Source organism: Ctenopharyngodon idella, chromosome 2, assembly GCF_019924925.1.
Source record: "Ctenopharyngodon idella isolate HZGC_01 chromosome 2, HZGC01, whole genome shotgun sequence".
NCBI lineage: Eukaryota > Metazoa > Chordata > Actinopteri > Cypriniformes > Xenocyprididae > Ctenopharyngodon > Ctenopharyngodon idella.
In genome coordinates, this window is record NC_067221.1 from 29,886,431 (window position 1) to 29,947,378 (window position 60,948).

The 60,948-nt window shown below is 37.3% G+C and overlaps 1 protein-coding gene and 1 long non-coding RNA gene across 4 annotated transcripts; both read left to right on the forward strand.

The window, feature by feature from the left end:
- The first annotated feature begins 23,868 nt into the window (after positions 1-23,868).
- arf1 (ADP-ribosylation factor 1) lies at positions 23,869-47,458 on the forward strand. 2 transcript variants are annotated; one of them, XM_051865818.1, is made up of 5 exons: positions 23,869-24,003; positions 24,874-25,050; positions 26,173-26,283; positions 45,598-45,722; positions 45,805-47,458. In XM_051865818.1, exons 2-5 carry the CDS (start codon positions 24,906-24,908, stop codon positions 45,964-45,966), a joined length of 543 nt encoding a protein of 180 aa, XP_051721778.1. In that variant the 5' UTR covers positions 23,869-24,003; positions 24,874-24,905; the 3' UTR covers positions 45,967-47,458. The 2 variants fall into 2 exon arrangements, with proteins under 2 accessions (XP_051721778.1, XP_051721786.1); XM_051865826.1 differs by lacking the exon at positions 23,869-24,003 and adding an exon at positions 24,678-24,715.
- A 2,089-nt stretch (positions 47,459-49,547) lies between these two features.
- Positions 49,548-59,997, forward strand: LOC127497400 (uncharacterized). Of its 2 annotated transcripts, XR_007925538.1 has the most exons (6): positions 49,549-52,696; positions 54,892-55,042; positions 55,152-56,222; positions 56,337-56,492; positions 57,386-57,478; positions 58,547-59,997. It is a non-coding gene; the product is annotated as an uncharacterized LOC127497400 (long non-coding RNA). The 2 variants fall into 2 exon arrangements; XR_007925537.1 differs by having other exon boundaries at positions 49,548-55,042; positions 56,337-57,478.
- Positions 59,998-60,948: the final 951 nt, after the last annotated feature.

Consider the following 60,948-nt stretch of genomic DNA (forward strand, 5'->3'; position numbering starts at 1 on the left):
TTAAAAATAGTTTTAATAAAAAAATGGCAGACTAGAATAAATAGCAACATAAAATCCATAAAATTGCCTTCTTTTATCCATTGTGACTAAAATTGATTATCTCAGTAGGTGAAAGGCGAAAGGCGAAAGGCGTTGCCAGGTAACATAAAATATTATAATGTATGGTGCAAAAATGACAGCGCAAACATGAAGGCATATACGGGTAAATTTGTCCTGCTGCTGCTTATAGGTATAAATGCCCAGTTTTTCTTTTTTTTATCTGGTTTTATCTAAACAATTTTTAACAGCATGGGATTGTAAATAACACAATTTAAGTAAAAGTCAGTGACTGGGAGACTTGGATATTTTATTGAAAATCATGTACATTTGAAAAACAGCCACAGGTAAATTTCCAATCCAACATGGTTCTTACCTGGAGACTGTTGTGCAGAAAATGGCACAAGCATATTAACAGAAGTATGTGGTCGTCAAAATTGCCATATCTGTAGCACTGTTTGATATACACTGAAATTCCTGCCAAAAGCAAGTAAAGGGGTTACAGTTTTTCTGTCACTGCTAAACTGTACAACCCTACTAAAATGAGTACATGAAGATATTAATAAGCCTACAAATGGAAAGGAAGACCCTGATAATCATGGCCATCAAATGTTGAATTAATGACAAATTTAAAGAAACACAACAAACCGTCAGGTTTTTGGCTGTTGAAGTGATGATCAAGGATTCAGTTAGTGGAGTTACCACTGAACTCAAAGGCTTCAGATGGTGTGAAGCTCAGAGGAAAATTATAGTGTTTCACACATCTGAGGGGAAGACCGCAAGTAGTTTCTTTTTAACATAGATGTACCTAACCATCCGAGACAGATTCTGGCCTTCGTGGTACTAGGCACCTTCCTCTTCCTCAAAACCTTCCACATCAATGGAAAATGTGTAATTCTCTCTGGTTTTCTGGAAGAGTGCCCTGTCCACTTCAAATAAGTGCCACTTTGCAACATTTTTATTGTTTAAAGGGGTGATTATGATTTGACTTTTTTAACTTTAGTTAGTGTGTAATGTTGCTGTTTGAACATAAACAACATCTGCAAAGTTACAACGCTCAAAGTTCAATGCAAAAAGAGATATTTTCTTTTACAGAATTCTGTTTAAGGACTACAACAAACGGCTGGTAGGGACTACAACAAGCTTCTTCCTGGGTTAGTGACATCACTAAAGCTCTGGGTATATTTCGGCTGTCCGCGTTTGTGCACTGTCCGCATGACGTAATTTTCCCATCCGCATGCATCCCAACTTTCGAGACCGTGCGTACGGATGCGCGGGCGCGATTGCGCGCGAGATGTGTCCGGGCACGGAAAGTGACGTATACCCGGGGCTTAACCCTAAAATTTACATAAACCCCATGTTGGGCTGCTTTAGAGAAGAGAAAGAGTTGTTGTAGAGTGATGTTGTCATTTTACCACAACCTGTAAGTATGTTTTATTCATTGTTAATGTGTTTTCCATTGATAGTTTCTATAGTTATTTTTTATGTTGTAGAAAAGACGTAAACAAAGGGCAATGGCTCCACTATCCAGTTACCTAAATGCTAATTAAAACTTATCTGACAAACACCTACAAACTGTAGTCTGCAGTCTGTAATCAAATAATCCCTTCAAGGAATGTAGTATCATTTGTTAGAACAATTATATGAAATGCATGGATATATTTTGCATGTATGAAGCTTTGTTTCCATGGTCTTCTGATTAATATCCAGTAATTCAGTTTTTTTTTTTTTTTTTGTAAAAATAGTCCAAGATTAAACTATGTTCCGTTAATAGACAAGCACTGTTGTTACTGCTATAAATTGCAATGTTATATAATGCAATCATGTATTATGCTGTAATAAAGCTTTATTAAGGATAAAACCGTATATTAAAACTTAACATAAACAGCAGCAGTATTTACAAATAACAGTATCTAAAAAATATGATACAACTACAAACAAAAAAACATACCAATTTGAGAGATCCTGTAAGAGTCGTGCTTGCACAGGTTCTGCTCGATCCTTTTCAATATTCTCTGGGTCTGAATCGAGCTCAAATTGATAAGGCAATATTGACGCCATTGTTTACAATACACCGGAGCACATAACTGTAATGATAAGGGTTGTGAAGTTATGGGAGCTTCACAACACAATAGCCAATCAACCAATCTGAGCCCTTTGTGTATTTCTGAGGGAGGGGCTTATAGAGGCACACATATCTTCAGGTCAGGACTGTAATAAAACATGTGAAGTTTGAGGCAGATCAGACATTGTATGCCCGAGTTACAACAACTTCCTTTTTCCTGGTGAAACATCAGACTTGGTCAGGCTGCCACAGACACGTCCTTCAGTGAAAACTCAAGATCTACTCAATTTAATGTCGCAAACCTTTAAATTAGACTGACCAAATATGACATTGATCTGATTAAAGCTCTAGGAGGAGTTCGTTAAAGTACAACGCATGGAAATGGCAAAAACTGCACAAATTTTGCAGAGAAAATTAAAAATATCTCATTTCCTGTTGGGTTTTAAATTTTGCACCCAGGGGCTTTTTCGTAGGTATTGGGCTGCTACATGTGTGTACTGAATTTCATACTTGTATGTGAAAGGTAGAGCGAGTGGCGCTTTATTGAAATTTTGTAGGTGGTGCGTGTGCAAAGTTTCATGAGTTTGAGTATATTTATGCTTCAGAAATGAGAGAAGAATTGACCGAACAATAACAATAGGGTCCTCACACCATCAGTGCTTGGGCTCTAAGTTTTTACGTTAACAAACATTTCATGATTACAGGAGTCATATGAATGATACTTTTATGGTGCTTTTGTGTCCTTTTTAAAGCATATTCACAATGCTTTGTGTTCCAGAGAGAAAAAGTCATACAGGTTTGGAACAACATGAAGCTTATTGAAACATTTGTTTGTTTTCATTGCCTGCTTCATTCTCTCTCTCTCTCTCTCTCTCTCTCTCTCTCTGTGTGTGTGTGTGTGTCAGATGTGAACGAGTGTTCAGAGGAACTAAATACTAAATGCCTTGTGAAAGGGACTGCAATGGTCTGGAATGCTTGATTCTGATTGTGTGACAGAGGTGTTTATAAGTTGTTTGCACATTGCTGTGGTGCGAAATGCGGCTGGAGGGCAGGGAGTGATTTTTCTGAATCGCTATCACAAACTCAAAATTCCTATGTTTTGCGTTGTTTATGGTTGCTCAGTAGAATTCCGTTTACAATGTTGATCTGGTTACTGTGAGAACAGTGTCACGCTCTGTTGCTTCAGCCATCATGTGGTTGAAAATGTCCAAATAAAAAAGTGTTCAACAAGTTGACAGAAGTCGATCCATTTTTTATTTTTTTTTTGTTGGAAGGGTGTAAATGTAACTGTAGTTTTAATGTTGTCTTTGTAAATATTCACTTTCCCATATGGCCTCGGAGGGGCATTCAGCAGACAGTCACCGACGCACTGTATTTTTGTATTTCAATAAATGACAACCAAAATCAAACCCATAGAAGAGACTTGAAACTTTGAGGGATGGTAGTACTCATACCGCCTACAACATCACCAAGGCTTGCTCCGATCGGCCTGACAGGGGCGCTACAGCGGTCAAAAGTACGAAATAGCTCATAACTCCTGAGCCATTAGGCCCAGGCTCAAGTGTCTTATATCCTTGGAATCCTTGGCTCAAGGCGTAATTTTCGACAGTTTTCACCCGATCAAACCCAAACCAGTACAGAAATGTTCTTTGGCATCTGAATATCAATAATTATAAAAAAAAGTTGAAATTTTGATTCACGGTCGCTAAGGGGCGCCAAAACGTACGATGAGGGTAGAGCCACTTTTGCTAAAAATGTCTATAACTCGAGAACAAAATGAGATATTTGCACCAAACTCGGTACACATGTGTATGGGCTCAATCTTTGGTCACGATAAAATAATCATGTCGATTGGCCACTAGTTGGCGCTATAACTTGAAAAAACATGAAAACAGCTCTAACTATGCAACCGTTAGTCCGATCGACTTGAAATTTGGCATGCAGTGTCTTGGTCCAAGGGGGCATGATGGTCTATGAGGACATTGGTGTATCTCAAAAAACATGGCCGCCACTGGCCAATGAAATTTGAGCACCTCTTAGACAAGGTCAGTGGAGGCCAATCAGAATGAAACTGGTGGGCATGTTCGACTCATGGTCCTAGAGGTCTGTAAGAATTTTGAAAGAAATCGGCCACAAGTTGGTGCTAACGAGTTTTACACCTCAGTAATCACGTGGTGTTTCACAGGATCACAAAATATGCATATCATTTGATAGATCTCCTCATGCTGAACAACTTTGCCTCAAGAACTAATGCTGTCAATTAAACTGTTCATTAATTATTTGAGAATATTTGAAAAACATACTTTTGCGAACTAGTCCTAGGTTTTTCGCCCAATCGGAACGAAACCAGTGCAGGACAATTCTCTGGACTCTCTAGATCAATAATTATCAACAAAAGTTGAACTTTATCATTTGAGTCGTTATAACTGGGCCATTTAGAAAATGGGCATGGCTAAATATACCCAAAAGCCTATAAAACCTAAACAAAAACTCAGAACTTCACGAAAATAGGTGAGCAGATGCAAGATATAAATCTAAAGAAGCACACCAATTTTTGTGCAGATCGGACCATAGTTGGCGCTATAACTGTTAAAAAAAACTTTAAAAAACAAGTTTTTAACAGTTTTGGATGAAAATGTGTGTAATTTTGTGTGTGGTTAACTTATTTTCACGGGAGTCTTGCCAGGTTACGGCTTATGATTTGTGATACGTTGTGATTTAGTGCTTTAAAAACTTTTGCGAATGTCATCAAAACCGTTAGTCCGATCGAGACAAAACCACCGTAGGAAACACGGAACCTAAGTTGATTAATGTCAAAATTTTGATAGGAAGTGGCAAAAAAATCCAATCAAAGATGTTCTTAAAGTTACAATATGTAATAATTTTGGTGCTAGAGGTCAATACAAAGGCGTAGCTTGATGACGCCAAGATTTAGAGCGGAATCTTGGGACATGTGGTCTCCATCTCAATGGTAGGTGGATAATAACAGGGATAGGACTCGGGAAGAAATCATGCTCATGGATGCGATTATTAATGTTATTGTAGTATGAAGCAGAGCAGGACCGAGTGTTGTGGGAGCTGAACGAGGCCGCTGGAGCGATTGCGCAACACACGCCTCAAAAGCAGCGGGACCTTTATTATGACACAGTCGCCGGCGCTGCTTCCGCTTTTCCGGTCATGAGTATGAGGTAACGTAGCTCTGTTTATCATATTAGATACATTTGAGAGTGTTGAAAATGATGTTATAACGTTACTCTGTGCATTCGTTCGGCGGCTGCTGTGAGACACTGTTACACACTGCAGTAAGATCTTTAGAATATCATATTAAATGCTGGATGGCTTGAGTTGATAAATGACATGCAATTCATTTTAAAACGTATTGTATGATGGAGAAAATGCTGTATTACTGTTACTAAAAATAAAGCTGCATCTGATTATGCTATGTTAACTACTTGACAAAATAGTGTTTTTCTCTGAGGCATGGTAAAGCATAGTACTCGCAAAAAATCAAGAAAATTAGATTTAAACAATAAGACTAAACGTGTTGAGCTATATAACAACAATTAGTTTTCTGTCTATAAATATATCAAAACAGTTGTTCCCTTGTCTATTAAACATGTAAATATTAAAGTGTCTTTGGTGTTTCCATGGTTTCTACAAAACAAAACCTGAACCCAAGGGTAACGCGGGTATGACGCCATTGACAGGCGACTCCTTGCAATTTTCTCACGATTTACAAATAGTTGGAAACATTTGGGTACTCAAGTGAACAAAATATATAACACTGGCCTAGTGGGTTTTTTTTAAATATTTTACTGCAGAAATATTACATATTGCACCTTTAAGTCGTTTTTTTTAAATGTACGTCAATGAGCTAGAACTTTAAGTGACATATCAACAAACCTCATAAAACAGTTTGGAACAACATTAGGGTGATTAAATGATGACATAATTTGAATATTTTTTAATCTTTTCTCTTACTCCCATTCTGAACCAGCTGCAGTTACACAGGAAAAATGTACTTTTAGATATAATTGCACTGATTTGTCAAAGGGCCTTGGTCTCTTGATAATTGAAGCAAAAACACTGAATTATCTCTTTATGGGACAATCTAAATGTTTATGTCTGGTTGGCACACATTAAGAGAAGATTCTGGGAAGAGAAAAGGGAGTAGAACACCTGCACCCCCCCCCCCCCCCCCATCTCTCTCACCCTCCCTCACTTCAAATCTGAGCTAGTACAGTGAAACTAACCACGGTCGACCCATCTTCAATGTTTCATCTAAAAATCATTTTGCATAAAGTCTGGAGAAGTTTGACAATTAATGAGTTATCAGAGGATCAAATAAACATCTGTGGTGAAGTCAATGATGGACGATAAAGAGCTAAAAGAAAAAGAAGAAAAGGCAGCAAGTGGAACGTTTCTGTGTTTTTAGATCTTTTTTATTTAATTTGATAATTATATGATCATGAAGGATTCATGTTGTTTTCATTAATATTTTATATCAGGGATTCCCTATCCTGCTCCTGGAGATCTATCTTCCTGCAGAGCATATCAACCCTGATATTTCATATACTGCTGGTCATGAAACACTGTGCTTTTTCCATGTGAGTTGGTTAACTCCAAATTAACATACAATGTTCAAAAAATTCCTCAGTCTTCATATTCTGCCATGTCTCATCAGTTGTATCTGGTCAGCAGTTTGGATGGATGCATACGGACAGTACAGGTGAAGGAATAAAATCAGTCAATTCATAAAATAAACACAATCTAATGTGATTCTTAATTCATTGTCATGTAAAACATCTGGGATCTGAACACAAGTTTCTCCATGACTTCACGTTAAGGGTCTTTATATTCCACACTATTTATAAAGTATCAAAGTACAGAGGAAATCCATTAGATAATACAGCGTTCAGAGGTCAAATACTTCTGAATAATGACAATAACTGCATCTGTACAATAGACTGCTGCAACTTTCAGCTCTCTTGAATTATTCTGTGGTCTCACTCTCACTTTACACAAACACAAGTTAGGAAAAATATTTGGCACCATCTTGTGTTTCAGACTAGCAGTTACAGAGGTTGCAGAGCTAATGATGTGATACTTCAATAAGCAAATTATTACTGTAATCAAAAATATGCAATGCTTTATTAAACAGTTTTATATGTTACATGCAGTTACTATAGTATTAATTATACATTATGCATAATTGTATGCAAATAACCCTAAAACAAAACAAACCCTAATCCTAACCCTAGTAAATAGAATGGTATAATTAATACTATATAAAAAGGTTTGTAGACATACTTTAAGTTGGCTTGAAAAAGCCTAGCCAGAAAGTTTGAAACAGTTTTAAAAGCCTTTCAGTTTGAAGCTTTTCAGTTTGAAATAGTTTGTTTTAGTTTAGTAGTTTTGATTAGATAGATAGATAGATAGATAGATAGATAGATAGATAGATAGATAGATAGATAGATAGATAGATAGATAGATAGATAGATAGATCACAAATAGATTTAGTAGATTTAGAAATAATATTTTGGATGGTTGCTAGGTTGTGCTAATGTATTCTGGGTGGTTGCTAGGGTGTTTCTGTTTGGTTGCTAGGGTACTTGGTTTGGTTGCTAAGGTGTTGCTATGCGGTTGCAAGGGTACTCGGAGTGGTTGCTAAGGTGTTGCTATGCGGGTGTTAGGGTACTCTAGGTGGTTGCTAAGGTGTTGCTATGCGGTTGCTAGGGTACCCGGGGTGGTTGCTAGGGTGTTGCTATGCGGTTGCTAGGGTACTCGGTGTGGTTGCTAAGGTATTGCTATGTGGTTGCTAGGGTACTCGGGGTGGTTGCTAAGGTCTTGCTATGCGGTTGCTAGGGTACCAAGGCCGGTTGCTAGGATGTTGCCAGGGTGATTTGTGTGGTTGCTAGATGGTTGCCATGGTGTTTTGGGTGGTTGCTATGTGGTTGCTAGGTTGTCCTGGGTGGTTGCTATGAGAGTTGCTAGATAGATAGATAGATAGATAGATAGATAGATAGATAGATAGATAGACAGATAGACAGATAGATAAATTTAGTTAGATAGATAGATTTAGTTTGATAGATAGATAGATAGATAGATAGTTAGTTTGATAGATTGATTTAGATAGATAGATAAATGATATAGATTTAGTTTGATAGATAGATAGATAGATAGATAGATAGATAGATAAATAGATTTATATAGTTTGATAGATATATTTAGATAGATGAATGATAGATAGATTTAATTTGATAGATTTAGTTTGATAGATAGATAGATAGATAGATAGATAGATAGATAGATAGATAGATAGATAGATAGATAGATAGATAGATGAGTTTATGAGTTTGAATGAGTTTCAATGGATTAGAAATAGTACATAGAATGGCACTTGAGTCTAATTGAGTTTTTGAGTCTAATGGGCTTCCGTAGTTTAAATTTGAATTTTGACAGTTGGAGTTTAAATGTCTTGGCTCATTTGAACATTCCGTCAATGAAAGTCAATGGGATTTTTCCAAGTTTTAACAGCCATTTTTAGGAAAACCGTAAGTCGGATCAGTTAGAAAAGATATAGCAACTGACTTCAAAACAGTCTGAAGGTCTGACCCGAGTTTGGAGTATGTAGAGTTAAAGCTCTAGGAGGAGTAGCAGTCAACGGTTTGAGGTAAGAAGAATAATAATAACTAGATAAAAAAGTTCGTCGAGACAAACTTTAAGTTGGCTTGAAAAAGTCGGTCCAGAAAGTTTAAAGTAGTTTATAAAATTTAAAGTTTGAAAGTTTTCAGTTCGAAAGTTTTGTTTTAGTTTAGTAGTTTTGAGATAGATAGATAGATAGATAGATAGATAGATAGATAGATAGATAGATAGATAGAGTCAGGATAATCAAGGTGGTTGCTAGGGTGTTATGTGGTTGCTAGGGTACTCGGGGTGGTTGCTATGCGGTTGCTAGGGTACTCGGGGTGGTTGCTAAGGTGTTGCTATGCGGTTGCTAGGGTACTCGGGAGTGGTTGCTAAGGTGTTGCTATGCGGTTGCTAGGGTAATCGGGTGGTTGCTAAGGTGTTACTATGCGGTTGCTAAGGTACTCGGGGTGGTTGCTAGGTTGTTGCTATGCGGTTGCTAGGGTACTCTAGGTGGTTGCTAAGGTGTTGCTATGCGGTTGCTAGGGTACTCGGGGTGGTTGCTAAGGTGTTGCTATGCGGTTGCTAGGGTACTTGGGGTGGTTGCTATGCGGTTGCTAGGGTACTCGGGGTGGTTGCTAAGGTGTTGCTATGCGGTTGCTAAGGTACTCGGGGTGGTTGCTAGGTTGTTGCTATGCGGTTGCTAGGGTACTCGGGGTGGTTGCTAAAGTGTTGCTATGCGGTTGCTAGGGTACTCTAGGTGGTTGCTAGGTTGTTGCTATGCGGTTGCTAGGGTACTCAGTGTGGTTGCTAAGGTGTTGCTATGCGGTTGCTAGGGTACTCGGGGTGGTTACTAAGGTGTTGCTATGCGGTTGCTAGGGTACTCGGGGTGGTTGCTAACGTGTTGCTATGCGGTTGCTAGGGTACTCGGGGTGGTTGCTAAGGTGTTGCTATGCGGTTGCTAGGGTACTTGTGGTGGTTGCTAAGGTGTTGCTATGCGGTTGCTAAGGTATCCTGGGTCCTTGCTAGGGTGGTCCTATGTGGTTGCTAAGGTACTCGGGCTAGTTACTAGGATGTTGCCAGATTGATTTGTGTGGTTGCCATGGTGTTCTGGTTGGTTGCTATGTGGTTGCTAGGTTGTTCTGGGTGGTTGCTATGAGATAGATAGATAGATAGATAGATAGATAGATATAGTTTGATAGATAGATAGAAATATTCAGACAGATAGATAGAAAGATAGAAAGATTTAGTTAGATAGATAGATGGATAGATAGATAGATTTAGTTTGATAGATAGATAGATAGATAGATAGATAGATAGATAGATAGATAGATAGATAGATATGGTCAGATGATAGATAGATAGATAGATAGATAGATAGATAGAGAGAGAGAGAGTTTAAATGAGTTTGAATGAGTTTAAATGGCTTAGAAATAGGAATGGCAGTTTAATTGAGTCTGTGTGTTTGAATTTGAATTTTGACAGTTGGACGGAATGTTCAGATCAGCCAAGGCAGCTCAATGAAAGTCAATGGGATTTTTCCAAGCTTTAATCAGCATTTTTAGGAAAACCGTAAGTCGGATCAGTCTGAAAAGATATAGCAACTAACTTCAGAACAGTCTGAAGGTCTGACCCGAGTTTGGAGTATGTAGAGTTAAAGCTCTAGGAGGAGTAGCAGTCAACGGTTGAGGTAAGAAGAAGAAGAATAATAAGTTTAAATAGCATTACAGTAAGTTGGCTTTTTCAAGCCAACTTAACTAGATAAAAAAGTTCGTCGAGACAAACTTTAAGTTGGCTTGAAAAAGTTGGTCCAGAAAGTTTAAAGTAGTTTATAAAGTTTAAAGTTTTAGTTTAGTAGTTTTGAGACAGACAGACGGACAGACAGACAGACAGACAGACAGACAGATAGATAGATAGATAGATAGATAGATAGATAGATAGATAGATAGATAGATAGATAGATAGATAGATAGATAGATAGATAGATGAGAAGTGATAGATAGATAGATAGATAGATAGATAGATAGATGAGTTTATGAGTTTGAATGAGGATAGATAGATGAGAAGTGATAGATAGATAGATAGATAGATAGATAGATAGATAGATAGACAGATAGATAGATGAGAAGTGGTAGATGAGAAGAGATAGATAGATAGATAGATAGATAGATGAGAAGTGATAGATAGAAAGATAGATAGATAGATAGATAGATGAGTTTATGAGTTTGAATGAGGATAGATAGATAGATAGATAGATAGATAGATAGATAGATAGATAGATAGATAGATAGATAGATAGATAGATAGATAGATAGATAGATAGATAGATGAGAAGTGATAGATAGATAGATAGATAGATAGATAGATAGATAGATAGATAGATAGATAGATAGATAGATGAGTTTATGAGTTTGAATGAGGATAGATAGATAGATAGATAGATAGATAGATAGATAGATAGATAGATGAGAAGTGGTAGATGAGAAGAGATAGATAGATAGATAGATAGATAGATAGATAGATAGATAGATAGATAGATAGATAGATAGATAGATAGATAGATAGATAGATAGATGAGAAGTGATAGATGAGAAGAGAGATAGATGAGTTTATGAGTTTGAATGAGGATAGATAGATAGATAGATAGATGAGAAGTGATAGATAGATAGATAGATAGATAGATAGATAGATAGATAGATAGATAGATAGATAGATAAGAAGTGATAGATAGATAGATAGATAGATAGATGAGAAGTGATAGATAGATAGATAGATGAGAAGATAGATAGATAGATAGATAGATAGATAGATAGATAGATAGATAGATAGATAGATGGATGAGAAGTGATGGATGAGAAGAGAGATAGATGAGAAGTGATAGATAGATAGATAGATAGATAGATAGATAGATAGATAGATAGAAGAGAGATAGATAGATAGATAGATAGATAGATAGATAGATAGATAGATAGATAGATAGATAGATAGATAGATAGATAGATAGATGAGAAGAGAGATAGATAGATAGATTGATAGATAGATTTAGTTTGATAGATTTAGATAGATAAATGATAGATAGATTTAGTTTGATAGCTAGATAGATAGATGAGAAGAGAGAGATGAGAATTGATAGATAGATAGATAGATAGATAGATAGATAGATAGATAGATAGATAGATAGATAGATAGATAGATAGATAGATAGATAGATAGATAGATGGATGTGAAGTGATGGATGAGAAGAGAGATAGATGAGAAGTGATAGATAGATAGATAGATAGATAGATAGATAGATAGATAGATAGATAGATAGATAGATAGATAGATAGATGAGAAGTGATGGAAGAGAAGAAAGATAGATGAGAAGTGATAGATAGATAGATAGATAGATAGATAGATAGATAGATAGATAGATAGATAGATAGATAGATAGATAGATGGATGAGAAGTGATGGATGAGAAGAGAGATAGATGAGAAGTCATAGATAGATAGATAGATAGATAGATAGATAGATAGATAGAGAGAGAGAGAGAGTTTAAATGAGTTTAAATGGCAGTAATAGTACATAGAATGGCAGCTTCATTGAGTCTAATGGGCTTCAGTGTGTTTAGATTTGAATTTTTGACAGTTGGAGTTTCACGGAATGTTCAGATTTTCAATGTAAGTCAATGGGAGTTTTTTCCAGTTTTAATCAGCATTTTTAGGAAAACCGTAAGTCGGATCAGTCTGAAAAGATATAGCAACTCGAGTCAGAACAGTTTGAAGGTCTAGTCCGAGTTTGGTGGTTGTAGCTTGAACAGTCTAGGAGGAGTAGCAATTAGAAATTTAGTCTAAGAAGAATAATAATAACTAGATAAAAAAGTTCGTCGAGACAAACTTTAAGTTGGCTTGAAAAAGTTGGTCCAGAAAGTTTAAAGTAGTTTATAAAGTTTAAAGTTTTAGTTTAGTAGTTTTGAGACAGACAGACAGACAGATAGACAGATAGATAGATAGATAGATAGACAGATAGATGAGAAGTGGTAGATGAGAAGAGAGATAGATGAGAAGTGATAGATAGATAGATAGATAGATAGATAGATAGATAGATAGATAGATAGATAGATAGATAGATAGATAGATAGATAGATGGATGAGAAGTGATAGATAGATAGATAGATAGATAGATAGATAGATAGATAGATAGATAGATAAGAAGTGATAGATAGATAGATAGATAGATAGATAGATAGATAGATAGATAGATAGATGAGAAGTGATAGATAGATAGATAGATAGATAGATAGATAGATAGATAGATAGATAGATAGATGAGAAGATAGATAGGTAGATAGATAGATAGATAGATAGATAGATAGATAGATAGATAGATAGATGGATGAGAAGTGATGGATGAGAAGAGAGATAGATGAGAAGTGATAGATAGATAGATAGATAGATAGATAGAGAGATAGATAGATAGATAGATAGATGAGAAGAGAGATAGATAGATAGATAGATAGATAGATAGATGAGAAGAGAGATAGATAGATAGATAGATAGATGAGAAGAGAGATAGATAGATAGATTGATAGATAGATTTAGTTTGATAGATTTAGATAGATAAATGATAGATAGATTTAGTTTGATAGCTAGATAGATAGATGAGAAGAGAGAGATGAGAATTGATAGATAGATAGATAGATAGAGAGAGAGAGAGAGAGAGAGAGAGAGAGAGAGAGAGTTTAAATTAGTTTAAATGGCTTAGTAATAGTACATAGAATGATAGAAAGATATAGATAGATAGATTTAGATAGAAAGATAGAAATAGTCAGATAGATAGATAGATAGATAGATAGATAGAAAGAAAGATAGATATAGTTTGATAGATAGATAGATAGATTTAGATAGACAGAAACAGATATAGATAGAAAGATATAGATAGATAGATTTAGATAGAAAGATAGAAATAGTCAGATAGATAGATAGAAAGAAAGATAGATATAGTTTGATAGATAGATAGATAGATTTAGATAGACAGAAAAGGATATAGATAGAAAGATATAGATAGATAGATAGATAGATAGATTTAGATAGAAAGATTTAGTTTGATAGAAAGATAGATAGATTTAGATAGATAGATTTAGATAGAAAGATAGATAGAAAGATAGTTAAATAGATTTAGATAGAAAGATAGAAATAGTCAGATAGATAGATAGATAGATAGATAGATTCAGATAGAAAGATATATATAGAAAGAGATAGATAGAAAGATATATATATAGATGGATTAGAAATATTAGATAGAATGGAAGTTTAAATGAGTCTCAATGGTTTAGAAATAGTACATAGAATGGCAGCTAATGGAGTCTGATGAGCCTCTCCAACTGTCAAAATTTGAATTTTGACAGTTGGAGTTTGAACAGTCTTGGCTCATTTGAACATTCCGTCAATGAAAGTCAATGGGATTTTTCCAAGTTTTGATCAGCATTTTTAGGAAAACCGTAAGTCTGATCAGTCTGAAAAGATATAGCAACTCGAGTCAGAACAGTTTGAAGGTCTAGTCCGAGTTTGGTGTTTGTAGCTTGAACAGTCTAGGAGGAGTAGCAATTAGAAATTTAGTCTAAGAAGAATAATAATAACTAGATAAAAAAGTTCGTCGAGACAAACTTTAAGTTGGCTTGAAAAAGTCGGTCCAGAAAGTTTAAAGTAGTTTATAAAGTTTAAAGTTTGAAAGTTTTCAGTTTGAAAGTTTATTTTAGTTTAGTAGTTTTGAGATAGATAGATAGATAGATAGATAGATAGATGAGAAGTGATAGATGAGAACAGAGATAGAGTCAGGGTAATCAAGGCGGTTGCTAGGGTGTTATGCGATTGCTAGGGTGCTCGGGGTGGTTGCTAAGGTGTTGCTATGCGGTTGCTAAGGTACTCAGGGTGGTTGCTAGGTTGTTTCTATGCGGTTGCTAGGGTACTCGGGGTGGTTGTTAGGGTGTTACTATGCGGTTGCTAGGGTACTTGGGTGGTTGCTAAGGTGTTGCTATGCGGTTGCTAGGGTACCCGGGGTGATTGCTAAGGTGTTGCTATGCGGTTGCTAGGGTGCTCGGGTGGTTGCTAAGGTGTTGCTATGCGGTTGCTAAGGTACTCGGGGTGGTTGATAGGTTGTTGCTATGCGGTTGCTAGGGTACTCTAGCTGGTTGCTATGTGGTTGCTAGGGTACTCGGGGTGGTTGCTAAGGTGTTGCTATGCGGTTGCTAGGGTACGCTGGGTGGTTGCTAAGGTGTTGCTATACGGTTTGCTAGGGTACTCGGGGTGGGTTGCTATGGGCGGTTGCTAGGTGCTCGGGGTGGTTGCTGAAGGTGTTGCTATACGGTTGCTAGGGTACTCGGGTGGTTGCTATGCGGTTGCTAGGGTGCTCGGGTGGTTGCTAAGATGTTGCTAATGTGGTTGCTAAGGTATCCTGGGTCCTTGCTAGGGTGGTCCTATGTGGTTGCTAAGGTACTTGGGGCTAGATACTAGGATGTTGCCAGAGTACTCTGGGTGGTTGCTAAGGTGTTGCTATGCGGTTGCTAGGGTACTCGGGGTGGTTGCTAAGTTGTTGCTATGCGGTTGCTAGGGTACTCGGGGTGGTTGCTAAGGTGGTGCTATGTGGTTGCTAAGGTATCCTGGGTCCTTGCCAGGGTGGTCCTATGTGGTTGCTAAGGTACTCGGGCTAGTTACTAGGATGTTGCCAGATTGATTTGTGTGGTTGCCATGGTGTTCTGGTTGGCTGCTATGCGGTTGCTAGGTTGTTCTGGGTGGTTGCTATGGGATAGATAGATAGATAGATAGATAGAGTTTGATAGATAGACAGAAACAGATATAGATAGATTTAGATAGATTTAGATAGAAAGATAGATAGAAAGATAGTTAAATAGATTTAGATAGAAAGATAGAAATAGTCAGATAGATAGATAGATAGAAAGATAGATAGATATAGTTTTATAGATAGATAGATTTAGTTTGATAGAAAGATAGATTTAGATAGAAAGATAGAAATAGTCAGATAGATAGATAGATAGATAGATAGATAGATAGATAGATAGATAGATATAGTTTGATAGATAGATAGATTTAGATAGACAGAAACAGATATAGATAGAAAGATATAGATAGATAGATTTAGATAGATAAATTTAGATAGAAAGATAGAAATAGTCAGATAGATAGATAGATAGATAGATAGATAGATAGATAGAAAGATAGATATAGTTTGATAGAAAGATAGAAATAGTCAGATGATAGATAGATAGAAAGATAGATAGATAGATTTAGATAGAAAGATAGATTTAGTTTGATAGAAAGATAGATAGATAGATTTAGATAGAAAGATATACATAGAAAGAGATAGATAGAAAGATATATATAGATAGATTAGAAATATTAGATAGAATGGAAGTTTAAATGAGTCTCAATGGTTTAGAAATAGTACATAGAATGGCAGCTAATGGAGTCTGATGAGCCTCTCCAACTGTCAGAATTTGAATTTTGACAGTTGGAGTTTGAACAGTCTTGGCTCATTTGAACATTCCGTCAATGAAAGTCAATGGGATTTTTCCAAGTTTTGATCAGCATTTTTAGGAAAACCGTAAGTCTGATCAGTCTGAAAAGATATAGCAACTCGAGTCAGAACAGTCTGAAGGTCTAGTCCGAGTTTGGTGTTTGTAGCTTGAACAGTCTAGGAGGAGTAGCAATTAGAAATTTAGTCTAAGAAGAATAATAATAAGCTTAAATAGAAGAACAATATGTTGGCTTTTTCAAGCCAACTTAACTAGATAAAAAAGTTCGTCGAGACAAACTTTAAGTTGGCTTGAAAAAGTTGGTCCAGAAAGTTTAAAGTAGTTTATAGAGTTTAAAGTTTGAAAGTTTTCAGTCTGAAAGTTTGGTTTAGTTTACTAGTTTTGAGATAGATAGATAGATAGATAGATAGATAGATAGATAGATAGATGAAAAGTGATAGATGAGAAGAGACATAGAGTCAGGGTAATCAAGGCGGTTGCTAGGGTGTTATGCGGTTGCTAGGGTACTCTAGGTGGTTGCTAAGGTGTTGCTGTGCGGTTGCTAGGGTACTCGGGGTGGTTGCTATGCGGTTGCTAGGGTACTCGGGGTGGTTGCTAAGGTGTTGCTATGCGGTTGCTAGGGTACTCGGGGTGGTTGCTAAGCTGTTGCTATGCGGTTGCTAGGGTACTCGGGGTGGTTGCTAAGGTGTTGCTATGCGGTTGCTAGGGTACTCAGGGTGGTTGCTAAGGTGTTGCTATGCGGTTGCTAGGGTACTCGGGGTGGTTGCTAAGGTGTTGCTATGCGGTTGCTAGAGTACTCGGGGTGGTTGCTAGGTTGTTGCTATGTGGTTGCTAGGTTACTCTAGGTGGTTGCTATGCGGTTGCTAGGGTACTCAGGGTGGTTGCTAAGGTGTTGCTATGCGGTTGCTAGGGTACCCGGGGTGATTGCTAAGGTGTTGCTTTGCGGTTGCTAGGGTGCTCGGGTGGTTGCTAAGGTGTTGCTATGTGGTTGCTAGGGTACTCGGGGTGGTTGCTAAGGTGTTGCTATGCGGTTGCTAGGGTAATCAGGGTGGTTGCTAAGGTGTTGCTATACGGTTGCTAGGGTACTCGGGGTGGTTGCTATGCGGTTGCTAGGGTGCTCGGGGTGGTTGCTAAGGTGTTGCTATGTGGTTGCTAAGGTATCCTGGGTCCTTGCTAGGGTGGTCCTATGTGGTTGCTAAGGTACTTGGGCTAGATACTAGGATGTTGCCAGAGTGATTTGTGTGGTTGCCATGTTGTTCTGGGTGGTTGCTATGCGGTTGCTAGGTTGTTCTGGGTGGTTGCTATGAGATAGAAAGATAGATAAATAGATAGATAGATAGATATAGATAGAAAAATAGTTAGATTTAGATAGAAAGATATTTAGTTTGATAGATAGATAGATAGATAGATAGATATAGATAGAAAGAGATAGATAGATAGATAGATAGATAGATAGATAGATAGATAGATATGAGTTTGAATGAGTTTAAATGGCAGTAATAGTACATAGAATGGCAGCTTCATTGAGTCTAATGGGCTTCAGTGTGTTTAGATTTGAATTTTTGACAGTTGGAGTTTCACGGAATGTTCAGATTTTCAATGTAAGTCAATGGGAGTTTTTTCCAGATTTAATCAGCATTTTTAGGAAAACCGTAAGTCGGATCAGTCTGAAAAGATATAGCAACTCGAGTCAGAACAGTTTGAAGGTCTAGTCCGAGTTTGGTGTTTGTAGCTTGAACAGTCTAGGAGGAGTAGCAATTAGAAATTTAGTCTAAGAAGAATAATAATAAGCTTAAATAGAAGAACAATAAGTTGGCTTTTTCAAGCCAACTTAATAATAAGTTTAATAAGCATTTCAGTAAGTTGGCTTTTTCAAGCCAACTTAACTAGATAAAAAAGTTCGTCGAGACAAACTTTAAGTTGGCTTGAAAAAGTCGGTCCAGAAAGTTTAAAGTAGTTTATAAAGTTTAAAGTTTGAAAGTTTTCAGTTTGAAAGTTTGGTTTTAGTTTAGTAGTTTTAAGATAGATAGATAGAGTCAGGGTAATCAAGGTGGTTGCTAGGTTGTTGCTATGCGGTTGCTAGGGTACTCGGGATGGTTGCTAGGTTGTTGCTATGCGGTTGCTTGGGTACTCGGTGTGGTTGCTAAGGTGTTGCTATGCGGTTGCTAGGGTACTTGGGGTGGTTGCTAAGGTGTTGCTATGCGGTTGCTAGGGTACTCGGGTTGGTTGCTAGGGTGTTGCTATGCGGTTGCTAGGGTACTCGGGGTAGTTGCTAAGGTGTTGCTATGCGGTTGCTAGGGTATTCTGAGTGGTTGCTAATATGTTGCTATGCGGTTGCTATGGTACTCTGGGTGGTTGCTAGGGTGTTGCTATGCGGTTGCTAGGGCACTCGGGTGGTTGCTAAGGTGTTGCTATGCGGTTGCTAGGGTACTCGGGGTGGTTGCTAAGGTGTTGCTATGCGGTTGCTAGGGTACTCGGGATGGTTGCTAGGTTGTTGCTATGCGGTTGCTTGGGTACTCGGTGTGGTTGCTAAGGTGTTGCTATGCGGTTGCTAGGGTACTCGGGGTGGTTGCTAAGGTCTTGCTATGCGGTTGCTGGGGTACTCAGGATGGTTGCTAAGGTATTGCTACACGGTTGCTAGGGTACTCGGGGTGGTTGCTATGCGGTTGCTAGGATGCTCGGGGTGGTTGCTAAGGTGTTGCTATGCGGTTGCTAGGGTACTTGGGGTGGTTGCTATGCGGTTGCTAGGGTACTTGGGGTGGTTGCTAAGGTGTTGCTATGCGGTTGCTAGGGTACTCGGGGTAGTTGCTAAGGTGTTGCTATGCGGTTGCTAGGGTATTCTGAGTGGTTGCTAATATGTTGCTATGCGGTTGCTATGGTACTCTGGGTGGTTGCTAGGGTGTTGCTATGCGGTTGCTAGGTTACTCTAGGTGGTTGCTATGCGGTTGCTAGGGTACTCAGGGTGGTTGCTAAGGTGTTGCTATGCGGTTGCTAGGGTACCCGGGGTGATTGCTAAGGTGTTGCTTTGCGGTTGCTAGGGTGCTCGGGTGGTTGCTAAGGTGTTGCTATGTGGTTGCTAGGGTACTCGGGGTGGTTGCTAAGGTGTTGCTATGCGGTTGCTAGGGTACTCAGGGTGGTTGCTAAGGTGTTGCTATACGGTTGCTAGGGTACTCGGGGTGGTTGCTATGCGGTTGCTAGGGTGCTCGGGGTGGTTGCTAAGGTGTTGCTATGTGGTTGCTAAGGTATCCTGGGTCCTTGCTAGGGTGGTCCTATGTGGTTGCTAAGGTACTTGGGCTAGATACTAGGATGTTGCCAGAGTGATTTGTGTGGTTGCCATGTTGTTCTGGGTGGTTGCTATGCGGTTGCTAGGTTGTTCTGGGTGGTTGCTATGAGATAGAAAGATAGATAAATAGATAGATAGATAGATATAGATAGAAAAATAGTTAGATTTAGATAGAAAGATATTTAGTTTGATAGATAGATAGATATAGATAGAAAGAGATAGATAGATAGATAGATAGATAGATAGATAGATAGATATGAGTTTGAATGAGTTTAAATGGCAGTAATAGTACATAGAATGGCAGCTTCATTGAGTCTAATGGGCTTCAGTGTGTTTAGATTTGAATTTTTGACAGTTGGAGTTTCACGGAATGTTCAGATTTTCAATGTAAGTCAATGGGAGTTTTTTCCAGTTTTAATCAGCATTTTTAGGAAAACCGTAAGTCGGATCAGTCTGAAAAGATATAGCAACTCGAGTCAGAACAGTTTGAAGGTCTAGTCCGAGTTTGGTGTTTGTAGCTTGAACAGTCTAGGAGGAGTAGCAATTAGAAATTTAGTCTAAGAAGAATAATAATAAGCTTAAATAGAAGAACAATATGTTGGCTTTTTCAAGCCAACTTAATAATAAGTTTAAGAAGCATTACAATAAGTTGGCTTTTTCAAGCCAACTTAATAACTAGATAAAAAAGTTCGTCGAGACAAACTTTAAGTTGGCTTGAAAAAGTTGGTCCAGAAAGTTTAAAGTAGTTTATAAAGTTTTAGTTTAGTAGTTTTGAGACAGACAGACAGACAGACAGACAGATAGATAGATAGATAGATAGATAGATAGATAGATAGATAGATAGATGAGAAGTGATAGATAGATAGATAGATAGATAGATAGATAGATAGATGAGAAGTGATAGATAGATAGATAGATAGATAGATAGATAGATAGATAGATAGATAGATGAGAAGTGGTAGATGAGAAGAGAGATAGATGAGAAGTGATAGATAGATAGATAGATAGATAGATAGATAGATAGATAGATGGATGAGAAGTGATAGATGAGAAGAGAGATAGATGAGTTTATGAGTTTGAATGAGGATAGATAGATAGATAGATAGATAGATAGATAGATAGATAGATGAGAAGTGATAGATAGATAGATAGATAGATAGATGAGAAGTGATGGATGAGAAGAGAGATAGATAGATAGATAGATAGATAGATAGATAGATAGATAGATAGATCGATGGATGAGAAGTGATGGATGAGAAGAGAGATAGATAGATAGATAGATAGATAGATAGATAGATAGATAGATAGATAGATAGATGGATGAGAAGTGATGGATGAGAAGAGAGATAGATGAGAAGTGATAGATAGATAGATAGATAGATAGATAGATAGATAGATAGATAGATAGATGAGAAGAGAGATAGATAGATAGATAGATAGATAGATAGATAGATAGATAGATAGATAGATGAGAAGAGAGATAGATAGATAGATTGATAGATAGATTTAGTTTGATAGATTTAGATAGATAAATGATAGATAGATTTAGTTTGATAGCTAGATAGATAGATGAGAAGAGAGAGATGAGAATTGATAGATAGATAGATAGATAGATAGATAGATAGATAGATAGATAGATAGATAGATAGATAGATGGATGGATGTGAAGTGATGGATGAGAAGAGAGATAGATAGATAGATAGATAGATAGATAGATAGATAGATAGATAGATCAATGAGAAGTGATGGATGAGATAGATAGATAGATAGATAGATAGATAGATAGATAGATAGATAGATAGATAGATAGATGAGAAGTGATGGATGAGAAGAGAGATAGATGAGAAGTCATAGATAGATAGATAGATAGATAGATAGATAGATAGATAGATAGATAGAGAGACAGAGAGAGAGAGAGAGTTTAAATGAGTTTAAATGGCATAGTAATAGTACATAGAATGGCAGCTTCATTGATTCTAATGGCTTCACGAACATTGTACACCCGATCGCTTAGAAAAGTCATAGCACACCTCTCCTCAATGAGCCGGTCGATTTGACATCTCATTCATGGGTCTATGACAAAAGCTGCGGGAGGAGTAGCGCGCAGAAATTTGAGTGGAAGAAGAAGAAGAAGAAGAAGTATGCAGGAGAACAATAATGATGCTTTGCCTTTGGCAAGCACCATTAATAAGTATGCAGGAGAACAATAATGATGCTTTGCCTTTAGCAAGCACCATTAATAAGTATGCAGGAGAACAATAATGATGCTTTGCCTTTGGCAAGCACCATTAATAAGTATGCAGGAGAACAATAATGATGCTTTGCCTTTGGCAAGCACCATTAATAAGTATGCAGAAGAACAATAATGATGCTTTGCCTTTGGCAAGCACCATTAATAATAAGTATGCAGGAGAACAATAATGATGCTTTACCTTTGGCAAGCACCATTAATAAGTATGCAGGAGAACAATAATGATGCTTTGCCTTTGGCAAGCACCATTAATAATAATAATAAGTATGCAGGAGAACAATAATGATGCTTTGCCTTTGGCAAGCACCATTAATAAGCTTAAATAGATTATCAGTAAGTTGGCTTTTTCAAGCCAACTTAATAAGTTTAAATAGCATTACAATAAGTTGGCTTTTTCAAGCCAACTTAATGATGCTTTGCCTTTGGCAAGCACCATTAATAAGTATGCACAATAACAATAATGATGCTTTGCCTTTGGCAAGCACCATTAATAAGCTTAAATAGAAGATCAGTAAGTCTTTTTCAAGCCAACTTAATAATAATAAAAATCCTTACAATTACAATAGGGTATCAGGATTTCGTGCTTGAACCCCTATTAATAATAATAATAAAAATCCTTACAATTACAATAGGGTTTCAGCACTTTGTGCTTGAACCCCTAATAATAATAATAATAATAATAATAATAATAATAATAATAAAAATCCTAACAATTACAATAGGGTTTCAGCACTTCGTGCTTGAACCCCTAATAATAATAATAATAATAAGAAAACTAACGATTATAATAGGTGCCTCCGCACCTTTGGTGCTTGGCCCCTAATAATAAGAAAACTAACGATTTCAATAGGTGCCTACGCACCTTCGGTGCTTGGCCCCTAATAAGAAAACGAACGATTACAACAGGTGCCTACGCACCTTCGGTGCTTGGCCCCTAATAACATAATCTCCTTCTGTTTTTAGCAAAGGCATGTGATCCCCTCGGTATATCGGAATACATTTGAAATCCATCTTTTTGGCAGTTAGTGCAGTTTACAGCTCCGTGTCATCTCTGTTTCTGCTAGATATGCTGTAAAGAGTGCTGCTTTCTGCCCCCTAGTTGCGCACCCGTCTGTATTTTCAACATCAACATAAATCTACTGGATAATGATTCAGCAATAGTTGGTTGCTTGTCACATTATAGTTCTTATAGCAGCCATTAGTATCCGAGCACCTGCCATCACCTCATACACAGGAAGCATTGTGCTTCTCCAACACCGTATTAATATTTTTGTGCCAGCATGGAGGAGATATGAAGTCTGAGGTCTCAACCTTTCACCCCCAGAGGTGTAGCAGCTGTTAACCTGGCCTTGAGAAATGCCTCATGAAAAGACAGCTGTCTGGGGGAAAGTGAGCTTTCTGCTTTCAACATAGGCTACTTTGATGCTACACAAATGAATAAGTGCCTTTGTATGCATAAGATGCAATGATTTGCTTAAAATGGCTGCAAAGCAATAATAATAATAATAATAATAATAATAATGATAATAATAATGACATTTTCATCTGTAGGCCTATAAATATTGTGTCAGTTTTTATCTGGTGAAATTATGAAACAATAGGCTTGTCTAAATATAAGTTGTCAACAAAGTATTGAGCAATTAGCTGGATGTGACATCTCATTTCCAAGGGGATAAAACAGAATAAATTAAACAAGCTTGTAGCTGCACTAGGACATATAGTTTATATTCTACAAACTAAATTTCAAAATGACCACTTTTATTTATATTTGTAAAAATTTTGTATTGGTGTTGGTAGTAGGCTATAATATAGGCTAAATGCTGAGACAGTAGTAGTAAAATAGATATTACTGCAGTTTCTCCGATCATTTTGAAATTGGAAAGAAATGCTAACAGGTTACATCGATATACAGTACATTTGTAATTAGCCTACTCAAAAACCAATGACACATTTGTACACAATGTAGGCTACTTTTTACGTGTGTGCGTGCGTGTGCGCGTGCGTGTTGGACCTAAGCTACCAATTGTGAAAACCCATAAGAAAATGCATACGTGTAGTACTAAACCTGACCTACAGAGTTCTCTGCTATTTAAATCATGCCTATTTATCACCTTCTCGACGGAAGTGATGCAAGACGCACTGACGTGGCCGGAAACCCGACATCTTGAAGGGAGGAAACGCCTCGAAGTTAAGGAGGAAACTTAAACTGTGAGTTTTTATTTTTTTATTTTATTTTATTAAAGATATTTATATATTTAATTTAAACTTTAATTATTGTTTTCAAAATTTTGCCACCGTAAAAACAAACGCTAAATGCACTTATAGTGTGTCACCCGTGAAAAAAAAGATTAGTGGGAGATTTTCGGAGTTCAGTTGAATTAAATCCGGTCAGATATGAGTGTCAGTGACAAAGGAAACAACAATCTGTTGGCTTAAATAAACTTTACTTCTTAAATAACTAATGTAGATGATTTAATACATCAGCTTGTTCTAACTGTTGTACTCAACATTAAAATTATATATGAGTATTATAGAGGTCAGCCACAAAAACTAGTTTAATAGACTTATTTTAAAATACTATTGAAACGTGGGGTCATGTTACAAAACGTCTGAAGATCAGACCTGATAAATTAAGCTGAAATTTAACGGAAATTGGTATGCTTATTAAACAGATGAGATCTAATGATGGTTCTGTAATACTGCCCCTGAACACCTTCAGCCTAAATTATTTTAAAATATTAATTATTCTAAAATATTATTTTAAAAATGCTTCTCTAAGCTGTTGAGTTAGATCAGCTTTATTATTGAAATATAGACTTTAACATTGTTGTTCAGTCGTGAGAGCTTTTTGCAGCGTTTTTTTTTTTTTTTTTAAAGAAGAGTCGGTTGTTGTGTACATGTTATCCACTTGGAGAATCAGGTATGCTTTGTCATTTTGTGGACTTGAGTTACAAATATTGAAGTTTAGCCTCTTTGTTCATAAAGTGTATAGGTGCATAAGTTAAGCTTTTTCACACTATTTGTATTTTAGGTCCTGTTGGAGGAAGAGGCTTTTTAATGAGTTTTTGTCCTTTTCAGTTTCAGTGGAGTGAAAAAGGCGTCTCTCAAACATGGGCAACATATTTGCAAACCTCTTTAAAGTCTTTGGCAAGAAAGAGATGAGGATTCTTATGGTGGGTCTTGATGCTGCTGGAAAGACAACGATTCTGTACAAGCTGAAACTTGGAGAAATTGTTACCACCATCCCAACAATAGGTAGATGTCAAAGATCTGTTTCCCATTATCAGTGTCTGATGAAGAGAATATATTAATATATATGTGCTTGTGTGTGTGTGTATATATATATATATAAAAACACACACACACACACACACACACACACACCAGTGGTGTGTGGTGGTGTCTTAAAATGAGGAGGCAATGTCGTCATTTATTTCCCTGTTACACAATTTTCCTGGTTAAGTTAACATCACATAAAAAGAGAGACCAAATACAATTCTATTTTTTATTTTTGCACTATGTAATGTTCTATTTATTAAAACCAAGTATAAATTGAATCAAGTTAGTGTTTTTACGCATTTTTACATTTATTCCAAAATAATAACTAAAGGCAGTAACAATTTAAACAATATACATTATTTATAAACTAATATTCAGCTTTTCTTTTTAATAGTCAATTTATTTTCAGCAGTCATCAAGCTTGTACACACTGGTCAGTGGTCACAGACACGAAGATGTACCTTTAATTTCACCACGCTGATTGCTCACTAAAAACCCCCGCAGTCATCATGTTTTCAGGCCATTTCGAGTTTGATTTTGACATGAAATAAAGTGGTGATATCTAAGTGACAGTTGTTTACTTACTTTTTTTAATTAGTCTTCCCATTAATGCCATCCTGTCTTCATTCAGGCTGATTCGACGAGAACACGCACGAAAACAAGAGGCGGGATATATCGCACAAACCAATCATGTCTAATCGTAACCGATCACATCCAGTCATAGTGTGATGAGGCACTGCCTCCTCTCACGTGACTTTCACCCATTCATTCTCAATTACCCCCCACTAAACCCACTGCGCGCTTTGGGGGCTCTGCTTTGTTTCTATGAGCTGAAGGGAGGCAGAGAGACGCGGACTCCCCATTCTAACTTCACCTGTGGGTGTCGCTGTTTGACAGTGTTTCTTTAGAAAAACGAGTGACTTTTACACTTTTTAATGTCAAATTTTGTAACGTTGCATTGTTTTATTTTTGTAATATTGATTATTTTCTTATCCAGTTTTTTCGAGGAGGTACTGCCTCCCTTGCCTCCTCAGAGGAAACACCCCAGATATATATATATATATATATATAATATATGATTTCTCTTTTGTGTTCAAGGCTTTAACGTTGAAACTGTGGAGTACAAGAATATAAGTTTCACAGTTTGGGACGTTGGTGGTCAAGATAAGATTCGACCATTGTGGCGTCATTATTTCCAGAACACACAAGGTAAGACAGCAATACAGTGTATTCTGTTAGAGTTGGGAATTTCAGTTAATTTGAATGTGCAGGCAGTGTTGCCAGACATTTCTGTGCAGCATTCTGTAGTTTTGTAGGGCGAAGGCCCTATTGTTTTTCTAAGGATTATTATTAGGGCCACAGATGGTGTGAGGACCCTATTGTAATTGCTCAGTCAATTATTCTTCTTCGGAATGAATCACATTTTTGAGGGCCTAAACATGCTCAAACTCATGAAACTTTGCACATGCGTCAGAAGTGGTGAAAATTTACGTCTGATAAGGGTTTCAGAATTAGGTGTGACAAAATGGCTCGATAGTGCGACCTACAAAATTTCAATTAAGCGCCCTTCGTGCTACGTTTCACGTACAGGTATGAAATTTGGTAGACGCATATAACAGCCCAATACCTTCAAAAAATCCCTGGGTGCAAAATCTGAAAACCCAACAAGAAGTGAGATATTTAGAATTTTCTTTCCACTTCCACACATTGTACTTTAACAAACTCCTCCTAGAGCTTTAATCAGATCAACATCATATTTGGTCAGTCTAATCTAAAGGCCTTTGCAATGTTAAATTGCGAAGATCTTGAGTTTTGAACGGCGTGTCCGTGGCAGTCTGACAAAGTCTGATGATTCACCATGAAACAGGAAGCTGTTGTAAGCAGCCTTTAAATGATAAATAATAAATATTAAAGAACTTTACTAATCAGTTACAATATAAATAGTAACTAATAATAATATTATTATTATTATTATTATTATTATTATTATTAACTAATAATTAAAGCTGCAAGCAGCGATGAAAGGGCCCTCGCACCCGGGCTCACCACCACCCGTTGGCCTTAGGAAAACAGTGAACAGTCTGCGACATGCATGTATGCGAGTAAATACAGGAGAATTATGGCAAAGTCATATAAAAATGCCATACTTCCTGCTGCCAACAGGTGGCGCTTTGACCGTAACTGAATATTGCCATGTAGATGTCTTCAGGCCAGCACTATTATCAAACATATGAAGTTTGGAGCAGATCGGACATTGTATGCCTTACAACAGTTACAACAACTTTCTGTTTCGTGCTGTTAATCGCAAACATTAGCACTTAGCCAAGTGTTGCATGATATAACGTGTTTCTAGTATGTTTGATACTAGTATATTGTATATTGAAATGTGTTTCTGGGAGTGCAGGTGGCGCTATGACTAACTAAATATTAGCATATAGATGTCTTCAGGCCAGGACTCTTATCAAACATGTGACATTTGGGGCAGATCGGACACTGTATGCCTGAGTTACAACAGCTTCCTCTTTCATGGCGAAACATCAGACTTTGTCAGGCTGCCACGGACACGCCCTTCAGCGAAAACTCAAGATCTTTGATAATTATCATCGCTAACGTCTTAAGATTAGACTGATAACATATGATATTGATCTGGTTAAATCTCTACAAGGAATTAACCACAGTGTAAAACATGTCATTTCCTGTTGCCCGCAGGTGGCGCTATGACTATAACTGAATATTGCCATGTAAATGTCTTCAGGCCAGGACTGTAATAAAACATGTGAAGTTTGGGGCAGATCTGACATTGTATGCCTGAGTTACAACAACTTCTTGTTTAATGGCGAAACATCGAACTTTGTCAGGCTGCCATGGAGACGTCCTTCAGTCAAAACTCTAGAGCTTCGCAATGTAACGTCGTAAAGGCCTTTAGATTAGACTGACCAAATATGACATTGGTCTGATTAAAGCTCTAGAAGGAGTTTGTTAAAGTACGTCTGGAAATGGCAAAAGTTTCAGATTTCGCTCCGAGACTTTTTTTGTAGGTATTGGGCTGTAAAATGTGTGTACTGAATTTCATACCTGTACGTGAAATGTAGCACGAGGGGCACTTCATTGAAAATTTATAGGTGGCCATTTGAGCCATTTTGCTACACCTAATTCTGCCAGGACTATTATCAAACGTGAAGTGTAAAGCAAATTAGACATTGTGTCCCTGATTTACAACAACTTCCTGTTTTGTGGCGTTAATCGCATACATTAGCACTTAGCCAAGTGTTGCATGATTTAACGTGTTTCTAGCATGTTTGGTACTTCATGGCATATTGAAACGTGTTTCTGGGAGTGAATTACAGTGTAAAGCATGCCATATACTGTTGCCAGCAGGTGGTGCTATGACTAACTGAATATTAGCATAAAGATGTTTTCAGGCCAGGACTCTTATCACACATGTGAAGTTTGGGGCAGATCGGACACTGTATGCCTGAGTTACAACAGCTTCCTCTTTCATGGCGAAACATCACATTTTGTCAGGCTGCCACGGACACGCCCTTCAGTGAAAACTCAAGATCTTCGCAATTTAACGTCACAAAGGTCTTTAGATTAGACTGACCAAATATGATGTTGATCTGGTTAAATCTCTATAAGGAGCTAATCACAGTGTAAATCAAGTCATTTCCTGTTGCCCGCAGGTGGCGCTATGACTGTAAATGAATACTGGCATGTAAATGTCTTCAGGCCAGGACTCTAATAAAACGTGAAGTTTGAAGCAGATCAGACATTGTATGCCCGAGTTACAGCAACTTCCTGTTTCATGGCGAAACATCGAAATTTGTCAGGCTGCCACGGACACTCCCTTCAGCGAAAACTCAAGATCTTCGCAATTTAACGTCACAAAGGTCTTTAGATTAGACTGACCAAATATGATGTTAATCTGATAAAATCTCTTGGAGGAGTTTGTTAAAGTACAATGTCTGGAAATGGCAAAAACTGCAAAAATTTTGCAGAGAAAATTCAAAATATCTCACTTCCTGTTGGGTTTTCAGGTTTCGCACCCAGGGACTTTTTTGTAGGTACTGGGCTGTTACATGTGTCTACCGAATTTTCATACTTGTACGTGAAACGTAGCATGAAGGGCGCTTAATTTAAATTTTGTAGGTGGCGCTATTGAGCCATTTTGCCACACCTAATTCTGAAACCCATATCAGACGTAAATTTTCACCACTTCTGACACGTGTGCAAAGTTTCGTGAGTTTTCGAGCATGTTTAGGCCCTCAAAAATGCGATTCATTTCAGAGAAGAAGAATTGACTGAGCAATTTCAATAGGGTCCTCACACCATCGGTGCTCGGGCCCTAATAATACTAGCAACAATATAAGTAAGATGCTGGGGAAAAAACAGCGTATACTAACTATTAAAGCAGGTTTAAGTCCACCTTGGTTTTCTAGTCAGATTTTAAATCAGAAAAACTAGCATGTTGACTTTTTCCTTTTTAAACAAAGACCTAATTGGGGTTACAATGTTTCCAGCAGTGCTAAATATGCGTTCGGACGGCGTGCTTGTTGCGCAAATGCACAGATACTTTTTTGCAACCGTGTCCAAGAGAGGGTATCTTGACTCACTGTTGCGCCACCAAGCAAATGGGTCATCACTGGTATCGATTGTCTCGTCTTGCAAATAGCGCGTCAACTCCTCACTGGCACGCGCTCTCTTTGGAAGAATTGTGGCCTTCGCTTTTCTTTTGCCGAGTAGCTGTGCGAGATTCATTTTCTTGACAGCAGGTGCTGTGTTAGTTCCTTCCCCTGCATCCAGTGACTCCTCAGTTTGAGTGTTTTCTGGCTGATCTTCAGTAATGTGCATTATTTCTTCGATGAGTTTGTCTCTAACTTCTTCCTCCACTAAATTATTCCTGTATCTAGGATCCAAAGTAGTTGCTTTTGATAGCATTTTTTGCCCTTCTAAATCTTTGTATTTGTCCTCCAAGACAGCGATCATCTTTGCTTTGAGGTTTTTTGTTAACTTGCTGTCTTCAGGCGAAGGGTCGAGGAGATCATTGGTCAGCAGTTTCAGCACAGGTCTAACCGATGACACAGTAACAACCTTTTCATTCGATTAAACCAGTTGCAGAATTTACAGATGTTTTAGTGCTGCATTTATCAACTCAAGCACTGCAATGTCCTGCCATGTCAGGTTCAGGTGTTGATGCTTTTGGTCATCCAGTGCTCTTTTGATTGCGTGGGCTTGCTCCAATACTCTCCCTATCATTTTTTGTTTGCTTCCCCATCGTGTGGGACAATCCTGTTGGCATAGCAAAGGAACAAGAGAATACAAAATAAAAAAAAAAAAAAAAAAAAAAAAAAATATATATATATATATATATTATATTATATTATATTATATTATATTATATATTTATTTATTTTGTATTCTATATAGTGTGTGTTTTTAGATGTTATTTAATTGACATATTAACAAAGTCAAAGAAAAAATAATGTGGGACAAGTCTTTGCTTAGCTTTGTTTCATTTTTGTGACCATAAAAATTATGGGTCATTTAAAAAATTTTCGTATAAACAATTTAAAATAAGGACAAAATCTGTGATGGCGCCAATGCACGCACACACATCATCATTCAGCCTATAGCTTTGAGAAATTGACATCGCAGCCTGTTAATAAGTGTTTATCAAACAAATTGATTTTATAGCTACTCATATTTTCAAATATCTTGGAAAAAAAAAAAAAGGATTTACCAAGATGTGACTTGTATGTGACGTCATACATGACTGTTTTTGTTTATAACGAATGTCATACACGTAGTTGTTTGTTTTGTTTTTTGTTTTTTAACCGTGATCCAGAACAGAACAATATATTCTATTTTCTGATTTATAAATATAACATTATACTACAAAATTATATATACAATTATACTTATATATATATATATATATATATATAACTACCTTAATTATTTCAACTCACCAGTATCAATCTGTGCATTAGGAGTGTAGCGATTCACTCGTTTTCTCGATGCATCGATTACGAATCCTGACAATATGCATCGATCTTAAAACATGTTTTGTGAATCGTTAATTTCGGTCAATAATTGATGTAAAAAGCTAAGAATCGGATTAATTGCAATTCTATTGCGATTCAGTGCTTTAAAATATATAAACATTAAATTACTACATGCGCGAACTGATGGAGACGTTGTGCGCCGTCATTCGTGCCCTCACAGCTTATCTTCACAGATACGCGCTGCACTCTTTACTGCCTGGATTGTGCTCCCGCTCCATCCATAGCTCTCATCGACAGTTTTGAGCAGCCCACTTTTGAGCTCTCCTCAGGACGGCCACTGTTATTCACATGAGCAGATGGCAGCTCTCTCAAGACGGCAATTGTCCTGAGTCAAACCGCTCAAGCCATTGATAAAGCTGACAAGTCATTGAGTGGTCAATACTGTTGAAATGAAACGCTTTTATTGCGTGGAAACGTCACCGTTAATTTCTATAAGATAAAATGCTGAAGTTTTATGGAAATTTTACGGTCATATCATTACCTGAGCAGTTGAAGTAAATCCCCGCTTACTCAAGGGCGCTCATTTATTGCATGGACGGAGCAAACACATAATGTTAGTGTCTAAATGCACAGCTCCAATGAATGATAAATTAAATTATGAACTTAATGTCGTTAAACTGAATGTGCAAAGGAAACTGCTGAAATAACTACATTAACAACACTGAAAGTGAGCGGTTTATCTATCAGATACACATCAAAGTTGCGTTCGTTACTATAGCAACAGTAGACACCCAGTGTGTTTTCTTTCAGAATCATCGTAAGGAAAATGTTCTGTATAAAGAGAACAAAGAGGGCTTTTCTTACTATTCTGTGAAGAAAAGTTAGTTTAGGATTAGTTGGGAAAGTGCATATTCTAGGGTAGTCCATCCATGGAAGCATTAGTATGTTTAATGTACCTGGAACACTTTAATAAGTTTGTGTAGCCATTAACACTATCCTACACTAGTTAATGAACTAGGCCTAACAATACTTTTAAAGCCTTTTAAAACTTTGGCTTATGTAAATTTCCACAAATGCCAATTTTTATAGGCTATTGAAATAAAGTTATAGCATCATTAAGAACTAACATGAACTAACATAAACAATGGACAAAAGGTTTTTTTTTTTTTTTTTTTGTGTTTGTTTGTTTGTTTGTTTTTGTTTTTGGCTTTACTCTGACCCCCTGAATGTTGCTGTGTAATTCGCACCCCGACTAAAACACATTGGGGAAAACATTTTAATAACCCTATGAATGCATATAAAAAATGCAGAATCGCATTGAATTAATCGAAATGCATCGAATTTTAATGTGAATCGTCTCAAATCGAATCGTTCTGCACAGTCTGCAAGCACCTGCTCTTCAGCTCCCAATTTTTGTTGATGAAATGCACAGTCAGACTCATAAACGGAGTCATATTAACGCTGGGCCACATATCAGTTATGGCGGAAAAGAAATCAAGGTCATGTAGTTCCGCGATGATTATCTCCTTGGTTTTGTTGAATAGTTGAGGAATGACCGTGTTTGAAAAGTATTTTTTGCTTGGAAGTTTGTACTGTTTATCAAACGACTGAAGCATTTCTCGGAAAGCAGGTTTCTCTACAGTGCGGAGCGGTGCATTCTCAACTACCAAAAATGTTGCCACATTTCTCATTAATGTCTTCCATTTATCGCTTTCTCTTTTGTATTTGGCCATTTTTGAGAAGGCCTCTGCAATACCCAGCTGACTAGCTGGGCGTTTGCATTCAGAAGACATGAGTTGGGTATATGCGGCTGGGTGGCATCCCCGGAGATGGCTCTGGAGATTCGAAGTGTTTGCCCTTGTAACACTTTTTTTTTTTTTTTTTCTCTCTCTCCTCACAAAGCCTACAATTGGCTTCATCCAAATTGATTGGTTCGCCTTTCTCGTTTGGCACAAATCCAAAATATTCCCAGATCAGCGACGTAACATTTGATTTTCCAACGAGATCCATGGCTGAACTCGAATTTGCTGAATTATGCCAAAACCCGCCAGTCTAACGGAAACGCCATACATGGCAATGTAATGGAAATTTGTGTGTTAACATTAAAAAAAAAAAAAAAAAAAAAAATCTTTGTTATTATTATCACATGTGTACACAAAACTGCACTTTATACTTGTTATAGTGTTCAATTGTTCACGTGGTATGTAACGTCACACTACCGCTGGTGACTCTCCACCACCGCGGTGGCGCGGTTGTCAAGGTTCACATGTTTGATAAGAGTCCTGGGGTCCGTTCTTCGTATTTCGCATAATACATCTGAGATGATTTGACAGATGCCAGATCTTCTAATCATGATAACTGAACTCTGAACTCTAATTTGGTTCTTCAAACGAATTTGCGGATTGGATTAAAATATCTGGATTAAGTTGTCTGAGATTACTGAGATTATACAGTATATAACGTTAGTAGTTTTGTTGTAGAGTTCTGGTGAGGAGGTGCATAGTTTGATTAAAAGAAACTTGTGGAATTGTCGGTATTGTTTATCTACAGTTTCTATGGTACACAATACTAGTGATGTTACGTTCCGTGCCGAGCCTTCGGAGCGTGTCGAGAAATCATCTCATTGATGACGTCCGAAGCCTTGCTTGGCCTGACTAGTTCAGGAAGCGGTTAGAATCTTGTAAATTCACAGTCCTCTGCCCTGTTGAACTAAGCCACTTTCCAGTTTTAGATTAATAATATTGCCCCTCCTGCCTGTTATGAGCAAAGACTTGATTTGCACACATTTGATAGCCCCATTCATTACAAGCCAATACATTTATTACACCGTTATGTTATATTTTGTTATATAATATGCTACATTGACGTAGAAGGGCAGCAAGCAGCCTTCACTGTATTCCAGTTCAAATAGATATGGTTCAGGATCTGCACCAAAGTAAATATCTTCTGACTCGTCTCTCACAAATGTCTCCATGGTTGCAAGGCACGCTCCCTGTGCAAGCAGGTGGTCACGTTGGTTATGTTGACAGAAGTCTATTTTCAGGCGCTGTATAATATCATTGCGCCTGCTGCACCCATGGTACGGAAGCAAAGTTCTTTGATTATTACGCCGGAATGAGAGTATAGTTCCTAGCCATATCGGCCTAGAAAATCACAACTTTTCATTTTCCGTCGGTCTTAGTACACGATGTAACTACAGAAGAGTCAAGTTTTAAATAGGAAAAATATCGAAACTCTTTGGTCATTTTTGAGCGAGATGCTAACGGTCTAATCAGATTCAATGATCTATGCTAAGCTATGCTAAAAGTGCTACCGCCAGACTCGGAGATCATCTGAATGGATTTGAAAACGGTAACTCAACTGTTTAACTCTAGGGGAGTTGGAAAATGAGCCTATTTTCAAAAATAGCGGAGTGTTCCTTTAATGCACGCATGGCATAGACTATCTGTATATCGTGTGTAAGACTCCAATAAAATTATTAGGTAATTATTCCCTCACAAATTAATCTCTCAACGAGTAAAACTGGCTGTGTCTATATTATGATAGACTACACAACATTATAATATTATTTGCAAATTTATTTTTAAATCATTATTATCGTCCCTGGTTCACATTAGGGTACTCTTGTGGGAAAGCAGTGGCTGGGACAAACTTTAAGCATCACCTCCGCTTAAAAAGATGCAATCTCTTTATTATATATATATATATAATATTATTATTATTATTATTATTATTATTATTATTATTATTATATATTTTTTTTTTTTTTTTTTTTTTTTTTTGTCCCGTGGTATCAAAAATGTTATCGAATATCGGTACTTTTCAAGGTATAGTATCAAAGTTAGAGGAAGCTGTTGTAACTCAGGCATACAGTGTCCGATCTGCCCTAAACTTCACATGTGTGATAAGAGACCTGGGGCCTGTACCATGAAGCCGGATTAGGTAACTTTAAGATTAGTCTGCGCCAACCCTGGCTTTTAGGTGCTATGAAAGTTGCTCGGCTTAAATCTGTGTTCGTTGCCATGGTATCTGATGCTGCACGGCTAACTTGCTGTGGGGCATGTTATGTTCTGGATTTGAGATCTCAGACTGAAGTTTGACCAATCAGCTGTGAGCAAAGAAATATATAGGTGATGTAACTAATCCCCAGCATCTGTTGCAATAGCTTCACCTTTTCTTCCGAATCCTGTGGACATATCCGCGCAAATTGTTAGACGAGCACTTCGTAGAGAAAGAGTTTTTAGGGACAGACAAAATCCCCTTGCCTTCCCTGATACTTATTTGTATGAAAGATTTTCCGCAGAAGGAATCTCTTATCTTTGTGAACTTCTTCTTGATTCTCACATAAGAAATGTGACACATCGAAGCCATGCCCTTACTGTACCGCAAATGATGTGTATTGCGTTGCGTTTTTTGCAAGTGGTACATACTTGTATGCGGTCGGTGATGCGGAGAACCTAGGGAAAAACACAGTTTGTCGAACCATTCGCAACGTGGTCTTCGCACTGCAGGGGTACATTAACAGCTTTGTTGTGTTCCCCGGACATTTATCGACCATGTCCTTGAAAGAGGTCTGTTATAAAATTGCTGGTAAGATATAGGGTATTGATAGGGTGACATGACATTAACAAATTTAACCTTTTACATTCAAAAAAAAAAAAAAAAAAAAAAAAAAGGGAAAAAAGCAGATTTCACTTTGAGTACTTAAACGTATTATACAATAAAGTACATGTTAATAATTTTAAATCTTGATTATTATTATTTTAATCTTATGATAGGATTCCCTAGAGTCATAGGAGCACTAGACTGCACACATGTTGCAATCTCCACAGCTCTAGGAGAACATGAGGCAGATTGTGAATAGAAAGTCCTTTCACAGCTTTAATGTTCAGGTAGACCTACATGTGAGATGATTTTTTTTTTATTTTCAGTGAGATGAATCTTTAAATGAATAGTAACATTAACAGATATCAAAATAATGATCTACTGTACATTTAATCTGCAGATGACTTGTGATCATGAATGTATGATCACAAGCTTGGATGCCAAATAGCCTGGCTCAGTGCATGACTCACGAATTTTCCGTGAGTCTGTGTTGTGTCAGCACTTTGAGGAAGGTAAGTTACATTTAGTATAGTACAAAACACTTAAAGTGTCAATTTTAATTGTGAAAGAAAATCCTACACAATTTTCCCATTTTATGTTCTATGACCGGGCTTTTTGATAGCCTGTTGGTAGGAGACAGGGGTTATGCATGCCAGAGGTTTTTGCTAACCCCCTATCCTGACCCTCAGACAGGGCCACAAAACTGCTTTAATGTGGCCCTCAGTAAAACTCAGGTCAAGATCGAGATGACCTTTGGCATCCTAAAGGCACGTTTCAACTGCCTTTGGTGCTTAAGAGTGTCATCAGAGCGAGCATCACAGATTGTAGCTGCATGTGCCATTCTGCATAATATAGCCACAATCAGAAAGGAGCGATTACCACCACAAAACCAACATCTCCCCGATGAAATTGACCCCATCACACTTGACCATCCAGCTGGCGCAGCTTTCAGAGATGCAATTACCGTACAATATTTCACTTAATAAAAGCACATTGAAACTGCATAGGTCTCAAACTGTTTTATTGGTTTTGTGGCTATGGGAGGATGAAAGAGCAAGAAAAAGTTGCATTAATAAATATTCATATAGTGTTCATACTAAAGTGTTACATGGTTAAATAAATTTCACATACTGAGTTATGTGTTTCCAGCTGTTTGATCTCCAGTTTTATTTTTTATTTTGGAGTCTCCTCAGCTCACAGTCCAGCTCCTTTACAGTGCTGGCAGCAGGAACTGTGGTGCATCAAAATGACTTTGCCATATTTCTCCTATTTATCTATTTAAATTACTATTGCCAGTGGTTCACAGTTTTCCTAAGACTATCGGGTGGCGGTGAGCCCAGGTGCAAGGGCTCTTTCATCACCCTTCATCATTAATTTTTTTTCTCGAAAAAAGCACAAATGTCAGGGCATGTCAAAACTACTCCAGGACCCCAAATTATCCTCAGACCTCAGAGGGTTAATTGAAAAGTGTACTATCAAAGTAGTAATAAAGATGTTTGCTGTCGTAATGATGGCAGTAGTAGATGTTCCGTGCCACGGTGCGGTTAGCGCTCACACTGCATGCAAACTGCACTCGAACCCAACTGAACCGTGCTCTGGCCCACCTCTTCTAAGTGGGCCAGGGACTGCTAAACGAACCGCGCCCGGGCACAGAACGGAGCGATCACACTAGTCAAACGAACCGGGCTTTGGGGGTCAAACGCGCTCGGGCAAACGCGCTGGGGGTCAAACGCGCTAAAGCCACCGGGGTGGCGGTGGCATTGGGGCTTGGGCCCATCATCGCTGCTTGCAGCTATATTTAGGGCCCTGAAAGGGCGAAGGCCCTATTGTTTTCCTGAGGATTATTATTAGGGCCCAAGCCACTGATGGCACAGGCCCTCTTGATCCCCTAAGGATTTTTTTTTATTTTTTTTTTATTATTATTATTATTATTATTATTATTATTATTATTATTAAATGGTTTTTTTTTTTTTTTTTTTTTTTTTTTTTTCAGCCATCCGGGGCTTTTTGGGGGCCTTAACGTGCTCAAAAACAAAATTGGCACACACATTGGAATCTGTGGCCATTAGGACGCAGCAGAGGCTGGGACCCAGGTGTGGCACAGGGGCTCTATGGCGCGCCCCTTGAATGGGGTCCGAAACTTGGTCCATATATCAAACACGCTTGCATGTATTATTATGAAACTCAGTACACATAGACCTCATCGAGCCTAACAACTTTCAACTTTTATAAAAATCCTTAAGCTAAATACTGGACTTAGATTTACACTGGACTTAAAAAATTTTGAGCTGCAAAAGATTTCACTCATTTCAAAGTGACCTATGACATCCCATGACATGAAATTCATCTAAATTTAAATGTTTAAACTATTAGTGTTGTCAAAAGTACCGGTACTTCGGTACCAAGTCGGTACTGAAATTTTGAAAATGTGACGATACCCGCATTTCTGTAGTACCGAGAATCTGGGTATATTCAGTACCCACTGATAGGGCTGTGGCAGTATTTACTTTAATATGACACGAGTGAAGTACAAAGCTTTGTTTACAAAAGAAATAATAGGTTAGCAATTAAATGTGACATCGCAGCCTTGGAAACATTTTGGTTCATGCCGAATGAGAGAGGTATGTGAGTCCATACATTTAAGCTTTGTATTCTGTTTTGCGAATCGCGATCTGGTCACCCGATTAGCAGAGAATTTAACAATATTCCATTAGTTATTCCACTAAACATGGAATCTGTTTCTTTTCCCAAATCTTCACTCAAAAAGGGCATTATAAATCTTTCTTTCGTTCGCATTTAGGCCTTTTATAGGCTATTCGCATTCTTTACTGTTGTAAAGTAGAAAAAACACCGTAGGACAGAAACCTTTTGCTTGCACGTCAATTTCTATTTAACAGTTTATGCTTTTTATTAGACTTTATAAGGCGTGTCAAGTTTATTTGTATAGCGCGTTTCACACACACTGGTGATTTTTACTTTCGCTTTTTTTCTGGCAGCGCTAAATCAAACACAGCCTGAATGTCTTGCCCCTGTGGAGGATAAAACTCACTCTTCAGACCTTTTACAACAAGTGTCAGTTGCTTGTAACATCAGGAGATAACATGATGATATTATTAAAGAGAAATGGTCTCTTTCCTGCTCGTGTCCCACATCCCTCTCAAATAGCAGAGCGGTAGGCTATATGACGCATCTTTGTGTGGGAATAAAAAAAACAAATGTTTTTAAATATTTAACTTTCTTACTATTTAGGTTACCATTATTTACCGATATTTATTTAATAGTTTTACAGGCTGTAGTGTGTTGTTTCACTGACGAAATAGCTCAAATAAACAAGTACGTCTGTTACCCCTGTTGAAAAAAACAGCATATGCTGGTAAGGTAGGTTCTGAAGCTGGTATGCTGGTTTGAGCTGGTTCATGTTGGTCCAGGACCAGCTTAGGACCTGCATGGACCTGCATAGGACCAGCACTTGACCAGCATAAACCAGCTCAAACCAGCATATCAGCTTCAAAACCTACCTTAACCAGCATATGCTGGTTTTTTTCAACAGTACAAAATGGATGTTTGAGCATTTATTTTTTTATTTCAAAATTTATTTCATTGAGGTAGCCTATATATACACACACAAACATATACATATGCTCAATCATATTAAATATGTTTTTAAAATAGGCTATATAAAATAGTAAAATAGTTCCAACAGATTTTCCTGTGGTACCGAAATTGGTACTGAGAACCGTTAAAATTTTCATGGTATTGGTACCGACTACTGGAATTTTGGTACCATGACAACACTATACACTATATTGCCAAAAGTTTTAGGACGCCTGCCTTTACGTGCATATGAACTTTTAATGACATCCCATTCTTAATCCGTAGGGTTTAATATGGAGTTGGCCCACCCTTTGCAGCTATAACAGCTTCAACTCTTCTGGGAAGGCTTTCCACAAGGTTTAGCAGTGTGTTTATGGGAATTTTTGACCATTCTTCTAGAAGCGCATTTGTGAGGTCAGGTAGTGATGTTGGTGAGAAGGCCTGGCTCGCAGTCTCCGCTCTGATTCATCCCAAAGGTGTTCTATAGGGTTGAGGTCAGGACTCTGTGCAGGCTAGTCAAGTTCCTCCACACCAAACTCGCTCATCCATGTCTTTATGGACCTTGCTTTGTGCACTGGTGCGCAGTCATGTGGGAACAGGAAGGGGCCATCCCCAAACTGTTCCCACAAAGTTGGGAGCATGAAATTGTCCAAAATGTCTTGGTATGCTGAAGCATTAAGAGTTCCTTTCACCAGAACTAAGGGGCCAAGCCCAACCCCTGAAAAACAACCCCACACCATAGTCCCCCCTCCACCAAGCTGAAGTCTGAAGTCCACATGAAGTTTTGAGTTCTGTAGCTATTGACTCTGCAGAAAGTTGGCGACTTCTGCGCACTGTGCGCCTCAGCATGCTGTCTGTTTGTTTTTTTTTTTTTGTTTTTTTTGTTTTTTTATACGTGGCCTACCACTTCGTGGCTGAGTTGCTGTTGTTCCCAATTGCTTCCACTTTATGATACCACTAACAGTTGACCGTGGAATATTTAGTACTGAGGAAATTTCACGAATGGACTTTGCACAGGTGGCAACCTATCACGGTACAAAACTTGAATTCACTGAGCTCCTGAGAGTGAGCCATTCTTTCACAAATGTTTGTAGAAGCAGTCTGCATGCCTAGGTACTTGATTTTATACACCTGTGGCCATGGAATTGATTGAAACACCTGAATTCAATGATTTGGAGGGGTGTCCCAATACTTTTGGCAATATAGTGTAGCTGTTGTAGTTCACGGTCATAGTGGAACCAGCCGGCGGCAGTAAATGTGATGTTCAAATTACTTTAACATAGTTCTTTTTACATTTATCCAGTTTAAATTCATACTGTCTGCCGTGCGCAGTTGCCCTAAAACCACCAAGGTGGCGGTGGCACCGGGCTTGGGCCCGCCATCGCTGCTTGCAGCTATATTTATTTATGTATTTATTTATTTTTCAAACATCCGGGGCTTTTTGGGGGCCGTAACATGCTCAAAAACTCGTGAAAATTGGCACACACATTGGAATCTGTGGCCATTAGGACACCGACAAACAGTTTGGCCGTGGCGAGGCAACAAATTTATGGCGAGAAAAGGGAGACGGGAAGTGTTAAAACATCTGCATACTTTGATTTTGATCAAACTTAAGCTGTATGTTTGTTGTAGGTGTCTGATCACATGGATGTGACTATTGTGAGTCAAAGTTATAGCGCCTTCAACTTGCAGCAGGAAGTGTGTCACTTTCAAAATGCTTTGAGATTACCCTCTAATTTTTACCCGATTTGCTTCAAACTTCGTAAGAATAATGTGAAGACATGACGAATGTACACCTGTGAATCGATTCTTGATATTTTAAACACTGTTGCCATGGCAATGCATTAAACTTCACTATTTGTTTTGGATGCTTTTGAGACTCTTAGCATGCTTCAAATATCATGAAACTCAACACACACACCAGCGATGTTGTCCAGTAGACGTTAGAGATCGACCGATATGGGTTTTTCTGTAACCGATGTTTAGAGGTCAGGGTCAGCCGATGGCCGATATGTGCTGCCGATTTTTAGGGCCGATATCTTGAAGTTTTCCCCTTCATTTGCATGCTAAAATGTCACACTAATAATAAGTGGATGCACAACATTTCTAAACTTAACATCATTTATTGAACACTGTCTTGATTTACATAAGTTTTAGAGCATTTATCAAGCTGAATTTTTCAAGTTTGTTGGAACATAAACGTAAACTTATATACATTTAAATAAAATAAATACAACTTTATAAATAGAAGAAAAAAATTAAAAACTGTCATGTTGCACAGCCTTGTATGCAAGGACAGTGCTAAACTCTTAGTGATTTCTGACATTCTTGACGGTTAACGTTAGACAGGTTTAATGAGGATAATAACTATGCGACTAATATATATATATATATATATATATATATAACTGTCTTAATTTATTCCATTATTTCTCTTGTTGCCCGTACATATAGTGAAACAAATGAGAAGAATGGTATTTCGTGTTAAACAGCTTTGTTTTTTTTTTTGTTTTTTTTTTTAAAAGTTGGTGCTTGAAGTAGCTAGCCTAAAGCTGCTCTTAATTTTCGTTTATGACTGTAGTGTTAGGAAATATTATAGACTGTTAATAATTATAATTATAGGTCTAATTCATTGTATAATAGACCTAAAAAATGTTTAAAACATTTTCAAAGAGGAGCTGATAGCCTAATTTATTATCCTCACAGCACGTCAGTTATGCGGTGATGCGCTGTGAAATTATTGCGGGGCAAATTTATTATAATATTAATTTAATAATAAAAGTAGCTTACCTAATAGTAATAATAATAGACTAAAAGAATGTAACAGGCTTACATTAATTGGAAATGCCAAATCCTCTTAATATTGCCAATATTTGTCGGAGTAACGTAGCTCTCAATCACGCTGCAGTGTTTGTGAGAGCTGCCGCCTTCTCCACCCCAAGCACAGAGTGAAATTCTCCGACTCCGATACAGGAAAAATAAAACAGAACTTATAACATTGGGGCTAATATGTTAGCAAGCAAGCTGCTGGTAGTTTTGGACTACAGTCCTTAAAGTTAACTACAAGTAAGCGAACCTTCAACCAGCTGTAGCATTATACCAGTTCCCGACAGTTCTATGCTATCCGTTGTTTCTTTCACTAAGTGAAGCAACACTTCATAGTTTACTAGTAATATATAGTAAATATATGGCCATAGGACTTTGAAATATCAGAATTTAAGCCTTAGGCTACCTTTATCTCCCAGTACTGTTGTTGAATCTTCCAAAAGTTTCAATTCACATGCGGCAGCAGCACATTCCACCGCAACAATAACACAGGGCTGCCCGCGGACGTGCCTGGCTTTAAATCGGCGCTACTAAACACAGATATCAGCCGATGCCGATATATAAAAAAAAAAGGACAAATATCGGCCCGATATATCGGTCGACCTCTAGTAGACGTGGGCAAAACCCTAGAAACGGGCAGGGAGGAGGGCCTCTATAGCGGCACCTTTTGACAAAAGTGAGGGGGGGTTAGTTTTACCTAAAGTCACCAAACTCGGTACATATATTGTTCTCATTAAGCCGGACAACTTTCTAATTTACAGTAAGTAACGGACAAATTTTATAATTTACGTGAGATAAATACTGATGTACTTTATAAAAATTTTGAACTACAAATGATAACTTCACACTCATTTGAAATTGAACTATGACACTATCACTATTCGGACAGGACTAGTTTTCTAAACGACGTTTGAGTTACTATTCTTATCACCCAACATCTGTGATTTCATGTGCTTATTCAGACAGGATTAACATCTGTGTGTGTTTTTTTTATATATATATATATATATAATTATTATATTATATTATATAGACACAGAGGGAGTGTGTGTGTTTTCTAGACATGGTCATTATACAAGTTCGTGCTGTGTTTGCGACCATCACATATGACGCATATGTCTTTAAATTATTTATTGATGTAATTCAAATTTATTAAAAAAAGGAAATTTCACATGATTTTATAGAAGTGGCTGTTTATCATAAACTTCAAAAAGTGAGCCGAAAAATCTAGACACACATCTTACTCTTACCTGACACTGACATTAAAATGATCTTTGCAGTTTTCATGATTTGGCTCCATTTATTAATTTTATAATTTCATTTTTTTTCATCGGATACCACCCATATTGAAATGAAATAAAAGCATGCTTTTTGTGCATGAGATTGGTGTGCAAATGGTCAGGTAGGTCAAATAACACATGCAAAGAAGTGTTGGGATAATATAACATCATCATTTGTACGGCATTCTGCACTGATTTGAAATTGGCCTATGACTTCCTATGACATAAAATTAATCTAAATTTTAATGATTTAGATGTGGCTGTTGTGGTTCGTGGTCATAGCAGCACCAACTGCTGCAGTAAATGTGGTGAATTCAAATGACTTAGACATAGTCCTTTTATGTTTTCCCATTTTAATTGCCTATTTCCCGCCATGCACAGTTGCCCTGAAGCCACCGGGGTGGTGGTGGCTCTGGGGCTTGGGCCTGTCATCACTGCTTGCAGCTATATTTGTTCTTTTTGTTTTTGCTCTTCTGATGGTTTTCAGTTTTCTTTTTCTGCAAATTGTATTGTTGTATGGTGTATAGCGATATGACCCAGCACCCAAAATACTGTCAAAACACTCCAACGCGAACTCCATTCTTTGCGAAAGATGGATAAAAAGACGTACAGGAAACGCCAAATCACAGAGATGCCGATTCAGGACTAATATTATCACAGGACCTCAGTGTTCGGCAAATAATGTAGGTCATTTGCGGGGGAATTTTTACGTTACAAATTACAGACATGGCCGATTCGCAAAGGATTAAGATCACAGACAACCTCCATGATTATTACAAATGACTAGAGTCCCTAGATAATACTAATCCGGTGTGAACAGGGCTTAAGAAAGTTTTAATCTGACTGCTGTAATTACTATATACAGTAGTCAACATTTGAAGTGGATTAAAGTTCATCAAAGTTGTCCTAAGAACTAAGTTGTCCTAAAAAGGTTTTAGGACAACTTTGAAAGGTTTTGATCCATTTCAAATGTTGACTACTATATTTGAATAAGATCAATTAGGCTGTTATTTGTTGTGCTGTCAGCCGTGACCCTCATGATTCTTTTGCCATATCCATGTTTACTTCCTGGCTTAAGAAAGGCTTGCAATCAAGTGAGTCATTTAAAACGAATAGTTCAATCAAGCTATTTGTTCATAATTTTACTATACTACTAATAATCTGGCCAATATTTAAATGAACAGTGTAGAGCTATCACTGCATGTTTGGACAGTTTTTGTTAGTATTGTCTTTTATTTTGTGGTAATGACTGACTTATTTTGCAGCTACTTGCCAAATAATTAAATTAACATGAAACTGTAATTTGAGATAAAATTATTATATTATCTGAGAATAAAGCAAGTGATACAAGAGAAATTAAACTAGCATGTCATTGTAGTTAATTTGTGTTACAGATGAAAGAGTATGAAAATTTCATATCAGAGGTATAGTGACCAAAATGATCACGGTTATCAGTATTATCACGATATTGTTAAAAAGTGCTGGAAATGTTCAAAAAGTACTGGTACATACTGAAATAATTTCACCAAGTTTTATGTCAAAAACCAATAAACAACAAATAAAATTAGCAGCACTATGCACTTTAACAATAAAATGTCAAAATTGCATAAACATTAAAATAATAACATTAAAAACTATGGCCAGATTTTAAATGAACAAAAAGTATTGTTTGGGTGACTTACAACATAACTGTTCTCTACTAACATGTATTACATGCTCAAAGTTTGACCAAAAAATGCCTTTAGATCATTTTTATGAAAAGGATATGAAAAATAGGTATTTTATCTGCTCCATAAACAATTCTACATATACTACCTTATTATACAAAGATTTTTCAGACATTAGCTTGTTTTCCATCTACTGGTTAAAATTAACAACAAAAATTTGGTCTGCTTTGTGCATTGTTCTGCAGGCTGAATGAAAATGTAAATCCACTGTCTGATAGGAGGTGGCGCTTGTGGAACAGCAAGAATAGAGATATTTCTCCAGTAACCTCTGTAAACAAAGCAGCTATAAATACTACTTTATTAGGCATTACAAGGAGGGAAGATGAAAAGCAAATGCCATTAAATCTTTTCTGAAGACAGTCGGTTCCCCTGTAGAGATGACCAAATATAAAACAGGTTATTATACAGAACGTTGTGTAATTGGTGTGATGTTAGTTCTATTTTTAAGTTATATTCTGATCTTTTTTTTTTTTTTTTTTTTCTCAGGTCTGATCTTTGTGGTTGACAGCAATGACAGAGAGCGTGTGAATGAAGCACGAGAGGAGCTGATGAGAATGTTGGCTGAGGATGAGCTCAGGGAAGCAGTCCTGCTAGTGTTTGCCAACAAACAGGTGCCAACAGCTTTTAATTGATTACGTGCGGTTCTTTCCAATTGCATGTTTTTACATATTTGACAATGGTTTTGTCCTACAGGACCTACCGAATGCCATGAATGCTGCAGAAATCACAGATAAGCTGGGGCTGCATTCGCTTCGGCACAGGAACTGGTACATTCAGGCCACGTGCGCCACAAGTGGCGATGGGCTCTATGAAGGACTCGATTGGCTGTCCAACCAACTGAAAAACCACAAATAATGACTTCACTGTACTGTTCTTCCTTAGTTTGATATTCTCAACACTTGTTTTACTCTTTTGTTTTTAAACAAACGGTGCTGGAAGCTGCGCTCATTTCAAACCTGATTAATGTGGAAGAATAGGTCCCTACAGCAGGAAAAAGTGTTACTCACTTAATGTAAATAGTTTTTTTTTGTGTGTGTGTGTGTGAGGCAGCTTTTTGAGCACCATTATGCAAAATACATTTAGTCCTTTATTGTTTATTCCTCCCCTCCTCAGTTTTTCTGAGTCATTGGATAGAGTTTTAAGAACGTTAGTCCTGTAAACTCTGTCAGGTCTCATTTGAATCTTGCACATGTATTCTTTTATTGTGCTTCTAATAAGACTCTCTTTTAGATGTACTGTAAACAAAGCTGTTTTGTTTGTCTTGAACAGAGTACAGGAAATCAAACATTACGGACACTACCTGAACATATTATGGTTCAAATTTGAGGAAGAGAAACCAAAATCATTACACAGTCTTCTCAGCCAAGGCTGACAAAACCTCTAAGCTTTACTGTCATGATACTTTAGGAGCCACAGAGGAGTGATGCCTTTAAGTAATAAGTTAGATACACAAAGATTCTCATATGAACTTTTTTTTCTTTTTTAATAATCAGATTCCCAATACACAACATATGTTTTTTGTGAATATGTATGAGAAAAGTGTGGCTCAGGTTAACATAGGTTTGAACAGTAATGATAATTTTCAAGGGGATTGGAGGTTGTTCCATGAAAATATGACTATATATATATATATATATATATATATATATATATATATATATAATATATTAAAAAAAATTGAATTATCCTACAAAAATAGGCTTCATTTTCTTTATGCAAAATATTACATGTAATTATTTTGGGGGGTGGGGGTGAAATATCCCTTGGCCATGTTTTTTGAGATTCACCTGGTAAGATAAACTGAAACATTAATTAAATTAAATTTTCATGTTTTGACACTGTTTAAGTGTTACTTTCAACTTTGTGTTCTGGATTTAGGAATAAACAACCCCAACCTCATCTAAGCACATGATAACTTGAAATCAGTAGTGCATTTCTATGGATTTAAGACAAAACAACTATAAGAATGTTGGCATGTTAATATCAATGACAATTGTTTGAGCTTTCTGTTTTGCTTGTAGAAGTCATTTTCTCCCAGAGAAGCCCTGGTGCCTTTACAGTCCACAGAGACACTTGTTTGAGATTAACAACCTTCATGACCACTCACATGGTCACTGTTAATGCAATGTTAGAGCTGATGGTTTAAAAGACAACATATTTTTTTTCTTTTATTCTCTCTTTCTCTTCCCAATTAACCTCTGATTTGGTAGACGCTGATTACTTAGGGTCGGAACTATGTGAATATCTTAGCAAAACGTTGTATAGTGTGACTCCTAACCTATGTCTTTTTTATTATTTTTCATTTTGACAGAAATGCACTGTAATTAAAGATATTAGTATAACTGGACTTTTACTGGTGTGCTCTTGTTATTCTGCTGCTCTGAAAAAATTCTTGACTGTCATGGCATCAGTAATTCATTGAACAAAATTGCTCATAACTAAAAAAATAAATGTACACGAGTTTTGATGATCCACATGGTGGTTAAACATCAGAATTTACATAAGTTTTATTTTAATAAATGAGATGTTAATCCTCAACCCTAAAACTTTATATTAGAGTTGAAATTTCTGCAGGGGGTAGACCTGGAAGACCTTTTGAACGGATATAAGCAGCAGGCTTTTTAGAAAGGAAAATTTAAAAGATAAAGTAGAATCAATGAATTATGAATAATTTACTGCCATTGGGAAAATATCATGTAATCAAAACAGTAACTGTAGTCTGATTACGTAATCCAGATTACATGTAATCAGTTACTACCACTGCCTCTGGCAAAGCATCACTATTGTTATTGCTCATACTTATTTTTAGTGGTGCTTGCCTCTGGCAAAGCATCCCTATTTTTCTTCTGCATACTTATTATTAGTGGTACTTGCCAAAGGCAAAGCATCACTATTGTTATTGCTCATACTTATTATTAGTGGTGCTTGCCTCTTGCGAAGCATTATTATTGTTCTCTTGCATACTTATTTTTATTCCACACAAGTTTGGCACGCTACTCCTCCCGCACCGTTTGTCCTAGACCCACGAATGAGGCGACAAATCGTGCGGATTATTGAGGAATGGTGTGCTATGACTTTTATAAGCGATCGGGTGTACGATGTTCGTCTGGCGGGCGAAAAATCCCATAGACTTAACATTGTGACGAACTTTGACGAGTCATATGTCCGAGTGAGGATTTTGTAGAAACATGTGGTTTACCACGTTTGAAGAGGCTTGCAGGCTCTGTCAGACCATACCTCACAGTGGGGTGTAAGTTGTACCCCTGGGGCGCAAGAGCTGCCCAAAGTTGCATAGTATAGACATACTATGGTGAAACCGTGCCCATGAAGCAGGAAGTGACTGTTTTTCCTACTATGGTAAATTACGTAGAGATTTTGTATTGAACATAACTCTGGATCACAATGTCATAGAGACAAGGGGGTGGGCTCATTTTACTCAGGCAACCAATCAGTCTCTCAGGATCATTGTTAAGCTATCAAGCCACGCCCTAGCAACCATTTAGAGTACCCTAGCAACAAGTTCCATAGACTTCCATTGAAAAAGATCAAAGGAATATCTTTGGATAGAAGTGTCATGGAAACATGAGGGTGGGCTCGTTTGACTCAGGGCAGCAAACGGCCAATCACGAATCACCTTCAACATTTCATAGCCACACCCTAGCAATCCAAACCCAAAGAGGGATATCTTCAAATCTGAATGTCACAGAGTCATGGGGGTTGGTTTATATCATTCATACTGACAAGCAGCCTTTGGAGTATCATCATTGGCAGCTGCCAAGCCACTCCCTTGCAACCAAACAGAGTACCCTAGCAACCGTTTAGCAAAAGACCTATATCTCTGCATCAGAAAATCGTAAAGACATGGGGGTTGGCTATTTTGACCCATGCTAGCAAACTGGACTTCCAACATGCTACACATGCTAGCAGTGAATAGCTACATGCTAATAGTGATTAGCTAAGTGCTAAATTGGGCTAAGAACATGCTAAGAACTCTATAAAAACTCCATAGTAACCATCTGTGACAACTACCGACCACCTAGTAACACCATAGCAACCACCCAGGTTACCATAGCAACCTCCTAGCAACCACCCAGAACACCCTAGCAACCGCCTAGCAACACCTTAGCGACCACCCCAAGTACCTTAGCAACTGCCTAGCAACACCTTAGCAACCACCCAGATTACCATAGTAACTGCCTAGCAACCACCCAGAACACCCTAGCAACCAACTAGCAACACCTTAGCAACCACCTTAGCAACTTTAGCAACCTTAGTACCTTAGCAACTGCCTAGCAACCACCCAGAACACCGTAGCAACTGCTTAGCAACACCTTAGCAACCACCCCAAGTACCTTGGCAACACCCAAGCAACCGCTCAGAACATCCTAGCAACCGCGTAGCAATCACCCAGAACACCGTAGCAATTGCCTAGAAACACCCTAGCAACCGAGTGTCGAGTTTTGCCACTGCAGGCACCATTCACATTTTCTTCAGGAAATGTACATTCTAGTTCTTCTTCTGATTCTTCTTCTGGACAAAACTTTGGCGCGTAACTCGTCCCGCACCGTTTGTCATAGACCCATAAATGAGACATCGAATTGTGCGGTTTTTTGTGGACACCAGTGCTATGACTTTTATAAGCGATCGGGTGTACGATATTCGCCGGCGGGCGAAAAAGTAGCCGAAAAAGTCCCATAGACTTTGCATTGCGACAAACTTTGACGAGTCATAGCTCCTAACGAGAATTTTGTAGAAACATGTTGGTTGGGGGCCAAGATGGCGTCGTCATAGGAGGGCATGTAAGTGTGGGCTGCTAAGGTGATGTGGTGAAACAACTTATTTGTTACCACTATTCTCATTTAATTTGCACGGACAACTTATCTACAGCACATATATCTGTGAATTATATGGGTAAATCTAAAAGAAAAACGAAAGGAATGCAAAATCTTAACGTAACTTCAAACTGAGTTTCTGACACAAACAAAAGTGAACGCTCAGAACTCAGCAGCACTAACCTCAAAACCATGGACGTCACGAGGAGCGAGGGTGAAGCAATAGAGGTGTATGATTCAACGCCAATTTTTGATGAGGGGGCTCTTGGTACTCCCTTTCCTGAAACTCCTGTGAAACCGTTGGCCAAAAAAACAAACGTCAGGAAGAAAGATGGCCAGAAGGAAGCGATGGAAATGCGAGTATACTATCTGCAATACGAGAACTCTCTGTAAAACATGATGAAACTTTCAGCGAAGCAATGAAATGCCTTGATGGTGAGATAAAAACTTTGAAAGAGGAAAAAAAAATCCCTTAGAGCCGGTCTGTATGAGTGCAGACGTTATAGCTGGAGGTGGTTGCTCAAGTTGCACGGGGTCAAAGAAAGAGCAGGGGAGGATGTCAGGAGTGTGGTAATTGACATCTTCGGGAAAATGGCACCAGATATTCGAGACAGCTTAAATGACTGCGTGGATATAGCTCATCGACTGGTTCCGGCAAGGGATGACGGAAAGGCAAGAGCTATCATTGTCCTGTTCTCCTTCCGCCGGGTGCGAGAAGGCATCTGGCGGGCCGCAAGAAGATGCAAGTACCTGGAAGACAACGGCCTGCATCTTACAGAACCACTATCTCCAGAAGACAGGACAGCGAGGGAGAAACTCTGGCCTCTAGTTAAAGCAGCTAGGGATGCTGGTAAGAAGGCTTCCTTCCGCCCCTCGTTCACGTTGATTGATGGAAAGAAACACTTCTTCTCGGATGTAAAGTAGTGTTGACTTTGTTCGTTGTTGACTCTTTGATTAATAAGCAATGCAATAGTTTTATAGTTACATAACGTTGACTTAACATTGACCACTTATTAGGTTACCTGTTTAGTTGTTTACTTTTTTTTTATATTTATTTATTCACTTTTATTTATTTACCTCTATTTTTTATTTATTAATACTATTTTTGTTATTCTTTCCTTTTCTTTTATTTAAGCTTTTTATTTTCTTCTTCTTATAATTATTATTGATAAAGTGAACTCAGATGTGTGCATTTTTTCTTGGCACTTTATTTCTTTGTTTGTTAAAAGGGTACATCGTGCTGTATTTGCACAGTGTTTAAGTTGTTCTACAAGTTGTTAGCCACCTCTCCCTTGTTGTTTGAATTAAGTATTTCTTAAATTCTTGGGGGTTTTCTCATCTGTTGTGAATTTTAAGAACATTTTTCCTTTCAGTTTCCAGGTTGTTCATGTTTATTTGTTTTAATGGATTATACGTTTAGGTCTTTGTCTGTTCTGTCTCTAAATGTCAAGGGATTACATGATGTGGTTAAAAGGAAAGCAATTTTTTTACTTTGTAAGAGAAGCGATGCAGATTTTATTTTTCTACAAGAAACTCACTCTGAAGATGCAGATGTAAAATTTTGGAAGACACAATGGGGAAATACGATTTTTGCTAGTCATAGCAGTACTCATTCTGCAGGGGTCATGACTCTCATACATAAATTTAAAGGGGATATTCTAAAAGTGATGGAATCAAAAGATGGCAGGTGGATTACAATGGTTATTAGGCAAGACAACACTCTTTATATTTTATGCAACATCTATGGGTTTAATTCTCACTCCTCTAATAAGATTCTTTTTTCTCAAATCTCTGCTAAAGTCAAAGAACTACTTACTGAATATAAAGGTTATTATGTTATTTTAGGTGGTGACTATGATGAGTGTGCACTCAAAAAAATGAATCATGGCATAGTTTAAAATTATGTATTTACATCCTTCACTCAATCGTGTTTTGAATGATTCAGTGTTTTGAACAAATCGTTTGAGTCAAAGATTCAATGACCCATTCACAAACATCTGTCTCATTCTTGATGAATCGGCCGTTTGAACAAATCGTGAATGAACGACTCAATGACTCGCTTAATAAAACCGCTTATCACCTGCATTTGCGCTCACTATCGACAAACCAATCAAATTTGTTCAAAACTTTTTTTTTAAATCAGTCCAAACACATTTTAATTTTATTCAGGAGTTATGTACATACAAAACTATAATTTTTTATGACAGTAGTTTAGTGATAAAAAAAATTAGCAAATTGTTTTTTTTTTTTCCTCCCATCCTGTAGCCTAAGTTTGAAACAAATGAGTGTGAACAAGTTTATTTTTAGTTTGAAGTATTCTTTTAATAGTTTAAAATCAATGTATTATGTTAATAATTAATAGTAGCAGCAGATGTATTTACAGTACAGTAACAATTTAGTAGTTACAGTAAAAAAAAGCCTAAAAAATATTTTTGTCTAATATTTTGCAATAACTGATATTTTGTCTTTTGTCTTCACAGACATGTGAAATTGGCCTTTTAAATTGTGACATTTCATTATCTACATGTACTGCAGGTTACCTTAAGGTAACCTGCAGTACATGTAGATGTACCTGAATGTAGTTGCAGTAAAACAAGTATAAATTATTTTTAACTAACTGATATTTTTCTTTTGTTTTTGTTTACAGATATGTGAATGTGGCCTTGTAAAGTGTGTGACACTTCATTATCTTCCCAGTACGAGTTGCTGAAACATTTTAGGCTGAAACATTTCCATTACGGTCGCAACTGCAGGTATCCTTGTCCATATGCAGATTGCCCCTGCACATTCACAAGGTGGAAGACCCTTCTGAGCCACACATATCAAACACACAGGAAGTCAACAACAACACACACTCAGTTAACTACATTCTTTTGTCAGGCATTTGGATGTAAGGAACTGTCAACTGAGAAGGAATACTTTGCTCATGTAAATCATCACCTTAAGCAGTATGAAACCATAACTTGCATGTTTGAAAGATGTATGTTTGAGACAAACGTATATGGTACGTTTAACTCGCATAAAAATCGTAAACATAATCCCCACACTCTAAATGATTTTAAGGCTGGTGTTGTGAAACTCGCTGTTCAGTCTGATGAATCTGGTACTCCTGTAGATGATAGCCTCTCATCTTCTGCGGACATAGATTTTGTTACTCTGACAGATGCAGATAGTGAGAAAGATACTTCAGAGAACCTTCCAAAAATAGTAGAACAAAAAATAGCTTCAATTCTACTTAAGTTAGAAAGCATATTTTATGTTCCCTCTACGACCATTGATGAACTACTTGAAGAATTACACTTCATCTTAAGTACTGTGTCTGTGCCTGTAAGTTACAGCAGTCTTTCTGATTTTTTTTTAAAAACAAAGACCTAGAAGTTGATAGTTTAATTCTTAAGGAACTATCTGATGTACTCTGTAAATCCAATCCTTTGGTAAAAGCAATAGGGAAAGATGGTCCACTTGCTACAGATTATAAACGAAAGCAGTACTTTAAGGAACTGTTAAATATTGTTGAGCCTGTGGAGTTTATTTTGGACCAAGAAAAGAGCAGGACTTTTCAGTATATACCATTACTGCAGTCTTTGCAGCAGCTACTTGATTGTACTGCAGTGTTAAAAAGTGTCATCAGTAGCCACAGAACACAGGAAAATCTTCTTGATAACCAGCAGTATCGCTCTATTAGAGATGGTGTGTACTTCAAGGACAACACTTTCCTGTCAGGTGATGAGTTGCGAATTTGTTTAACTTTATACATAGATGATTTTGAGCTATGTAACCCCCTGGGTGCGTCTTGAAAAAAAAACACAAATTGTGTGGTGTTTACTGGATTCTAAATAACTTACCGCCAGGCTCTCATTCAACACTCTCTTCAATTTTTTTTGAGTGTTTTGTGCAAGAGTGACGATGTAAAGGTATATGGCTACAGACAAATATTAGAGCCACTTCTACAAGACCTTTGTAATTTGGAAGAGCATGGTGTGTTCATCTCACAACTTGGCAAGTTTGTCAAAGGAACAGTCCATTGTGTTGTAGCGGATAATTTGGGAGCCCACGGATTGGCTGGTTTTGTGGAGAGCTTCTCCGGACAGTATGTTTGTCGATTTTGTACCGCTCAGAAAATAGAAATTCAGGTGAAGGACGTTCAGTCAGGTGATTTTTTTTTTTTTTTTTTTTTTTTGCTGCGAACAAAAGAACTGCATGAAGCACATGTAAAGTCTGCAAACGAAACTGACACAAGTTGCTTTGGAGTAAAAAGAGCTTGTGTTTTGACAGAAAATCTTCACCACTTTCATGTTTGCACAGGCTACCCCCCAGACACAGTCCACGATTTATTTGAGGGTATTGTCCCTCATGAACTGGCACTGTGTTTGAGTGTTCTCATCTCTAAGAAGTACTTAATTCTTGAATATCTTTATCACGCAAATCCTCAAATTTCCTTACAAGTGGCATGACAGAAAAAATCGACCTCACATCATACCAAACAGCTATTCATGCAAGAAGACAATAGGTGGCAACGCTCACGAGAACTGGAATTTAATACTTTGCTTCCGTTTCTTGTAGGGGTCTTGGTACCAGAGGATGAGCTTGCTTGGCAAGTGTTACTAGATCTAAAGGAAATTGTGGAATTAGCTGTGGCACTTGTTCATACTGACGAGACAGTTGCCTATCTTGATGTGAAGTCAAGTTTGTAGTTACAAATGTCTCCACAGTGCCGGTTGATGTGTTGAATAAAGAAGTTGTATTGGCTCTCCGGCAGAAGTATCCAGATATCAGTCAAGTTAATCTTGCAAAAAGTGTCACCGCAAGAGGAATTAACTACCACAATGGAATGATAGTTGCATGTGGTTCAACTTCTGGAATGCCTGAATTTGCAGAAGTTCTCCAAATGTGCGTAAGGGGAGATGAGCTAAGTTTTATTGTTCGTTTATTGTGTGCTTGGTATCAGGACCACTTCAGAGCATTTGAGTTGACTTCTTCACCAGGGAAAGAAGTTGCCCTGGTTCATCTTGAGGAACTGGCAGATTTTTATCCACTTGTGGCCTACACAGTTGGTTCCAAACGTTTGGTAACACTAAAGAGACACATCGTTGTCAAAGGTAAGATTTGTATGTACTTTCAGTGCTTTGAAAAAAAAAAAGTTTATGACTTTACCATGTGAACGTTTTATTTATTATGTTTCCTACCCTGTTTGGGCCTGCCTTGTAGATCAATAAAGCAGGATGGCAGCACCAGCTATCTTCAGAGTCCTTTTTGGATGTGAAGATGATGCACGAAAACTAACCATTTCATCCGGAATGCCGACATCTGTGGATCACTTGGCTCTTAAAATTAAGACTGTCTTTGGAGTAACAGAGCCATTTAGGCTTCAATACAAAGATGCAGAGTTTGGAAACAAATTTATGAGCCTCTCATCAATTTCAGACATTCAAGATCGCAGTACTTTGAAAGTGGTATACTTACCTTGTGAGTATACCAGCTCTGTAATACCACCAGCTCCACCCACTACAGATACCTGCTCCACAATCCCAATGACTCACAGTAATGCATCTACCAGCTCCTCGCAGCAAGAACCAAATGATTCGGGATCTGTTAGCTCCTGTAGCAGCAATGATTCCATTCTGTTGTCATCTCCTGAGTCCCGGTCTTGCACTTGGCCTAAGGTCTTTGTAGTGCCACGTTTTTCATATTGTGCTGAGATACAGCTTCAGAATGGAAATGATGAATTCCATGCAAATGGAACTCTTCTATCTCTTACCCCAAAACTCAGATCCGATATACTTGAAGGCCTTGCAGAAGAAATAATTAAGTATACAACGTATCCAAAGGATGATCAATTTGAAAAAGTAGCTGAGGCCTTAATACAAACCCATCCATGTTTGCGTGAGAAAGGAACTCGCACTGGGTGGTGTGGATGGAAGCACTACATTAAAATCAAGATGATGAACTTCCGGACCAAACTCGGCCGAGCTGGACACCCAGAAGTCACCGTCAACTCGCTTAAAAACAAGCAGAAAGGCCAGGGGAAGCCAGCTGCAAACAAAAAAGCCCCGGAAGGCCGAGGTTAATTTCTGTCCAAAACATCCAAGTGGTGAAACCACAGAGAGCCTGGAGGTAGAACGGGTTGCTCTATTGAGTGAGATTAAAAAAAAGAATAACGAGACTGTGATTAAGGAAAAGATGCATTGTACCTTCTCATACCGGCGACAAGAAATTCTTCAGGAACCAATGATAATAGAGGTCCGAAATCAATGGCCTGCAATGTTTCAAATTGGAGAAGTAAGTGTAGGAAACCATTTGTTTCAAATACAGATGCAAATTCATAGTTGCCAAAATTGTTTAAAGTGAACTATATATATATATTTTTTTTTTTTTTTTTTTTTGCGTTTTCAGGTAAACTTGGAGTTTATGCGCATCACTACTGTTCCTCTGATCTCCAAATTTATTGGTCAGCTTGACAAGTGCTCTGATGATCTGGTAAAGGTTTTCCGTCACAAGGGAGGATGTGCAGGACAAAAAATCCGTACCATAATGGCACTGACAGCTCAAGTAAGTGTGTTGTTAATGTATTATACATTCCATTGATTACTCTTCCTTGACAGGACTTCAGAAACCCCCATCACTCTCGTTCAAACGGAGATATCTGTTCCTCCATTGACAGTCGACACAACTACCACTTAGATTCTTCAAAAAGTTTATAAAAATATTATAGAGAATAAACTATTTGAATTGAAATGTTTAGTCCAAATTTCTATAGAGACTTGATTGCTTTATAAGATTCATAAATTAAAGCAAATTAAATTTAAGCAAAAATTTAAAAAGTACATTAGTATATGCTTGATGTGCAAGAACCACTGAGGCTCTTTCGTGTGTTACACAGCACATTTGAGCGTCCTCGTGTCGTCAAAATGGACTAAACCACTGTAATTAGTTTTACAGTTTCTTTATGCACACTTTGGAGTGTTAAAGTGGTAATTGCATGGAGTGTCAATGGATAGAATTGTTTCAAATTCCATTTAAAATGCCCACATTTGTGACCCTGCCTGGAAAAACCCATCTAAAGTAATTTTTTTGTGATTTACTGTTTTTGGCATAAAATGTATACACTGTCCGGAGTATACATAAAGAATGTTCTGTGAAAATATAACCTTGATATGTTTAATATCGACTGAGTAAGGTCATGTCATAAATTGAAATTATAGTGAAATTAATAGGTGAAGTCAAACTTTGATGCTCGTTACCTCAGAATTAGAATTTTACACTTTAGCTTGGATTCCACAGACAGGGTGACATTTGTGTTTCGAAGAAGAACATTATGATCTCATTTAAAATCTCCATTTGTTTAGAATAAGGCCAAAAGAATTTGGGGGGGGTTGAACATGCTTTAAAATTCAGCCTTACTTAAATTATTTTTTTAAATTATTTTGTTATGCTTGTTTGAGAATGAAGACATAAACGTCAAGCGTGACTGTGTTCTGAGGTGTCTGAGCATGTATCTCAATGAAGACTTGGAGACACTCATCAAAGAATACGTGGTAAGTGTATGCCTGGCTACACACACACTCCATGTGCACTATGTGTACATTTATATGTTAGGGATAGTGTACAGGCATACGGCTGTTATCGCTTAATATTTAGTTAGCAATAACAGCTGTATGCCTGTACATTACACAGCTATTTACCTTATAATGAAGTTATTAAACAAGAAACACTGTTTTGAAATATTTTATTAGCGCATTTTTAATGAATACATACCTTCCGCGAGGTAAACTCGTTTACTTTTGGTTTTAAGGTAAGACATGACGTTTAAATGACAAAAACACGCAATTTGGTTTAATCATTTGTAAATATGTCAAACATGTTTTTAAAAGACATTTATATTTATTTTTTGTGAAATATTATACTGTGCCTGTCAAAATGATTTGCATCATCCGGGTTATCATGTGTTATCAGTTCAGAGCGGTTGTCATCGGTGAATAACACAAACGAATGAGCAATCAGAATCAAGCATTCCAGAGCGCCGTGTAATAAATATGAATAAATATGTATTTATTATTATTTTGAATTTTATTATATTACACAACGATCAGAAATGTTTTTGACTGACGCAGTTTAACATAAATTAAATATAAACATGCTTAATTTATAATGTGTATGAGATATTTACAAATGATTATCAGGTTTGTCTTTTTAGTCATATCGTGTTTTAGAACCGAAAGGAAAAAGGGTTTTCTTTTTCATGTTTTCTTTGAACATTGCTTGGTGTACAGGGGCATTGTCATGCTGGGATAAAAATGGCGCTTCCCAAAGTTTTGCTATAAAATCAGAAGTTCACAATCCTCTAGAATATTATGTACTGTAGCATTAAGTTCTGTGCTCATGGAAATGACTAAAGTAATCAAACCTGGTCATTAGAAGGGGCTGTCCCAATACTTTTGGCAATGTAGTGTATTTTGGTGGCAAACTTTCTTTTCTTTTTTTTTTCCTTTTCTTTTTTTTTATATAAATGTATAAAATGCAGAGAGAGAGAGTATATGAAGGTTTGCAAAACGTGTCTTTAAAATGTTTGCCTGTGTCATAACTTGTCTTTGTTCCTCCTCCAGGACTGTGAAAGTGAAGAGGCCGAGTCTGGGATTGCACAGACAACAATGGGCATCTATGTTATTCGGGCCGAGGGTGCTGATCCCGGAGATGAGCCTGCAGACGTTGGTGTGGTTCTCGAAGGTTTGGCAGTCCTCCAAAACCTGCAGAGCATCACACATGGATGTGTGATGCTTTTGGGACTCATTTATGCCCTTAATCTTAATTACCCGAAAGACCTCAAATGCACATTTGAAGTATTTCAGAAAATTCTCATGGAACTGGATTCAGCCAAGCTTTCGCCAAAAGTCCAAGCGCTCAAGATTAAAATGCTTCAGTAACACATATACTCCCCATCTAGGGTTTGACTTTTCCATGTACCTGAGTGAACATTGACACTTGTACATTGCAGGACTACATTTTCAACCTGTAAAACCTTTTGAAGTTTTTTTCTTGTGTATTTGTAGTTTTATTTTTATGAATGCCAAACATGTAAACATGCTTAAAAAGTGTTGCTTTTAAAGCCCCTCAGCCACTGAACTGTATGGCACTTTTTGTGACCTCCAGAGACTCGTTTCAAATATTTTCATGTCACAAATGTGTGACTCTGTTAGTGTTATGTAAGAAATGTTATTACTAAATCGGGTGTGATCTGATCATTGTTTACCTCAAGTTTTATACTGTTTTGAAAAGCAGTTCGTAAGGACGTTTCTTGTTCTTTTTTTGCTGTTGAATGTTCTTTCGATACTATTGCACTTATCTGACATGTTAACGTGCATGCAAGTGTGCTGGTCCTGACCACTCAAACACTGAGACTTTTGGATCTGTATCTGGATTTTTGGCAATTTTCAAAGTTCTAAAGTTTTGAAGTTCCTGTATGATTATGGATGTTTATGTATGCCCAACATGTTAACATGCTTGCCCTAACAACGTGTCCTAACCAATCAAGCAACTTTTTGTGACTCTATTGTTTTACAAATCTATGACATGCATTTAAAAAAAAAAAAAAAAAAAAAAAAAAACTGTCAGTGTGATAAAACTCTTTTATACTGTTTTGAAAGTTCTTAAGAAAATGATATATATATATATATATATATATATAATTTTTTTTTATAAATATACCTTTGATACTATGGTGTTGCAAAACCACTCATAATCAGACTTTTTTCTTGACTACCACCATTTCATTTCAGATGTCGTCACAGATTTGTCAAAACGTTAGTATAAGTAATACTGTTGTCATTGACTCATATGTAACTTGATTTTTCTGTTTACACAAGTGTCCAAAGACATTGATTGTGACTACAGTGTTTAAAGTGGTGCATTTAAGCTTGTTTTATTTATTTATTTTTTCCCCTAAACAACATATGGGCACTGGCTAGATTTATTTGCTTTTTGATCACTTTTTTTTTTTCTTTTTTCTTTTTTTTTTGTTACATCTAAAATGTGAATGTCAATAAAAAAAGTGAAACCATTTGGTCTAACTGTTGTTTTTTGCGTGTTGCGGTTACAGGAATAAAATAATTCATGAATATGATTTAAAGACCATTTGGTTTATTATTAAAATAATTAAATATTATGCATTTTAATTAAAGAGTTTATTATGTAAGAATACATAATCCTTATTCTAACGAATTTGAAACACATTTGATTTATTAATATTATTACATAAATCTTATTCTTGTTTCATTTACATATGTCTTACAAATTTGTATCACAAAGTTTATTACTTAATTTAGGTAAAAAAAAATATGTAATCCAAATTGATGGAAATTTTATATGCAATCAAAATACATAAATCTTAATTATTAGAGACAAATATTTTTTTGAGTGTGAGTAATGAGTGCATGGATGATGCTTTAGATAGATATCCCCCCAGGCCTAGTAATGTTACACTAAGAAATGACTTGATTCTCTCTTTGTGTTCTGATCTTTCTTTGACTGATGCATGGCGTTTTTATAACCCAGATTCCCAGGATTATACTTGGTCCAACAAAAATTTATCTCTTCGTTCCAGAATAGATTTTTTTTTAATCTCCTCTTCAATTCTTCATCTTACTAAAGACATTCCTCACGCCTTTGCTCCCCTATCAGACCAAAAGCAAATTTTATTAAAACTTGGCGGGCTGCAGCCTAACTCTAAATTGCGGGGCTACTGGAAATTTAATAAAGGACAACAAATTCAATGATTGTATTATAAACCTTGCAAAAGAATTATTTACTGATGTACATAATAGTTACAAAGAAAAATGGGAATATTTCAAATACAAAATTAGACTAATTGCTATTATAAGATGTAAAGAACTGAAAGCCAATAGACATCAGTTAGAATCTAATTTAATTTGTCGATTAAATGAGCTATTATTAAAAGAGAACATCTCAGAAGAAGAAAAACTGGAACTGAATAGTATCAATTTGCAAATTA

Coding starts and splice junctions, on each gene's coding strand:
- arf1 (XM_051865818.1), top strand. CDS start 24,906: ATGGGCAACATATTTGCAAACCTCTTTAAAGTCTTTGGCAAGAAAGAG. Junction 25,051..26,172: donor TACCACCATCCCAACAATAG/GTAGATGTCAAA, acceptor TTTGTGTTCAAG/GCTTTAACGTTGAAACTGTG. Junction 26,284..45,597: donor TTATTTCCAGAACACACAAG/GTAAGACAGCAA, acceptor TTTTTTTCTCAG/GTCTGATCTTTGTGGTTGAC.